Below are 72,089 nucleotides of genomic sequence, written 5' to 3' on the forward strand. Positions count from 1 at the left end.
AGATTTTAAAAAACATTACTAATAGCATCCCACATCAAACTATGAAAATAAGAAACAACTATCAACCTTCTTGCCATTAAGAAATCACACCAATCCATGTCTTAAATGGCTTTTAGAGTTAACTATCACTTTAGTGAACATCTTAGCTAAGCTAATATCATCTAATAATCCCAACAACTTATAACAAACTCCTTATCATTGTATCCTTATGGAAACATGTTTTGTAAACCATGTATGAAAGAACATCTCCTTACTTGTAGTTCTTATTGATGAATTTATTCTAAATGTTTGGTTTTGCACTAGGGGGCTCACTTGATTTTAGTGGGCTATATTTCCTATTAGTCTATAAGGTATTATGAAGTTTTGTAGTAGGAAGTCTATGGAAATTAGCTTCACTAAAATTCTATAAATTCTCATTGAGATTAAGTTTATGGTGTTTATGGGATTTTTTTTTTTTTTTTTTTTGTAGAGTATTAGAAAATTAAATCACGGGTAAACGATTGAAGGAAGGCTCTTTGCTTTTGCTTAGAGGGTTTGACTCTATTTCTTATTCTCTCTCATAGTTAACTAGCAATTTGGAGAATGTCCTTTAGGTAAAATCCAAATCTCTAACTCGATTATGTATAAAAAAAAAAAGGTACTTGAAACCTTCTTCTTCTCCATTCCAAACATAAGGAGAAATGGGATTTCTTTTTAGTTAGAAGTTTGCTTGTAATTATAGAGTAGTGTTGGATTTAGGTTAGAAACATTTTGTTTTAATCTATTAGTTTGAAGCTACTGATTTGAAATCTACAATAATATTAAGTTAGTTTCAGTGTGTCCTATAGATTAAAGACCTCAACTTGAGTGTTATTGAACTTGTTCTTCTCTGTTTCTTTTATTTTTAGGTTACAAGAAATCTTGCCAAACTATCCACATTGACTAATATACTTCATTGCAACTTGGAGAAGTCAAAAAGCAAAGATGACTAGGAAATAGAAAATAGCTTCACTTACAAGAGAATTGAAATCAATAAAATCAATTTTGTGTTTTATGTAAGAAAGGTGAGGCTTCAATTGGAGGTAGGGATGGCAATGGGGCGGGTCTTTTCGAGTACCCGCCCCGCCCTGCCACTAATGGGACGGGGTTTAATTTTAATAAACAGGTTTGGGACGGGTTTGAGAATTTTTTTTAAAACCCGAGGCGGGTTCGGGTATTGGCCCACCCCACCCCACCTCGCCCCAATTATATATAAAATTAAATTTTAAATTAAATTAAATTTATAATTTAAAATTAATTTAATTTAATTTTTATTTTATTATTTTTAATATATAGATAATAATAAAATATTTTTAATAAAATAAGTTATAAAAAAATATAATAATTTAATTATTTATAAAATATATTTATTTTAATATAATTAAAAAATTTTAAAAGTAATTTAAAAAAAATTAAAATTCAATTCTCAGACCCGCCCGCCTCAGGCCTCCCCGTTTAATTTTTTAAATGGGACGGGGATGAGAATTGTTTTAAATAAACGGGGCGGGGTTCGGATGGGGGCAACGCGTCCCGAACCCGTCCCGTTTCCATCCCTAATTGGAGGCACTGCTTAGTTGAGAAATCCAAATTTGCAAATGAGAAAGCAAATCTAACTAGGGAAAACCAATGCCTATGGAGTACCACCAACTCACCTCCTAGGATCTCTGTACTGCATGCATGTCATCAAACATCTAGGGTTTTATGGAAAAAAAAAAAAACAAATCCAAAAAAATAAAAATAAAAAAATTCAAGAATTATTTTCCTTCAAAACAAACATAACCTAAAAACTTTCTAATATCAAATCTCTCCCCCCCCCCCAAAAAAAAAAAAAAAACTCATTCAAATGACCCATTAAAAAAATACATATAAACAACAAATAAAAATCACAATAATCAAACAACCCAATAAACCAAAAGTTATATAAAAAAAAAACCCAAATGAAATAAGTCCACAAATTTGACAAAGAAATATTGAGAACGGATCAAAAATCTATCTTGAGAAAACTAATTATATCATAAAAATTCACATAACAATAAGTTTGTTCCACATGAATATATTTAGGATTTATTATTTATGTCATTTTTTGTAAAAATAATTTTAAAACATTTAGAAATAATTTCAAGGTGAAAAACATTTGAAAAAATGAAAAAAAAATGAAAAATGAAAAATGAAAAATGAAAAGGTCTCATGGGTATGTTTGGCCTTGAGCTCGGACACCAAGGGCACATTCTAGAGGTTGAGGAGGTGTCCAACCCCTCAATGCTGCACTTGTGTTCTTCTACCACTTTTGGTTTTTATTTTTATTTTTTAATTTCTTTATCTTGGTTGATATAAAAATATATACACATATTTTTTGTGAATTTCTCAATGAAAATTTTAATTTAAAAGTTGAAATTTGTTTTTTTTAAATCCAATTTTTTATATATATATTTTTAATTCACTGAATGTTTTAAAATTATTAAGGTTACGGAGAGTGGAAGAGAAGAAATGAAGAAAGAAGAACAAAAATATAGATGTATATTGATGTGTAAGGGTATTTTGGTCTTTTTTATTTTTATTTTATTTTTTTGCTAAAAAGTTTATAATTCAAGTGAATGTATAAAAAGTTTAGACGGATGGAAATTTAAATTTTCACACTAAATTTTAATTATATTATATTTTTAATTGAAGTTGTTTTAGAACTTTATTCTCCTCTCAATAACAAGGTTTAATTTGTTTTTAATTTAGTGTTTTGATATTTGCAAGAAATAAATACGAAAATCAAGGTTTTGATTATGCAAGTTTATTTGTTGGAAGAAAGGAAATTGATTTACTTTAAGGGGGTGTTTGATACGTCGGAATAGGGAATGAAATGAATATTTTGTTTTCATTCCTATTTCTTAGTGGATAGAAATGAATTTGATGATTTCATTTCTAGCATTTGGATGAACTTAGGAATGCAAGATTGGAATGATTATTTGTTTTTATTCTAATGTTTGATAATAATAGAAATAGAAATGAAAAAGAAATAAATTTACAATAATATCCTTTCATATAATTTAAAATATTTTTTTTTATTTAAAAAAAAATAAATTTTGAGAGTTTTTTTGTTATTAAATAATAAGACTAAAAAAAACATATACTCATTAAATAAAAAATTAACGATAAAAAATCATATAACCCTAATGTACAAATATTCAATTATTATTTTTATTAAAAATTTGAATAATTTGTCATGCTTAAGTAATTATAAAATTATATTTTAACAAAAAACAAAAAAGAAAAAAAATATTTATTATAATATTTAAATTCTCAAAGCTAGAAATGTTTTTCTTATTTCCAAAAGAGGAAATAAAAAAATTCAAATTTTATTTTAATTTTCAACAAGTATCATATCCGATAAAATCCATAACCTTAAAAAATTTTAAATATTCGTTTTTTTTTAATAAAAAAAAAATTATGGTCTTGAAATATTTTTTCTAAATGTCGTGAAAGATTTGATTGATTCAGTTTGGGATAATCACTTGTTACATAGAAGTGAATGATGAATGGGTCTCTAACTTTGTAAAGAAGATAAGCACCAGACTTGAAGAATGAGATAAAAGAGTAAAATAGTAAATTTAGGTTATTTTATATTATCAAAGGGGTTTAATGAATCAAAATACCATCTACTTTTGATGAATTCAAATCCGACTTATAAGTTGGATTTGATTTCTGCCTGAATAATTTTTTTATTCCATTTATGCCTTTTTAACATTTATCCAAACATGGAATAAGGGAGAAAATGAATGAAATGTTTATTCCCACTCCTCATTCCCATGTACCAAACACCCCCTAAAAGAAAATTGAATATATTAATTGAAATATAAAAAATTTGTAATACAAATAACCAAAAAGAAGTTCATACTTTAGGGGATATTTGATAAAACGTAATACTTATTACTTAATGATTTAAGTTAACTTTAAGTTAAATTATACTTAAAATATTGACTTAAAACTTCTTACTTAATTCTTCATTTAAGTATTAAAGTTGTTTGATAAAATTAATTTAAAATTTATTTTAAATTATCGAATTAATGAATTTATTCCCATAAATTATAATTAAGGTAAATGAGGTTGAATAACAATGAAGGTCATCACGTTGCAAAAAAAAAATTATGAAGGTATCTAAAATTAATAATAGTGAAAAAGTAAAATAAAGATGTAAATTTAATAATAAGTTAATTATCTTTACTTACTACTTAAAATTGTTTTTGACTTTAAGTTATATCATTAATTTATTTCACCAAACATACTTAATTTACTTAATGATTTAAATTAAGTTATTAAGCCACTTTAAGTTATTAAGTTGATTTACCAAACACCCATCTAAAAATGGGAAGAAATAGAAAATGTGAATTAACTAAAATTCATGTTAATACTTAAGGATGACAACGGGGCGGGTTTGGGACGGGCTCCCCCTATCCCATTCCTGTCCCAAAATATATAATTATTTTCCATCCCCATCCCAAACCCGGGGCGGGGCAGGGTTCGTGGTCTCATTCCTTTTTCAAATAACCATTAAAATCTCATCCTCGACTCGTCCCGACCCGTGTATGTCTTTTCCCACACTTTCTTAGCAATCAATAGAACATAGAGAAAAAATGAAAAAAAAAATGATTATGAATTATGGAGTTGTTAAATTCTAAATGGCACATAAACGAAATCTATGTGAAATGGAAAATTTGAAAATAAATACGAAAATAAAAATTATCAGAAAAATGATTACAGATTTCAAACTAGGGTTAGAGAAAAGATTTTTTTTTTTTTTTTTTACAATTAATGAGTTGATAAAAAGGAGATAAAAATCATAAAATCATTCCATGTGAAGCCACTAAATCAAATCGGATTGGCTTTGACAATAACCAATTACTTGGAGATTTTAGGCAAGAACAAGAAAGAGGAAATTCGAGCAAATAAAACCTAGAAATTTAGGGTTTTTTTACCTGTAAACAAGAAATCCAAACAAAACCAAAGCCTTTAGACCTCGGATTTTGGTACTCTTGGTAAGCTTTGACTTCATTTACTTCGTGTTTCAAGAAGGCAGAAAATGAAGCTAGAGGGGTTGTCTTCTCCACAAGTTGTGAGCCCTATCTCCTTTCTCCCCTAACGGCTCAAAAGTTGAGATGGAAAATTTTTGAGTAGGGAAAATCAATCCGAAAGCTAGGCATCTGAGAACAGTGAGGAGAGATTTTTGTGTTGAAGGGGAGTAATCGTAAGGAAGAGAGAGGAAGTGGAGTTTTTGGTATTTTGTAAGATATATATTCGGGACGGGGCGGGGTGGATTATTATAAAACTCGAACCCGCCCCAAACCCGATTCAGGTTTTAAAAATTAAGCCCAAATCCGTCCCATCCTCGATTATTGTGCTCTAATACCTGCCCTAATTGGGGCGGATCGTGGCGGGTGACCTGACAAACCTGCGAAATTGCCATTCCTATTAATACTTTAAATTTCTTTTACTTCTCACTTTATATTTATTTGTTTTGGTACAATATTAATAGGTAATTAAATTCTTGTTAATGATTGACTACCAAGCACTCTCCTTTGATTAAATTCCCTTTTCTTTTAAATTATTTTAATTATTTCTTTAAAGGAAAATAAAACGAAAATTTTTTTAAATGATTATTTGAAAATCTGAAATGTTTTTAATATGCTTTTTATATGTTTAAATATATTTTAAAAATAATTTTTATATGTAATATTTTTTGTATAATTATTTTTTAAAATAGTTCTTAAAAACTAATTGAAAAAGACGAATTATTTTTTATTTTGAAAAACAATAACCTCCCAAACGGTCCTAAAATTAAAAAAAGAAAAAGGAAAAGAAAAACAAAATTACATTTCTGGATTTTCATTTCTTAATTGATTTTGTGGGTCACGTGCCATGCACGTGTATGAAGCTAAATATAAACAATTGAACCCCTCCCCTCTGCAAGAGCAACATAAACTTTATTTGGGTTTGATTTCTCTCTGGATCTGTGTGGAAGCTTTTCTAGGGTTTTCATTTTCCCAGTTTTTCCTTCTGCTCCTCAGCTCCTGCCATGAAGCTCACTGTCAAGACCTTGAAGGGAAGCCATTTTGAGATTAGGGTTCAGCCCTCCGATACGGTCACTCTCTTCTCCCCCTTTTTTTTTAAATACATTTTTCTGGTTTTTCTCAGCATCCAAACGGATGCTGGTTGGGCTTTGGATGTCATGGGGCGTGTTGTTTGGAAGGACATAAGAGGAATGAGACTGGTGAAGCGAATGGGTTCACGTAGGAACTGGTTTTTTTTTTTTGTTTTTTTGTTTTTTTTTTTTTAAATTTTCTTTTATTGGGACATGTCAAGAAATGGTTCGGTTTTTTGAGTATTGAATTTTCCTGAGTTTTCTCGGTCTCCAAAGAAAAGAAATGAAAATGATGGCAAGAATGTTTTTTTTTTTGCACCCTTATACTTTTATCAATAAATGGTCTGGTTTTTGGGTTTCCAATTTTCTTGAGTTTTCTCCCCGGATTTTGGGGTTTGAATTTTCCTGAGTTTTCCCTTGTAGCCGAAGAGTGGTTGAAATAAATGAAAAGCAATGAAAATGTTTGTGGCATTTCCGTCACTTGTTTCTTCAGAACTTGTCAAGAAATGGTCTGGTTTTGCCTTTTTATTTGTTTGGAAAGACTATATTGTTGACCATTGTTGCTAGTTTGAAGAAGTAGCCTTCTTTTGGGGATGAAAACTCTCTTTTGAGAACTGAAGACTGAACCTAATTTCGAGAGGAAGTTTCTTGTTAAGATATCTGACGAGCTCCAGCTCCACTTGAAACCATTGCTAGGTTTCCCAATACAAAAATCCATGTTCTCATGAAGAAAATTGGCTTGACATGGTCTTATTGTTCAATTTTGATTGGAAAATAAACAATTGTTTTGAGAGTGTTTTTTTAACAAAGTGTAGAAGATCATTTATAAATGCTCTGAGAGTTTTTAGTTTTTAAGGAGATTTACCGTCTGGGCTGTACTTAAATGTTGTCCTATTCCCTCTGTTCAAGCTTCAAGCTCTTATTACCATGCTTCTGTTTGATTGTGATCAATAAACTTAATACCAAAGCGGAAGCCAGGACAAAAAAGAATTAATTGGGCTAATCCAACTTGATTTTCTTGATTGACTTGTAATTTAACTTTGCCAGAGCAAAAACTTACCAACTGCAACTTGCTAACAATTTTTTTGAGTGGGCTTGGGTTTTTTTTCCTTTTCTTTTTCTTGTAAGTGGTTTCTAGCTAATAATTATAGGAGCTGGAATTGAGTATGACGTTGTATTTGTATTCCATTTTTCATTCCAATTCTATTTACTCTGTTCATCTGTGTTCCCATGAAATATATTTGCCTGAGTGTGTTGCAAACACCACATGACTTAATGAAAACCTTGGTAATTGCTTGTTTAATTGAAGGTTATGGCGGTAAAGAAAAACATTGAAGATGTACAAGGAAAAGACAACTATCCGTGTGGGCAACAATTATTGATTCATAATGGAAAGGTCTTGAAAGATGAAACTACACTGGTGGAGAACAAAGTTACAGAAGATGGTTTTCTAGTGGTCATGCTTAGCAAGGTAGGTTTTTTTTTTTTCTTTCTATCTTTGGGCTTTTTAACAACTGTTGGTGCTGCACTTGCATAGTCGTATAATAAATTTAATGTTTTGGTATCATATGCTAACTTTGGTAATGCATAGCATATTGCTTTTGTTATTAATTGTTTGTATGTCCTTGTTTCACTAATGGCTTTTACCAGAATTTCTGGTTTTAAACTTCTGAAAACCTGTGTAGATTGCGCTCATTCTCATTACTTTTGGGAAATGTTTACAAAATTTGAACTTTCAAACCCTGTTATGACTTGAAAGATGCTCTGGCTTTACAATTCCATAATTAATGATACATTTTCATGAATTAATTAAATTTCATTGGGGAATTGAGTTAGAAAAAGAGATGTTTGAAACCTTGTCAGTAGGCGCGAAGCTAGCTTGGGTTTGGGAGAGACGCATGCCCCCCCTCTCCCCCTCTCTCTGATAAAATAAAATCAAAAGGGAGGGCTTGATCCCTTGACTGCAAGTATAATGGTAAACAAGCTCTCCATTTGTCTAAGCATCACAATTTTACCATGTTTTGCCCCCCAACATAAATATCTTAACTTTGTGCCCCCACCTACCTTGACTGCTTTCCTGGCTCTGCCACTGCCACTGCAGTTGCCAGTCTCATTCTAAAGATGTTCTCTCTCTGCACAAGCTGATAAAGTTTTGGCCACTTTAGATTTGTGTTTTGTCCTTTCCTTTCATTTGTGACTTGTCATTGCAGCACAACTATCTTTTGGAGGGTCTTCCTAGCCTTCAATGGCTGCTTAATTATTTTCATTTTCTTACTCCTTGTGTGTTTATTGGCAAGATGATTTTATATTTAGATTTTACGGATATATCGGAAGTATCAGTGGAGATTTTGACAAAAATTTGAACATAAATGATTCAAAATTCATGAAAATGCTTAGAAAACTTTAAAAAAATGATAAATTAAGTAAGAATACATATATTAAAGTTATTTTATAAGTGTAATTGATACAAGTATGATTAAAGATAATATTTATCAATTTTTTTTATAAAAAAATTAGCTTAAATTCCTTTAATATATTTATATTTATTTATTTTAAAAATTTAAAAATACTTTTATTAAAACATGTTTTTATTACATTTTAAATGAAAAATTAAATTAATTTATATAAAATATTTTATTTAAAATTTAATTTTGAAAATTTTATTACAAATCTATGGTGACAATTTTTTTTATTAACATTAATTTATTTAAATAATTAAAAATTATATTAATAGTTTATCTTAACAAATTAATTTTAATTTATATATAAAATATTAGAACTTCATTATTATTATTTTTTTTATATTTTAGCAAATTTTGAATAAATTTATATTTTTAATTTTTTAAAATAAAAACATTCAAAATTATATATGATTTTTTATATTATTTATATTTTTAATATTTAATTATCATATAAATGATGGTTTTATACTTTTAGTAATCAATTAAATAAAATGTGTAATTAATTTATTTATTAAAATATTTTTTTAATAATGGTTTTTAAGATAACTTGTGTGTATATCTAACAAGGGCGAATCAGCCAGGTGGTTGCTATTCTTCATCCCAAGCCTTTTGGGCTCGGTTCAATACCTCGCAGCAGCGAAAATTATTTAAAAGGGCTCAGTTTGACTGAGAGCAGCCTGATAAAATCGGGAAATTCTCTGTAAAATTGGGAAAAATCTTGATAGGAGCCGATACTTCAGCGATTATCCCGAAAAAAAGGAGAAATATCGCAAGACCTACTTTCGGTCCCAAATTTCCTGTCAGGTCCCACCAATAGACAAAATATCGGTGAAATTTCGCCGATATTTTCCAACATTTTGGACACTGGTTATATGTATGTTTCCTAAAAAAATAGTTTTTTTTTTTTTCCGCAAATGGGCTTTTATTATTGAATTCACATTGTAATTGTTACAATATATCTCTTTGTTGTTTCCTATAAAAAAAAAAAAAAATTGTTATAGAAGACAAAATTCTTATGGTGTGTGGTTAGTAACTTCTTGTGTGGTAATATTCCAACAGATTTAATTTATGTATATTGTCGCATTTAACTTAGAACCACCCAGCCTCATAACTAGTGCTTGAGCTAGTAGTTGACCATTACCTTGGCTTTCCAGGATGTTTGCTAACCATGATAAGTACAAGGGTTGGAAAAGAATCACTTGCACTATAAGAAAAGACATGATGCCTTCAGGTCTATTTGGCAGCCTGAGAATACATGCTCTGGCTATGAACCATGTGCTACATGGAGAACAATTTGCTGCCAAATTAATGAAAGGTTTTGTTTCAATCAAGAAAATATAAGACAAAACCTAGTAGAGTTGATTGACCCAAGACAAGACTCCATAAAAGGGTGTAAGCTGGAGTTCCCTTTCAGGTTTTCTGGTCCCCATTGGAAAGGTCTAGGCTGTACTCTAGGTAAAAGCCAAATATTAAACCCTCAATTCATATGAAAAGTCCTAATTCTATACTTAAACCCTCCTTTAGCAATTTATAAATCACACTAAACATTTCAATAGAATTAAAAAGTGCAGGATTTTGAAAGATCTTGCATTGGCTCTGGGTGCATGTGCCTCATACACACAATCCTAATGTCTCCACTCTTTCAGTATATTGGCAGCATCAGGTCCTTGCCATCTTGGACATGATTATCCTAATTTTAACTATTCACAAAAAGAGGAAGACTTGTGGCCTTGTCCTCCCTCCTCTCTCTTATTCACGCACTCCAACAATGGCAGTTATGGTTCTGCTACATTTCTTGGCAATCGAAGGAAGCAGAACAGAAGATTAGTTTGCAAGACCTGATTCAAGATGCAGAAAATGAGCTGAGATTTGAGGGGCTCTCAATACTCAAATCAGGGTTGAAACTGAAAACTATCTGGTCAGAATCCCATTTTCACTCAAAGCTCAACACATATTTAAATACAGTATTAAAAGCTCAAAGGAAAGGAGTGAGGTTCATTTCATTACTCTGTAAATATAGAAAAGGAAACCAACAAATTAACTGGGCACTGCAGACAGGTTTGCTGCTTCTCAATGTGTTTCTTTTTGACACTCCAAACTTAGGATCTATATGACATGAATGCCCCCAAAAATAGAAATAAGAATTACTTGTTTCATGATAAAATGGGGATGTTGGTAATGTACCTAGTTACTTGTTACAATCCACACAAGCATAATCTTTTTCGATCAACTTCATATTCATATGGTGTAGTTTGACTATCAGATACATGCCAAACATGCCAAATTACAAGATTTTAGTTTTGAAGAATCAAAAGCCTTGTCCAAAAATTGTGCAACCAAGAAAAAAATTGAGAAGGGGGTTTCACAAAGTTTGAAAATTACATGAGATTGGAAACTCAAAATCTTGCTCAAATTTCCATTTATGCTGCAGATGTGAAATTATGTTGATGCTCATGATTGGTGCTGTTTTTCAGTACAAGTGCCACTGATTTGAGGCCTTTCTCTGCAATATGCTTATGGTAGTTATGGAAGTTAGCACATTTTTTTAATGTGAACATGGCTGATATTTTCAAGAATAATATCTTCCTTTTAGGTATCATTTTCTTTTTTGGATCCCTATTGGGACTTGAACCTGCAACCTTTCACATCCCCACTCCAGCGCCTTGCCATTTGAGCTGGGCCTTAAGGGCTATTTTCAAGAATAATATCTTTACTTGACACTGGCCAGGATTGGAAGGATTGGTTGACTTTCCCTGTTTCTATCTTATTTGATTGTCTGCTTGAAGCTTCTATAAAATACCACTTTGACATGCTATTTTTTCTTTATCATAATTTTTGGTTCTTTCTGTCTTGACAGAGTAAATCCATAGGAGCAACAGGGACCTCATCTGCCCAGGTACTCTTCTTGCATTACATTACTCTTAAATGAGTATTTTGCCTAATTTTTGTTCTTTTAAATCATAACATTTATTGTACTTGTTTTGTGCAGTCTGCATCCACTCCTGCACCAGCTGCTATTCCCACTCCTGCCCCAGCTCCTATTCCCACTCCTGCTCCAGCTCCTATTGCCACTCCTGCTCCAGCTCCTATTGCCACTCCTGCTCCAGCTCCTAATCCTACTGCTGCAGCTGAAGCTCCTGTAAATGCACAGTGAGTTAATATTAGTGACTTTCAGGTGTTCATGTAATTGATTTGGGTAAGTTGAATAATTCCAATTTACTTCTTGTGGGCTCTATTCTTGCAGGGCCCCAAGGAGCATTTCTACATCTGAGGTGGCAACAGATAGGTATGGCTTCTATTTTTAAACTTTCATTGTGTTTATTTTTCTCAGCATTGTTTCTTATCAGTGCATATGCACAATGAACCGATGAATCAAGGATTTATAATATATCTAATATATGGAAGCTAACCTGTGATTGGTAACTAAGAAGATAATTGAGACTAGAAGATGACCTTTTATTAATTTGAAGAATTCTAATAAATTTTTTTGTGGATGTGCATCCCAAGAAAACCAAATATTTGGCTTGGTTGATTCTCCTTTGTCTTTTCACCCTTGTGTGGTTGCTCAAAAGTGCAGTTCCTTCTCAGTGAAACCATAAAATACTGGAATATGGATTTTCAATGGACATATTCATTCTTTGACCTCCAACATTTGGGGGTGAGAAAGACTGCTATGTTGGAGATGATTTGTTTGACGCTTTTTGGACTAGAGTGCCTCCTTTTCTTTAATACTAGGTATGTCTATGAGCAGGGCATGTTACATGCTATATTTAATAAACTTTAATATATTTCATTTTGTGTAAATTATGATTGATTTATGATCCCTTAAATACATGATATATTTTAAAATATAGTAATTTTGAGATTAATTGCATGATACGTATATGAGAAGATTATATATATAAGAGGTTCGAAATTCACTTAGGGAAGTAACAAATATAAAATTCTAAGCATATAAAATTTTATATTGTAAATATGGATTAAGTGTTAAAATCCTCCTCCTTTTACTTACTTTTGGAGTGGGTGAGGGCGGGCTTAAATTATGGAACAATCTCTATCGTAGACTTAGTCAAATGGCTTGGAGTTATTTTAAGAGAGGGGTTATTGCTCTTGCTTTTCTCGTATTCTTTTTGTTCTTGCCTTGGTGCCTTGTACACGACCATGTACTTTGATGCACTTTTCTTGATAGGCACTGTTGATATATTTTTTGCTTGCTTGTCAAAAGGAAAAATATTATAAATATGTAATTATGTTAATAAATGTATTTAATTTAATATAATATATATAAAAATGAAAACTAATATTTATTAAAGTTGTTTTTAATAATATTTTGAAAAATAAACATCATCTATGAATAAAAATGATTTTAAGTAATGATAAATTAAATATATAACTATTTTTTATACTACAAGAACATATTTCTTCTTCTTTTTTTTTGATCAATAAGTATAATATGTATAGCAAAGAGGTGCTAAAGAAGCGACTCAAAGATTTACAGTATAGAATAACTCACCCCCTTACAAAAGGACCCAAGACACTAGGAAAGCACAAAAAACCCTATCCCTTAACGCATATACACCCATTCTATAAAATCTATTAAGGTCGAAGGGCCATCTTTTATCCACAATTTGGTTTCCGATCAAAGTAAATATACAAAAGAAATTTTCAGCTTTTGGATGGACAACACACCGTCCTCAAAAGCAATAGAATTCCTAGCCTTCCAAATAACCCAAAATAAGCATAACGGTCCCATTAGCCACGCCACCTTCCTCTTCTTGCCCACAAAAGAGCCTCTCCAACTTATGAGAGTTTCCTTAACCAAAAGCGGAAAAACCCAAGAAACTCCAAAAAAAGAGAGGAGCAACACCTCCCTCGTTCTTTCACAATGAAGGAGGAGGTGGTCAATCGACTCCCCACACTTTTGGCACAGAAAACACCTATTTGCCAAAGCCCAACCCCTCTTTTGCAAACGGTTCAAGGTTAAAACTCTACCCCACGAAGCCTCCCATGCGAAGAAGCTTATCTTGGGCTGAGCATAGGACATCCAAATACTCTTTGAAGGGAAAGAAGCTGAAGACACCGGCTGCAACGCCCTATACAAGGATTTTACTGAAAATACCCCATCCTTTGATTCCACCCATCTCACCCTATCCTCCTCATCCGCCCTCACCTTCTTCCCATCCAAGCAACAAAGTAACCTTCCCACTTCTTCCATCTCCCAATCATTAAACGACCTATTAAAAGTAGGGGTCCAACTTCCCCTCCTTTCCCCCTCGGCTGTCCAAACTTCATTTACCCAAGCCTCTTTAGACATTGCAATAGTAAATAATGAAGGGAAAGCCTCGCATAAAGGGCTAATTCCACACCACTTATCTTTCCAAAAACTCACATTCTTGCCATCCCCCACCTCAAAGCTAAAAAAAGGGGTCACAAGCTGTCCCACCTTATTTATAGCTTTCCACAAACCAACTCCATAGGCCTCCCTAGTCTCACCAGATCTCCACCCTCTTTCCTCCCCGTACTTCCTTCTAATCACTTGATTCCAAATGGCCTCTTTTTCGTTTGCAAAGCGCCATGCCCACTTGCCAAGGAGAGCCTTATTGAACAAACCAAGGTTCTTAACCCCCAAACCGCCTTTACTTTTGTCTTCACACACAATCGGCTACCTTACTAAGTGAGGTTTTCGCTCAAGAGCCCCACCTCCCCACAAAAAATCCCTTTGTATCTTTTTCAGTCTCATCCTAATTGCCTTAGGTAACTGGAAGATGGACATGAAATAGATTGGTTGGTTGGACAGAGTACTCCGAATTAAGGTAATCCTCCCCCCTTTTGAGATGTATTGCCGCTTCCACATAGCCAATCTCTTTCGGAATCTTTCCTCTATACCATCCCATACACCAACAGATTTAAAAGGAGCACCCAAAGGCATTCCTAGATAGGTGGAGGGCAAATTTCCCACTTTATAGCCGAAATCATCAGCCAACTCTTCCATATTTTCAACTCTACCAACTGGGATCAGTTCACTTTTTTCCAAATTCGCCTTTAACCCTGAAAAAGCCTGAAACCACATTAACAACTAGCACAAATGTGTCAATTGATCCTCTTTAGCCTCACAGAAAATCAACATGTCATCAGCAAACAATAAGTGTGAAATCTGGACCCCTTCACCCCTTCTTCCTCGAACCATACAAGGCGTCAAAAAACCTCCAGCAATTGCTCTTTTCATCAAACAGCTAAAGGCCTCCGTCACTACTACGAATAAATAAGGCGAGAGGGGGTTTCCTTGCCTTAAACCCCTTGAGCTCTGGAAAAAACCCGTTGGGCTGCCATTTACCAAGACTGAAAATCCAACAGTGGATAAACACCACTTTATCCAACTACACCACCTTCCTCCAAATCCCATTTTCCCCAACACCGCTAATAGAAACGCTCAATCCACATGATCATAGGCTTTCTCAATGTCTAATTTGCAAAGTATTGCCCCTCTATTACTTTTCAAAATGGAATCTATTGCCTTATTAGCGATCAACATGTTCTTTTTAATCTCTATGGTGGACTTAGTCAATTGGCTTGAAGTTATTTTAAGGGAGGGGCTACTGTTCTTACTTTTCTTGTATTCTTTTTGTTCTTGCCTTGGTACCCTTGTACACGACTATGTACTTTAATGCACTTTTCTTGATAGATGTTGATATATTTTTTTGCTTGCTTATCAAAAGGAAAAATATTATAAATCTATAATTCTGCTAATAAATTTATTTAATTTATTTGATATAATATATATAAAAATGAAAGCTAATGAGGAGCTAAAAGGTCTCATGGCTTCTCAATTCAATGGTCTTATTGGGCCTTTTACTTTGGCAGCCCATAAGGCTATAGGTTTTAAGGTGGGGGGAATGTTAAAAGTGGGCTAGACCTAGGAAGAGGAATGGTAGGGGTGGAGGCCTTAAGGGGGTTTGTGTTTCTCTAGACATGGTTAAGGGAACAAAGGGTTCACTAGAGCTTTTCGATGGGGGTGGTTCTTCTATTGATTTCCTTGAGACGGCGTAGAGGAGTTGTGCCAGAGATGCGATGGAGGGGCAAGCTCCGTTGTCGGTATTAGGGTCGGAGTGGTCTCGTGTGGCGCTCACTGACAAAGCCCTCATAACAGAGGCTAATATGTTTTCTCCTCTCTCTAACTTGGGGCTTATGGAGTATGGGAGTGGGCTGTTTAGGATGTTGCTTTAGGATGGTAGTCTATTGGAGATTTCGGGATTTGAAGGATCCTTTGCGTAAGGAGTTGGTAATTAGGGCTGGGGAGCTGGGAATCACTAAGGCACTGGAGCTTGCTTGTGTTTTGGAGGGAGAGGATCTTGTTAACCTTCCTAGTAAGTTGGTAAATTTTAGCAACTATGTGGGGATGCCAGTTGTGGAGTTTGAGAAGGAGATCAACTGCCTTATGAAGAAATTGGAGGCAAGAAAAGGGTGCGGGGTTAAGGTCTCAAGTGGAAGGAGGAAACACCTCTCGGCATCTTGTTTTGAGGGGGAATTACAAACTTGAATGTTCGGTTAATTACGATAGTACTTTGTGTACTATCAGGGGAAAGGCAAGGAGCACTGGGAACTCAACACCCATCTTGTGAGGTGGTTGTTTTGTTTTTTGTATTGTTAGAGGGTTTTGGGTGGGGGATGGATTCAAGGGGGGCTAGGCTTCTTGTAAAGGGTGGTAGGTTTTTGCCTCACTTTTTTGTCTTGCTTGCCTTGTGGCCTTTTTGTATACTTTGTGTGTACTTTGATGCATTATTTTGCGAGCGCTTTTAATATATTCTTCTTATTTACCTATAAAAAAATAAAAATAATATTTATGATATTATAAATTGTAATTTTTTTTTATTAAAATTGTGTTTGATAATATTTTGAAAAATAAACATCATTTATGAATAATAACAATTTTAAGTAATTAATGATAAATTAAATTTATAACTATTTTTTATACTACAAGTGCATATTTCTTTTTCTTTTTCTTTTTTGTTTTCATTTTCATTTGGGTAATTTAAAGTTATTTAAATGTAAAGATTTTTTTAACATTATAATGCAAAGTGGTTTCCAAGAGCCAAAATGCTTTTGTAGAGGAAAGACAAATTCTAGATGTGCTTATAGCCAATGAAGCTATTGATTCAATGTTGAGAAGCAACAATTGGGGGGTGTTGTGTAAGCTGGAAATCAAGAAGGGTTATGATCATGCAAATTAGAAATTGCTTTTGGTTTTGGACAAAATGGAGTTTGGGTAGAAGTGGATCAATTGGATTAGATGGTGCATTTCAACAAGTTTCTTAGTTTTGGTGAATGACACTCCCTTTATATTTTTTTAAAGCTTTAGAGATCTGAGGCATGGGGACCCACTATTGCTATATTTGTTTCTGTTAGCCATAGAAGCATTTAGTTGCCTCCTTAGGAGGGCTAGGGAGGGTGGTTATCTATTTGGCTTCAAGGTAAATGGCAAAGATGGTGAGAGAATGAAGGTTTTTCATTTTTTGTTTGCTGATGATACTTTGATTTTTTGTGGGGCCACCCAAGCTCAAATGACCTATTTAAGTTGGTTAGTTATGTGGTTTGAGGTTGTTTTGAGCTTGAAAATTAACCTAAGCTAGAGTGAGGTCCTACCAATTGGGAGGGTGGAAAAGTTGGAAGGTCTGGCTTTTGTTCTAGGGTGTGAGGTGGGGATCTTTTGACCACTTATTTGGGTTACTCTTGGTGTGCCCCTTCCAATTCTTTGGTAGTTTGGGATGGGGTGGAAGAGAGGTTTTGCCAAAGATTGACAATAATGAAAAGACAATATATTTCCAAAGGGGGAGGTTGACACTGTTTCAAAGCACTTTATCTAGCTTGTTTATCTATTGAATGTCATTATTCTAGATGCCAAGAAAAGTGAGGGTGAGGTTGGGAAAGATTCAAAGGGTCTTCCTTTAAGGTGAAGGGAATTTAGAGAGAAAGCCTTATTTAGTGAAATTGAATAGAAAGGGAGACATTTTGGAAACAAGTTATAAGGGGAAAATATAGGGAAGTTGAAGGAGGGTGCTGTTCTAAGGAAGTTAGTGATAGGTATGGGGTTGGGTTTTGGAAAATCATTAGGAAATTGTGGGTGATTGTTAACGGTAGAGTCTCTTTTTCTATGGGCAGTGGTAGGAGGGTAAAGTTTTGGAAGGATAAGTGGGGTGTGGTAATGAGCCATTGTGTGTTTCTTTCCCCTCCTTATTTGCCTTGGCTAGTTCAGAGGAGGAGTGGGTCGTGGATCTATGGAATCAATTTAATGTTTGTGGTTGTTGGACTCCTAGTTTCTCTAGGTGTATAAACGATTGGGAGATTGAGAGTGCGGGGCCTTTTCTTTTAAGGCTTCAAGATAGGGGGGTGAATGGGGGAGGTGAAGATAAGGTGATATGGTTGGAGACTAAGTGTTTCTTTGTTTGTGAAGTCCCTTAATACTTGCTTAGAGCTTGGGAGTTCAACCCTTTTCTTAGAAGCTATTGTCTAGAACATTTGGGTTCCTCCTAAGGTGAGTTTCTTTGCTTGGGGGGCTTCATGGGGTAAAGCTCAAACTTTAGATCAATTTCAAAAGAGAGGGTGGCCCTTGGTTAACAATGCTTCCTTTGTCATGTTTAGGAGGAGTTGAATCAACCATATTCTACTACATTGTGGTATGACAAGGTGTTTGTGGCAGCTTTTGTTCTCTCTCTTTGGAGTATCTTGGGTGATATCTTCTTTGGTATGAGAGACCCTGCTAGGTTGACATGGGTCCTTTGTTGGAAGGAAACGGAAAAAAGTGTGAGGAGCAGCTCCTTTGTGTCTTTTTAGGACAATTTGGAAGGAGAGAAATAGAAGTTTGTTCAAAAATGAGTAGCGCTCTATCCAAAGTCTAAAAAGCTTGTTCCTTTTAACTTGTTTTCTTGGAGCCTAAGTTGTACATAGTTAAAGGCCCAATGTCCTTGTATGACTTTATTGATTGGTTGGGTCCTCACTGACGGAGTTGCTTTTTGTTTTCGTTTCCACTTTTTTTGGCCATCTTTTGGTGGCCGTTGTATACGTCTTGTGTACTTTGATGCACTCTTTTTGGTGCTTTTTGATGCATTCTTTTTCACCTATCAAAAAAAGAAAAAAATTTAGCTATTGCTGATATTGGAATCTATGTCCACCTTCTGGGGGCCAGCATCAGTTTTGTTACTATATGATTACTTGTTCAATTGTATGTGCACTAACAATGTGAGGCTTTATAGAAATTGTTTGATATTTTTCTTTGTTTTTAGTTTAAAATAAAATTCAAATTTGGTTTTGTATCTTTATTGCAGTGTGCTTGCTGATACCTATGGTCAAGCTGCTTCAAATATAGTTTCTGCTAATCATCTTGAGCAAACTATTCAACAAATAATGGATATAGGCGGTGGAACCTGGGACAAGGAAACTGTTACCCGTGCACTTCGAGCAGCTTACAACAATCCAGAGCGAGCTGTGGATTATTTATATTCAGTACTTTCAAACTCCTCAAATGTTCCACTCCAATTTTTGTTGTCATTTGGTTATTGATGACATTCCTTCTAAATTCAGGGGATTCCAGAAGCAGCAGAAGTTGCCGTTCCAGTGGCTCATTTCCCTGCAGATCAAGAAACTGGTGGTATTAATTCATCAACTGCAGCGGTTGCAGGGTCAGGTGCAGCACCTGCTGCACCTGCCTCTGGAGTACCTAATTCTTCTCCCCTTAATATGTTTCCTCAGGTCAAGCTCGTGGTTTTGTGTGTTCTTCCTCTCTCCCTTGAAGTGTCTCTTACTTTTCTTTGAACCACAATGTCTGCAGGAAACGCTTTCTGGTGCTGCTGCTGGTGGACTAGGATCTCTTGAATTTCTCAGAAACAACCATCAGGTGTGAGTTTGGTTACATTATTATTATTTTTTTGATAGACAGAGTTTGGTTACATTCTTGTATGACATTCAGTCCTTGAAGTAAGAACCTTTTTTAGTTATTTTCAAGGGATTATGATGTTAAAGCTTTGCATCTGAACTGCTGAACCTGCTAAGAATGATGCATATAAGATTAGATTTTCTTGACTGTGTCATTCCTGTAAAATGTTACTGGCATAGTTGAAAGTAAGAATATAAATGCATGTTGGTGGATGGTGCATCATAAGAAAGGAAATAAGTGTGGAAACTTTGATAAAATCATGTAGGCTCTTAAATTTTATATACATGGTAAATAAAATAGTATAGGCTTGTATTTCTTTTTGTCACGCAAGCTATAAGTTCAGTGTAGTTGTTGAATTTTCTGTATTGTCCAACAAATTATTTTACAGATGAATGTCATTGTATATGGCCGATTTGTTTTGCCTTATGGTGCCTTTGTATATCCTGTGTTTGCTTTTGTTCACCCTTTTGTTAGCATTGTTAATACAGTGAATCTTTGCATATGAATTAAAAAAACATTGGGAAAAATAAAAAGAAATGTGTCATTTTATCTAGTCTTACCTGGATTTTCTTGTATGCATATCAGATTTTATAATGGTATGATATATTTGTTTCTGTTTTTTTGGTTGCTTTCTAGTTTCAAGCACTGCGTGCGATGGTACAAGCAAACCCGCAAATTTTACAGGTCTGTTTATTTTCTTAGTGGATGACTTCCAATGCCTCTTTTAATGTTTCCAAGTGTTAAGCTGCTTCTTCTGTTACTGTTACAGCCCATGCTTCAGGAGCTTGGCAAGCAGAACCCTCATCTTTTAAGATTAATTCAGGAGCACCATGCAGAGTTTCTTCAGTTGATCAATGAACCTCTTGAAGGTTCTGAAGGGTGAGTGCTTTATAAGCATATTGGTTAGTACTTAGAAGTTTGAAGCTTATTTAGGTCCTGTTTGGCACAGTTGTGGCTTTTCATTAAATTCTTTTAAAAAGATCTGCGTAGAGAAAAATTTTATTTAATCGAGATTTATGAATATTCAGTTACTAAATTTTTAAACGGACTTTTAATGCAGATAATTTGAAGAGCAAAAATAAATAGATAACTGTGTCATTTTTAAATTTTTTTAAAGGTTATAGATGTCTATACAAAAAATGAACATAAAAGCAAGTACTACTTTCCACAGCTCTTCAGGTTTTAACTTAAAAGCTGTTGTGTTGTAACTTTTATTAAAAGTACTTTTAAGTTGTAATGTCTTTAACCTAAAAGGACTTTTTCAATATGATAGAACAAGGGATAAAATAACTTTTGCTGTCAAAAAGCTTTTTAACCTTAAAAATGGTGTGCCAGACAGGGCCTTAAACTTCTTTGTCCATTGGGATGGATACCAAAAAATAATACAAATTAACAACTGTTTTTATTGTTTTGGGATATAGACATATTTTAATCTTTAATTGATTTCTGCCTTTTCCATGTTGTTCATAACCTTGCTGATGGCAGCATAAGTTATTGTATCTGTGTGGAGTAGGGTTGTGTTGTTGTGGGGGGTGTGTGTTTACCCCTGAAGTTTTGGTTGGATAAGGTGTCTTAACATCCAGATGATTAGGGAAAAAGCCTTCTTGTCTCAAGGTGATTGAGGAAAAAGACTTATTGTCTTAGGGTGATAGAATTGCCCTTTTCTGATTTTACCTTGCCAAAATCACCTCATGTCCCTACCTATCTTTAGTTTCCTGGTTAGTATAGCTTGTAGTTTTGAAAGGGATCCAAGAACTGGAAAATTATTGATCTCACGAGGCATGCATATGGAGTGGGAGAACACAATATGTTCCTTAGAGCCCTTCTGGCTGGGTAAATGGTTGTGGAGTTTTCCAAGAGAGCAAAGCTTGTGTTAGTACTCTCTTATTAAGAATACATATTATCTTATTAAAAAAAAAAGAGAAAAAATGTATATTATTTCGCCCTATAAATTAGATTGCTCCATCACACAATTGAGTTATTTCTAGGATTTTGATATGCACAAAAGTTAATTAATTATATGTTATACTTCCTATAAAAAAAAATTAATTATATGTTATACATATGATGCATTTTTTCTTTTTCTTTTTTTACTATTGCTTGGAAGGGTGATGTACAAGACCTTGGTTCAATCCTCCCCCCCTCCTAGTATTAATTCAAGGCTCTTTATTTTGGGGTGTATATTGCATTTGGGCTTCTTGAGGGGGAGATTTAAGAAAAATTACCAACCTGACCCTTAGCCTAAATATTATATTTGGTTATTTACTAACATCTCCCTTTAGAGGAGAAGGATGGATTGTTAGTGTGGATGATTTAAAAGATAATTTTAGTCATTACATTTATATTTTTCATTGAATAAGAAAGAAAAAAGGTGAGGATAGAATGGTTCTACTTAGGGAATCCTTTGGGCTTCGATTGAAGGTTTTATCAAATCATTATGAGAAACTATAATGTCTCAAAACTCATTTTTTTCCCCCTCTGGTAAAAACAAAATTATCAATGCCCTGGTAAGCTATTTCTTGAGGTACTAATACTTATTCAGCTTGCAAGATTAGTCATTGGAGATCAACATTTGTATTACTTGTATCATCATTTTATTAAAAGTTCCTTTCATGAAGTTCTATGGAAGAGAAAATGGAGGAGAGCAAGATAGGCCTTTAATTAATTTTGGTTATGAGAAGAAATGGAGAGAATGGAAGATGAGAAATGATGGTCCTATCATGGCCTTTTAGGAAGCACTCTTGCTCTTTGCGGAAGTGTTGTACCCAATCCACTCTTTTAAGTTTTCTCTCCAAAAGATATTAGTTTTGGTGGATTTGGAGAGTTTCTCTACAGATTTTCCTCTCTCTCTCTCTCTCTCCCTCCCTCTATGGATAGACCAAACAAAAGAAAGGGAGTGATCTTAAAGTTGTCTCTTCCTTTTCTCTTCTCCCCTTTGTGAACCAAACATACTGCAAACTCAAGCTATATCTGAAGGACTCATGTTGTCAACTTTATGATCCCTTTTTGGGGTCTCGTCTTGGATGTTTAACTTTAATAGGAATCTCGATGACCAAGAAATCATATAATTCACCTTTGGGGTTTTTATGTGTAATTCTAAAAGAGTTGTTATCATTTGGAAAGAGAGAGCATTTGAGATTTCCAAGATAGACTTGGGTTCTTTTTTATTTATTTATTTTTTATTTTTTTTAATAACCGAGGAACCTTCCATAAATGAGCCTTTTGAATTCTCTATGGGGACCTAAACCTTAGGATTCAGGGCATTCAACTAGTGGCAGGAATCAAGCCCAAGACTATGCACCTCTACCACATATCCTGTCATTTGCCCTAATCAATTGGGCACCCAACAGTTCGTGATTCAAAGTCGTGTTATCGATCATTGACTTGGAGGGTCCTGAGGTTCATTGGTCTCAGCATTGATATGTAAATATGTAAACATATGTTAATTTAAGAACTCCAAATTTTTTAAAAGAATTGTTAAAATTGTCACAAAAATAAATACAATCACATAGACAAAAAAAAATAATAAATATATAGAGAAAATATTATCCGTCGAATCAATAGTTAACATTTGATATTAGTATTTATATCCTATCTATTTCATATAATCCCAAATACCTAGTGAAAAACCTCTCATTTCGGTCAAAAACCTCACTCTCCCATTTCTATGCAACATACTCATTTCTTTGTAAAATACCCCTTTCGGTCAAATCTCTCTCTCTCTCTCTCTCCTCCCCCCCCACCCAAAATCCCATTTCTATGCAATAGACCCATTTCTCTGCAAATAACCTTTCATCTTCTCTGCACAATACCCGTTTCACCTTGCAGTCAACAACTTCTCACGTCATCTTTCCATGATACCCATTTCTTTGCAACTTACCCATTTGTTTGGAAAATACCCATTTCACCTCTTAACAACAACTTCTCACATCGTCTCGGAGGTTTGAAGGCATTAAACTAGAGATAAATTAGCCATACCCTACAAAAGCTTAGCTCTGAACAATGAAGATGCAGACCGAGATTGAGACTCCAAACTTTCCTTCCAAATTTCTTCATTTTCATGGTTTTTGATTTTCTCTGTTGTTTTTGACTTGGTTATCTGACTCGGCCGAGATTTTGAACCTTGGATAGCTTGGGTGCTTATGGCATTTGGTTATCAGCAGAATTTTGTTTCTTTAAGTCTTGCTCTCTTTTTACTAGTTTTCATCATTGGGTTTTCCTTGGAGGACTCCTCATCCAATTTTCTTCTTCATATTTTATTTTCATTATTTATGTGGTTGCTTGCTGAAAGAAAAAGATTGTATTATGAAGCTATATTTCTCACCAGATGGTCTCAACATATCCTCTTGCTGTCCCCTCATCATGTGTTAAGGAGTTTTTATTATTAATTTTTAGTTTGGATTATGCCATTTTTCATTTTAAAAGCAGAATACCGTTCCCCTTGAGGAATGCTCCTTACAGTGTGGTGATTGAACAAGAGGATTTGGATATGTTTTTCCTTGTTTTGTGTGCTTCATTTGTGCTGCTGATCAATTGTGTGGGTTAACTTACTAGATATTTTCTGGCATGTGATGAAGTTCCTATTTCCTTTCACAAGATGTTTAACGCTACGTTGCTTTCACATCTGAGTTAGCTAAGGTTCTATCTTCATTGGAGGGTTAAGATCTGCACAGAACCCTCATCATAAATGTATAAAGTGCAGTTCTGCCTTCTGATTGTGATCTACTTCCAGGGATATATTTGATCAGCCTGAGCAAGAGTTGCCCCATGCTATCAATGTTACTCCAGCAGAGCAGGAGGCTATTGAGCGGGTGTAGACTCCTTCCTCCTTGATACTGTCCCTCTCTTTTTTGCTTTTAAGTTCATTTTATAAATTTTCCTAATCATAATCAATTCCCCTCCCCAGCTTGAGGCAATGGGATTTGACAGAGCTCTTGTCATTGAGGCATTCTTAGCTTGTGATCGAAATGAAGAATTGGCAGTCAACTATCTGTTGGAGAATGCTGGTGATTATGAGGACTGAATGGTATGCTTCACCTCTACATTCGTTTTAGTTTGTTTTGGTTCATGGTTTCATGGTTGAATTTGTCCTTCAAGTATCTTGTTTATCTGTTGAAAAACAGAATTTATTTCCTTTAGTTTGACCCATTGCCATCCAATGGTGTTTCTCATTAAAATGCTAATTGGTAAAGCCATCTATTCACAATGTACACATATTGATGAGTGCAAATAACCATAGTGCCTTGTTAGTGTGTCATACAGAGACTGCTAATCAGTGTATACATATTTGAAGGTTGAATAAATGATCCTTGGAGCCGATATTGAAAATTCGAATATATTAGCCAGTGGCTATGAGTTCAGAAGTGTACTTATTGAATTGCTACTTGGTTCAGTCTGAACCTCAGAATTTGTCCCAATGTAGCAGATTGTAAAATGTTGAGAGAAAGCTATGGTTAAATTATTTTTTCCATCTACTGAAAAAAATTCTTTTTGTAGTTCAAGGAAGAAAACACTCAATTGCCCCCATTTGAAAAAAAAACATGAGAAGTGTCTGCTACCTGTTACTCTTTGTTATGCATAAAGTATGCTTCCTAAAAACTTGTGGTAAATCCTATGATTATGTAAACTCCCGACTTCGCCTAGTGTACCCATATTGACACAACATGACATGGTCTGGATGCTGGATTCATGTCAGATATTGGTACTTTGCTTCAGATATGGCTGTTTGTTTGTTTGTTCTTTTTTTCCTTTCAACTTCCTTTGCATATTTATTACATTGAAAAATGATAGAATACATGAATAGCAGGGACATTGAGGAATATCCATAAAGGTATTTCGGGAATTGGTCGAAATATTTATAGAATACAAAACTTATCTTCAAACTTCACTCTTCATAGATAAATTTGGGATTTGCAATCGGAGGTAAGCTTGTTTAGTTTAGTAAAATGTGGGTCTCCAAAACCAATTTCGTAGGTTCAAGTCCTATAGAGCGTGATTCGATGCTCCCATTGGACCATTTGTATTTATATGCATTAGGATCCTGATTCTTGGATCTCTTGTTTCCCATGCACAGGTTCAATTCTCGTCGTTTGCCCATAACTAAACCACCTGGGGGTCACAATCCAATGGAAAAAGGAGATTCGTTATCTCATTGTTTAGTTTGAATTGTTAAACAGAATCTATAAAAAAATTTCAGTAGGCTCTAGAAGGAATTTCAGGTGGGCCAGTTTGAGGGGAGATGTTAAGCATATCGATTCTGTATCTTCCTGGACTATATGTTCATAACAATGTCATGCTTTCTTTTGGTACTCTAGAGAAACAAATCTTGATTGAGCCTATATTTGCTCAATGGATACAATCTACTCATGGTAAAATTTCATATGGGTTTGATGTACTTTTATCTTCACCGAATGGCCCGACATTCAATGCAGGGCGAAACATGAGTATGTCTTGTCATAGACCGGACATTTAGTACATGTCGCTCTTCAAGATCACTTAAAGGACACCTTTGGCATCTGGGGGTCACGGACTGACCATAGAAGCCTGTTCAATAAGTGGAATGCATTAGTTGACCGCTCTTAGGCTGGGCAGGAAGGTTGAAGAAGGGCAAGAATTAGAAGCCTTTGCACAATTCACTTCTGATCTTTACACAGCTACTCAGAATCAATTGGCAAGAAGTCAACAATTACTAAGAATATTTAGGGATAAGAAAGAAAAGATATAAGACAAGAGAAAAGAAATACTTATCAAAGATATCTTTACTTTCAATTGATTGCTGTTTAGTTTTTTCCCCTTTTATTATGCCATATCCCCATACCCATATCCAAATTATGGATTCTGTTATCCTCAATTTTGGAGTTAAAAAGAATCTTGACTCCTAGATATATACCCACATTCAACACCCACTCCTGAGTTAAAACAACATTGGTTAAATATATCGTCATCTTCTCTATAGGGAACCCTGTTTGGTACAAGTGTTTTCATCAGTCATCATTATAGAATTGTTTTGCCAGTGTTTGTCCCATTTCCTGACTGGTATTTTTGTTAATTACCAGATGGCCTAAAGGTACTAAAATCCCAGAATTTTCTTTTCTTTTTTCTTTTTTCTTTTGGCTGTTTTAATATAATAATAATAATAAAAAAAAAAAAAAATCATGCTTGTTTTTGGTATGTGGGGTCAATTTTTTTGTCTTTCACTTTTAATTGCAAGGCATGCATATAGCATTTTGGTGCCAATATTTTTCCGTTTGAAAGCAGGGATAAATCTTATTTACTGAGAAAGGTTTTGATGTTTTTGTTTTCCATCAACTAGAATAGTCTGCTTTTTCTTTCCCATTTCTCTTTTCCTTTTTTCACATAATAATTTTGTAGTATACACGTTGTTTTCTTGCTTGATTTCAGGTATCCTTGATTGATATCATCATTGACGTTCTTTGTGAGTTATCCCGAAAGTTACACCTCACTGTTGGAAATTCAAAGGAACTGTTTGTTCATCTTCTAGTATGTGGTTTTCACCCTTGTTGATCGGGTGGTGTTTCAGTAGGTTCCCATTGTTTGCCCATGAGCGCGAGTGTTCAAATTCTCCAAGAAAGTATTGGTTAAATGCTGCTTGCGGACTCTGCAATGCATTTGATTGGTGATGATTCTTTGCTTTTCCCCCCCCTCAATTCAGGCATACGGAATGGTGCAAGGATATATATAAATTAACTGAACTTTCAGCTATATGCTTCTACCTTTTGTTTTTGTTTTTGTTTTTGAGATGTTTTTTTACACATTGGATTCATGATCTAAGTGATATGTCAGTAAACCATATCTCATGTAGATGGCAGGAATAGCCGTTTAACTGCATAAAATTTCTAATGTATTGCAAGGACCATTGATGACTGCCATAGGCCAAACTGACATTGTCTGGCAGTTTATATTGGACAGTATGGTTTGAGGATTTGGCGAAACACCATTGTTTCCTTAAATGTTATAAGCTTGTCTTTTTTATTTTAACCTATTTGTAGGGTTTTTCTTTATAGGGTTTTTTGATTCAGTTTTATCATTTTTGGTTGGTGTGGAACATTTTCTTATATTAACCAGTAGATTGAGGTTTGCTTAAATTTTATGAACATTTGTTCTTTCAAGTAGTTTGTGACCAACTTTGCTGCTTTCTTATGTGGATTAGTTCTCGATGAAGTGCTATTGTATTCTAGGCTAAAGTGATTTGCACGAGGTAAAGTTTTTTGCTTTTTCTTCTTCAATGATTTAAGAAAAAAGAGGAAAGCATTTTTGTACATTATGGAATCAATGATGAATGGTTTTTTAATTCAAGAAACATCTTGACAGATTTTGAAGATTTGAGTGTTAAGATTCGGTTTAAGGAGCGGGGATTGAATTGAATTTACATTTAAAATCTATGACCTATGGTGGTGTTGAATTAATTTCATTATTTTGTCGAAGGGGATTGTGGAAAGGGGAAGAGGAGGTCGTAATGGTGGAAGATCTTGGGGAGGGGAGGGTGAGACCATATTGCCAGCTCTCTGGGAATGTAGGTTTGGCCATATTCGGCCACAACTTTGCTCCTTCATTCAGGGATAATCCAACTGCAAACAACACTAATCAGATGACTACAATGGAGGCTTCTCCAAACTTGCTCGCTGGCAACAATTGTTACCCGGATTCAGGAGCAAACAACCTTGTGCCTCATGACCTCAACGATTTGAGCATTGGATTTGAACAGTGGTCACAACAAAATTCTGATAGGCAATGGAAGAGGGTTTGCCTATGGCCCCATATCGGTTTTTCTTCTGTTAATAAGCTGAGAAATTCGACATGTTCCAAAATTCACAAGAAACCTGATATTGTTAGTCAATTTGCAAAGGATAAAATAATGTATCTTTTGGATTTGACCCAAATGTTTGCATTATGAAGGACCAAGCAAAAGGAAGCAAGCTATTCCAAGGGAGGTTACAAGGACTGTGTAAGATCATTCTGTTCAAGGTTCACCTTAGTTCCTCGATCCAACCCAGACATCCTACTTCAGCTTTGTCCAAAGAAATCTATCCAATCTAAGTGTCCTTTTAGTCTTACCTGCTAAATCAAAGGTATCAAAGTCCAGTTGTTTAATGTGACTGGTCTTTGATCTTTGGCATAAGAAGCTTGGTCATCTAGCCCTTCAATGGTTAAGAAAGTTTTATCAAGCTGTAACGTTCCTTTCCCAATTAATGAAAACATGACCCTTCTGCTTGCCAAATGAGAAACGGTCATAATCGCCCTTACATTTGATACATTCTGATCCTTCAAATACCATGTTAGCTTTTGTGGATGCTTGTTCATGTTATACCTGAATTTGCTTCTTAAAATGTAAATCAGAGGTGTGTTAAAACCTTTCTTCATTTCAAAATCTAGGTAGAACTTCTTAACAAGAAAATCAAATTGCTCGTATCTGATTGACAAGGAGCAGTTTGTCCTTTTATTTAGATACCAAACCACACAACACAGAACAGCAGTTCTATGCACATCAACACAGCATCGTCAATCCAATCAAGCCCCGCTTGTGAAAGGACAAGGACATGGATAAATCTCAGCTGGTGAAAGCATATGCGTAATCCATGTATCTAAACGTAATAGGCTTTGCATCAGTGAGTTGCACGCTTACAGAGTCATAAAGCTTTTATCTACATATATGATGAAATTGAAGTCAGAGACTTGACAAACTCAGAACTCCCTTTCTGGGAAGAGGATAGGAGCAGCCAGGGACCAGATGTACAGAGCTGCGGTTGCCCATCCAGTCACGATCCTGACCCACACAGATGGCCACCCAACATCCACCAATCTCCCACTCTCACCAACTGAGGTCGACCACCCTGTCAGGAGCATAGCTGAATACATGCTTGCAAGAGAGAAGATGATGTGGAAGAAGGTATACGAGTATGTGACTGGCTTAGCCTCGTGTTTTTCTTCAGGCACATCCGTCTTTTCTAGTGGAAGCAAAGGCTTTCCAGCACCTGCACGTTATGAGTAAAAGGAGTGTGTTAGTTCTGAAAGAACAGACTAGATATAAAAAAAATAAAATAAAAAATAAAAAATGGGAAAACCTAAAAAAGGGTGAGTCCCTTACAACTTTTGTGTAACCTAAATGTGGAATAATGATTTTTTTTTCCTGATGAATTGTCCCAGAGAATACATGTACTTTTTTTTCACTAAAACTATAGGAGTCAAAAGCTGCAAGAGATCTCTAATTTTCTAATCTTGAAGTAAACAAAGATTCAGAGACAAGATAAAACATTTGTAGATACATAAACAAAATATCCCCCTCTGAAACATTCTGAAGTGAAAGATCAAAATCACTACTGTAATTTGAAACTAATGATTTACAAAGCACAGAAGAAAAATGCAACGCAAATCAGTAGCTCATGAAGAGAGACCATGAAAATTTTGAGAGAGATTCCACAAGGTTTGAAATGAAGTATGAATATTCAGGAGATATTTTCAGTATTTTTTAACTTCCCTGAGAAAAAGGTTATCAATAGAGAGAAAATACTGCAAGTGACAAAAAGATGCCCATGGGTTTTTTTGTGCATATTGGAGATCTTTTGTGCTCAGATTGGTCTGGATGGGTTGTTTTTCTTTTGTTCACCCACTGGGCTTTCTATCTCTCTCATGTATTGCACATACACACACATGCATTTACACGCCATTTAAGTGCAGCACCTTCTGTATTAACATAAATATTCATCTCTCAAGCCTCTTTATAATTACCTAATAAACAGTGTTATCAATATGCTATATTCCAATTCTATTGCCTTCCTATGTTATAGTTCTCACTCTGGTTATGTATCTTCTACAATAAATAATCCTTTTTAGAAGTACCATAGAGCCTTGCAGGCTTGCACTCTTAATTGCCAAAGTCTACAACAAACCAAGAGACTCAAAAGTGACACTGGTCTTGTCACAGGCTGCTCCAATCTATGCACAACCATGGTATCAGCAATATACGACACCTAGCTCACAAAGTAGGTGTCATAGAGTGCTCCATGCATGCTGCACATGCTCATTGGCAATGTGTCATGCCCAAATGGATGATGAAACATTTAGGTTCTTTATGAATCTAAAAGCAAATTTTATGGGTTCCCAAACATTTTATGGAAGGTTAACATTCATTTACTTCTTGGATCACCATCAGCACATCAACTAAAAGGAGTCTCTGCATCCACATTCCATAGAATAGTGTGCAAAGTCAACATTCATAAAAGGATTTATGCTTTTGTGTGAATTCTAACCTGCACGTGGTGAACTTGGTGGGGAGAGAAGAGTTGTTGAAGAACCAGCACGAACAGCAGAGTAGATAACCGACAGAATAGTGGTCAGCAGTCCCAAGGTAAGGGTGCCAGTGGAAACAGCTTTAGAGTGCTTGTGAAGGCCATTGCATTCATAATCCCTGGGCTCACTGGAAAGCCCACTGTAGCAGAGGTACATGCAATACAAAGATACAACTGAAGCTGGCAAAATGCTGCCACCAACCTAATTTGCATCCATCAAAACTGTGAGATATCAAGGATGATGAAATCTCAATTTTTGAAGTGAACTAGAAAATCAATATGCACTTAGAAGAATAACCATGAAATGTGCTCAATTCAACCCAAGTTGCCTTACTACTATAGAATTTAGATCACTTCTTTGTTCTTTTTATTTTTTATTCAAGAATAGGTAGGCTCCTTCATAGGTTACCAGCTCCAAATACCCAGATTATAATTCAATGGAAAAGAAAAAGGCAGTACACATGGTCAAATACCAACACAACATGCTCTAGCAATCATTTGTCTCCAACAGGTTCGTTCATTTTTGACTTTGAACTCTGCTTTTTATTGGATTTGATTATTTGGAATTAAACCTAGAAATCCTAGATTGACCCTAACTCCCTGCCACCTGAGCCAATCTCCATTAGTAAACAAACTATAAAACTATTAAGTTAAACAAGATGACAATTTAGGTGTATATGGGCCTGTTTGAGAACATTTTCAAAAACAGTTCTCAATTCTTTTCAGGAACAAAATTCTGTTTGAGAACTCTTACATATAAAACAAAAGTTTTCAAACAGAAATTAGGAGCTAATCATGCAAGGAAAGCCTACACCATCAATGAGTATGGCAAACTTAATAAGTCATTTTTTAATCATCATATGATCCTTATTCTGACTGTTATAGGATGGCTACATAGAACCATTCTGAAAATCCATTCTATTTACATCCATTACTTCCATCAACTATTTTGTGCACAAATTTACTATCATAATATGCATGGTCTTGGAAGATGAGCAAACTAGTCAAATTGAAAATATTTGGCTATAATTACAAGTTGAGAGATTAGAAACTTACTGCTGGATGCAGAGCCACTATTGCAAAAACAAAAGCAAGAATCAGGGTCATAACAATAAAGAAGGTGTTGAGCCCACAATCATGTCCAGATGGAGTAAAGAAATGGAAGAGAAGTCCCGAGAAGGAAAATGTTGCCACATAGCAAACAAGTGAAACAACAAATAGAGCAATATACCTGTAATGTTCAAAAAGTAAAATACAGGCATAAAAATTGATTAATAAAAAAATGAAATCTAGATAAAACAATCAGAGGTTTTCAGATGATAACAAAGAAGAGATACAGCAAGAATATGATAATAACCAAAACTAACCAAAATTGCTCTCCATATCCAACCCATGTGTCATTCCATCTATGAACAAAATCCAATAAAAGCACAACTTGAACAAGAAGAAACAGTCCTGAGCCGAACTTTGATGTTGTCTCTGCATCCATAAAACTTACCCCTCAGATTAGTGAAATCATGGAGAAAAATTTTCAAAGAAACAAATAAATGAAAAACACAATCTAAAGGAGACCTTAGTGCCATTAAGAGGAACAGATTTCCTAAAAAGACAACTTTCTTCAAGGATCCAATCAAAATTTTGTTCTATTCTTATTTTTTTACGAGTATATGATACAAAGAACTTTAAGAAGAAAGGGGCAAATTGGGTTAATATCAGACAGTTCATTTATAATTCTGTTAAATTACATGTGACGCACTGACACTTGGCACGATACCACAGACAGTGGTCCACACTGATGTAAACAATTTTTATTTTCTTGAGTTTCTGATTTATGTTTTTGGGGCTTTAGGCTGTATTTACATAACCACCCACATCCAACCCAAGTAAACCTGATCCACATCACCCAAATCCATGAGTTATTCCTTCACTTGAAATTCCCAGAAGGCTAACCAGGAAGTAGTTTATTTGCTTAATCACAAAGCGGCCATGCTGGAGGAGCTTGTAGGGGAATCCTCATTGGAGTTTGAAGGATATATATCCCTTCCTTGTATATCTCTCCGTCATTAATGAAATTTTGTATTTTCTTGAGAGAGAGAGAGAGAGAGAGTCTACACTGAGTTTGCCACAATAAGTTAAATTGAGCTAACTTAGGAGTGTGTCAGAGATGGTGTGTCTACGCCAAAGAGTGTGTCATGATAACTTCTACTGAGATAGAGTGTGTCATGATAAGTTATATTGAGCTACCTTAGAAGTGTGTCAGATGACTTCTACTGTGAATGTGAGTGTGTGTGTGTGTGTGTGTGAGAGAGAGAGAGAGAGTCTACACACTAAGGACTGTGTCACAAGAAGTTATATTGAGCTATTGCAAGGAGTGAGTCATGATAACTTCTAATAAAGCATATTTTCTTTTCTTATTCCCCTTCTTTTCTCCTCTCTTTTTAACACCAATCAAACCATCAAAAAATTCAGAAATGGTTCTTATCAAATAGGAATCATTCCAAAAGGATCCCTTGTGCCAAGATTTGACTTGATATGTAGAATTTAATTGAAAATTATGACATTGCAACAGACTGAACAAGTTGAGGAGTAAATTATATTAAAGCATGTTGATACCAGAGATTATTTGGTCAAAATCGACATGCTTATCATTTTTTTAGACTTAATGATAGAACAAGATTTATGTTGCCAATCCTATATATAATAAACCCATCTTGGATTATGCTATCTGATTATATTATTTCATGAAATCCAGATCACAAAAGACCTAAATTGCCATGATCGTCATACATAATTTTGCAAATCCCTACCAAGAGTCTAGTACCCCCCATATTACAAATGCTTGAACTTTTAAAACAGAACATAGAAATTAGGAAAGAGCTAAGCAATATTAATAAATCAAATTAGTCAACTAAAAGATTTGCATTTGAAGCATCATAAACCCATAATAGAAACAGCTTACCATAGAAGCTGATTAGCTCATTTGGCAGGAAGAATGTAAAGATCACCAAAATGCACCAGCAAATAATTTTCATCATCCATCCACCATGGTGCATGCCATCACGAGGATCTTTCTGATTTTTCACACCAATCATTAGAATAGCTAGGATAGTGAAAAATAGAAAGTTTCCAAAGCTAACTCGCAGCACTGCATCTGTTTCGAACCACTCTCTGTTAGGTGTTTTGTGAAAATGATTGATCCCTGCATAGATAATCAAATATCAGTTTCATTCTCAATATCAGTAAATGCCATCTAAGAACTAGAGCATTTTTTTTTTTTTTTTAAGTAGGCAAGTACTTTAGGCAATTTTATCTTGGATTTTTTTTTTTTTTTGATGACGAGGAACCTTCCATGGTCAAGTCCTTAAGGACTCTCCATGGGGACCCAAACCTCGGGCTGCTGACTGCCCGGTAACAACCAGCATTAGGTAAATTTGGGGTATCATCAGTGGCAAGATTCAAACTCAGGGCCATGTGCCACTTACTGGGACCACACTTCGTAGTGTTTGCCTTGACCAATTGGGCTACCCTGGTGGGTTTTAGCTAGGATTATTTTTGTTATTCTCATCGTGGTTATTTGTAGCCATTCTTAGAACATGGTGTATGTTCAGTATTGAAATTTCCTAACTGAATACACACACATGCACTCAAAATATTGCATTCACAAATGTAATGGTGCCCTATATCAACACAACATAATAGAAGGTATACTCATGATGCACCACATTAAAGTAACTCTACTAGCAAGAGCAATATAACAAATTATAGTGTTTATTATTCATTTATTGATAAGAAACAATGCTTGTACCCATAGTTGTTAAAGGAGCCCTTAAAGTGCACCTAGGCCCAAGGCATAACCACTCCTTAATTATAGGGCCTTGCTTGCCAAGGCATGCACCTTGTTTAAGAGGTGCCACTGCTTTACTTTTCCTTTCAAGAGTTTAATTCTTGAATCTTTTAATTGTTGAAATTTAGATAATTTCATTATTCTTGTTTTGAATGCTTCTTTTAGATGTTTGGAATCTTAATTTTTTTTGTCGCTTGGATTGGATTTTGGATCATATTTTATAAATTTGATATACAATCGAAGTTATGTTTTACATTGTTCAAGCATGGAGCTTGTATTGTGCCTTGTGCCTAAGCCTTGGAAGATTTTTGCACCTTCATTATAAAACTATGTTTTCACCCCAATGCAAAAGAAAAACATGTACAAAAGGAAGAAGCAAGAGAAATCCTTCCGAACATGAGATCAGCACGATAGTATAAGAAAGAAGGAAAAAAGATATAGAAACTTTAACTCATCTACGATGAAGAGAATTCAGTTTAAATCCTAGTAGGATGCTCTTTCATCTTTAAAAAAGGCCATTGAGGCTTAAAGTGCAGAATGAATTAGCCTTGAGCCATGGCCCCATTTAGGGTAATTAAGGCTCAAGCCTCATCCTATTGAGGCTATATCCTTGACATTTGTTAAGGCTTAAGCCTCATACATTTGATGGGTTTTGGACCTTTGTGGGCTTTGGTATGGATATTCTATAAAAGGTTGAAGCCTCAATACTCAAACGGCTGTGAATGGATTTTGAACTTCTGTGGGTTTGTCTTATACATTCCATCAGTCATAGGTCTAGGGCTAAAGCCTTTTACTTTTTAATTAGAAAAAACAAAAGGAAGAAAGAAAGAAAATAACGAGATTGAAAGAAAGCAATAGAGGGATCCTAGTAGTAATAATGATAGAGGTGCTCAATATTATTTGATGGAGCCATGAGAGATCATTGGATTTTGGAAGAGAGAAAGAAACCAATGAAAATGAAAAACAATTCATTTTCTTATTATCAAATTTGTGGTTTTCTTATTATTTTACTTTTATGCAATTTCAATAGTATTTTCTGATTTTTTGAGAATAATCTTCCCTTTTGTGTGAGTTTTAAGGTTTGCACTTTATCCCCCCTGAAGGCTTATGCTTTCTCTCAATTGAGCAAAATGTTTCAAAATTGCCTTCAGCCTTATAAAAAGATTGGGATCTCTTAACAAAATCTTATGGAGGAATCTATAGCAAGAGTTCTAACATAACAATTTGTTGTTTAGTATTACACTAGATTTTTATCACTTTGATAGCTATTAACAAGACATCAAAGGCTTCTCAAGTAGAGATACAAACTCACAGGACAGGAGATCTTTTAGATATAACACTGAGAAAGAAGAGACATGAAACCACATTATAAGCTCATAGTCTAAGACTCTAAATGCTTTAGCACCAACAAGATATCAATCAGATAGATATACAAGGACTATTTGGCAATGTTTTCAAAAATGGTTCTCAAAAACAGTGTTTTAGAATGGTTTTTTTTTTTTTAAAAGTAGTTCTTAATTGTTTTAAAACTTAAAATAGTTTTCTTAGCTTTGATAAATGTGACATTGTCTCTTAGATACATATCTTCCAGAAAAGTGCACATACTCCAAAGATGATATTTTAGATACGAATTGTTTCCTTCAATGACATTTGTAGTATCTTCAAAATATTAATTAAGAAAGATTTTAGCAGTGTAATTTGTTCACACTAGTTTCAGAATCATGGTCTCAAATCACCCTTTTTGCTAAGAGAACTGAAGTGGCCATTTTTTTCATTATTTTGAATATAATATTCATTACGAAGGAGATTGAAGAATAGTCAGAGTATGATTGATGAAGCAAAGAAATGCACATGGAATTTTCATTGGACACGATGATATTGAATAAACTCAATATCATGGTCTCAAAGAACTGATTTTCCATTTTTTTCCCAAACAAATAAAAGCACCTGCAATGTTGTATAATTGTAAAATACCTATCATATCACAAGTCTTCTGAAATGGATCTAACACGCATATGTTTATGAAGCAGAATCTTAGGCACTAAACAAACAAGTGTAACCAAGGTTGGGTGCTAAGGTGGATGAGAGGTAACACAAGTAACATAGAATAATAAAATAAATGCATTTGTTAGAAGTTATAGGTTAAGTGCAATACAAGGAAAAGTTGTCTTAGAGCCAAGCACAAAGCAGAGGAAGGAACACACCAATAAGAAGTGACTGGATCAGAGTTAAAGTTGTCATAGAAACAAGAGGGAGGCTGGAAAATAACATAGGTCGAGGCCATGAAAAAATAAATTATTGCAGAGGTCTTGATAAAGGATACAACCCAACATAGAGCTTATATGGTGAAAAATGATTATCTAAACAGGGCCAACTAGTTAGAATTTAAGAATTTGTTAAACTAATTTAACAATGGTTTGAATTCATGACAACAACAAAAGACAGCTTTTCATATTATAGATATATATGAGATAAGGGTCAACCTCAAACTCAAATTTCATATTATGATGAATGCATGTATTGAGATTTCATACTTATCCATTTTTTTTTAATTACACACTATTTCAACAAAAACAAAAACAAAAACAAAAAACTAAAAATCCTTTCACCTTGAAAAAATTACATAAAAATCTCACAAAAAGTATCTAGAGGTATTTATTTGTGTGATTGAATGCCTTTATTGTACTCCATGGTATCATGCTACATGCATTCACCTCCTTCATAGAATATTGGCCTTTGTATTTTGCGCGTGTTGCATAATTTTTTTTCCCCAACAGCATTCACATTCTCAGAACTTCTTGCAAAGCTTTGACTGGTTTCTTACACATTTTTCAAAAGTAATTCTAATTTTGGCAAATTGATACCATCCTATCATAGCCCACATGAGAAAGCATTATAACTACCGTCTAAAAGATAGTAAAAAGGATGAAATGTCATGACATCAAGACCAAACCTGCATACGATGTATACAAATAGCAAATCAGTCATACCAGGTTTCCCACATCCAAAATGATAGGATCAAGTTAGGGTGAGATAAATCAAGGAATTTATTTTTTGGCCAGATCAGAGTACAATGCAAAACTTGCCAGTATGGCCCAACAAAAAATTGTTCATGGAGGAGGAAATCTGTCCTAACGAGCCCATGGGCTCTCTGTGAAGCCCTGAAAATTTACAATTCCTTGTTTTTGAGCTAGAAGCTCATAGACAAGTATCATGAATTTTACAGATTAAGAAAACCACAAAAAATATGTACAGCTTTTAATTCTTGAATTAGTATCACAGGCATCTTAACTACCTTCAAAGATAGTTTCAGCCCCAAGATTTCTCAGGAAAATAAAACTATACCCAAAATCTTCAAATGATCACAATTATATATTAAAATTGAAATAGTAAGGACCCATACAAAATGTGCAATAAAGGGAAAATTGAAAAACTTACAAGGAAGCTTCTCCATAAGAGGTGCAGCAACCTCCCTTAGAATCCATGAAACGATCAGTGACAGCGCAAAGAGACCACAATATGCGATCCGAGCAGATCGTCGGCTAATCCCCGACACCACAGTACGGCAAGCGTCGCATGCGCAAGCCGCACAGCACGAAGCAAGGCACGAAGCAGCCCACATCCTCCCTCTTAACAATCAAATCTTTACTTCAAACCTAAATAAAAACAATAAAATTTAAGACCTCATTACCATCATTAACTTGATCGCAGCAAAAGAAATTTCCTACAAATAGCTGGATTCCTCTTCGGATTCAAGTGAAAACCGAAGAAAACCCTAATTAATTGTACAGCTCGAGAGAACATGATGATGATGATGATAACCCTAATAAATCGCACAAGCACAAACCGTGAAAAACCTAATTAAGGAATCTAAAAAACCAAAGCCCTGATCATCTAACGCTATCAACGCACCGTTTCGTTGGTGAGAGAAAGGTCAGAAAGCCAAACCCTTTTAGGTGATTTTGTTTAGTAACAGAGAAAAACCCCAAATATTTGGCTCAATTCGGGTAAAGAAGATGTCAAGATGAGATGTAAGACTAAATGTTGAATTTTCTTAGGTTTTCTCAGGAACCAAGCGATGTACCTTGTTGGAATTGAGAACGAGACGGAGAGGAAGCTACCGATGGCCTGCTCGTACAATAGCTATCATTTATAATAATAATAATAATAATAGAGAATTCAGAATCGCTTGCACATTCGGACTCCAATATTGAATTTATTCTAATTTATTATTATTATTATTATTATTCTATTTTATTATTATTATTGATAGGATGGAATACACTTTATCCCTCAACTTATCTCGTGTTTTGCACATTAACTCCTTAGAATTAAAATTGAATATATAGCATCCTAGGCTTCTTAAATTGTATCACTTCGTCTTTTTCATGGTGTTAATTTAAGTGAACAAAAATCTTGTGTCATGACTAACTAATAAATGGTAGATTTGTAAATTTCTAAACCCAAAAAGCAACTCTCCCTTCTTCAATCTTCATCTTCTTTTTACTCTGTAACACATTATAACCTTAACCCTATTTAGCTTTTAAGAAAAATGTAAAAACAAAATAAATCAAAGTTCTTAAATTGTAATATTCATTGACTTCATTATAACTAGTTAACATAGTTGAGTAGAGATTTTAATTTCCTTCTAGAAATTAGATAAGAGAAAACTCATATTCAAATCTCCCCTCTTTTTTGTCACCTTCTCAACAACCAAACAACAAGAACATGTAAAGTCAGACCATCAAAATCCCACATCCATTGAGCATTGCACACACAAAAACAATTTCACCCAAATGGGTATCCTTCAAAATCAACCCAGAAACTAAACCCCTCCAATCCAAAAAAAAAAAAAAAAAAAAGTCATTTCGATACCATAAAATACCCTTTGTAGACCTCAAAATTCAAAACTCCAAGCTCCCTTAGCTCCGTCTATAGAGGTGGAAAATCCACAATGCCTAAGAAAACAATGTATGATTAAGGTTTGAAGATTGAAATAAGAATGATGAGAAGATAGTAAGAAGACAAAAACAAAATACTGAAATTGCTAACCATCTATAAGAGGGGGAAAATGCTGAAAATTGCACCCCAAATAGGGTTAGGGGTACAATGTGTTGCAGACGAAGATGAAGACAAAGACTAAGGGAGAGAAAACAATGTATGATTAAGGTTTGAAGATTGGAATAAGAATGAGGAGAAGATAGTAAGAAGACAAAGACAAAATACTAAAACTACTAACCACTTGTAAGATGGGGAAAATGCTGAAAATTACACCCCAAACAGGGTTAGGGGTACAATGTGTTATAGATGAAGATTGAGGGAAGGAGAGTTGTTTGGAGATTTTTGGGTTTGGAATTTTACAAATCTACCTTTCATTAGTCAGCCACGTGCACAACACGTGAAATTTTCACCAACCTAAACTAACACCATCCAATGAAAAAGGTAGAGTACTGCAATTTAAGAAGTTTGGGGTGCAATGTGTTCGATTTTAAACCTAAAGGGGCAATGTGCAAAACATGGGATAGGTTGAGGAGATAAAGTGTATTAAACCCTTATTGATATTATAAAAATTTTACTAAATAAAAACAACCTTTAAACACAAATATCTATCATGTTTGTGGGACTTGCATCCGCGTAGGCATAAGTCCCTTTGTTCTTAGACGGGTAAAGTGTTATCCAAGTTGTGTCCATATTCATTGTGCAAGTAACAAATGATTCGAACCATTACGTATGCTTGACTTTTAACTTAGAAACTGTTATTTGCAAAACTAATTATTAACATTTAAAGTAGTAAAGATTCACGTGAAACGTTATAACTCTATTAGAATAAAAAGTCATCAAACATTGAAATTCAGGTGTGACAAAAGTTTTCTAAAAAGTTATAGCTTGTCTCTTCCTAAAGACTAACTTAAGTTTCGGAGGGGCGTACTTGAAAAAACTATTTGGATACACATTATTACAAAAACGCTTACCATTCACGTGGAGAAAGCTAATCAGAAAAGACATTCTTGGTTGTGTACCAACAATGTTTGGAAACTATTAAACAATTTTCTAAATTACAATTTTTTTTTTAAATAGATTTTTGCATTATATATAAATGTACACAACTAGAGTAACAATTGAAAATATGAAAAAAAATATATATAATATTTTCTATAAATATAGTATTTTCATAAAAAATGGACAAAAAAAAATATTATTTTTCATAGTTGAGTTTTCAAACCGAATTTTGTTTTTGATAACAATTAAGAATTGTTTTTAAAAACCAATCTTAAAGTCTATTTTTTAAGAACTATTTTAGCAAAGGTTCGCAAAAGTCCCATCATTTTTTTTTTATATTAAACTTTCTTTTAAATCATATACTTTTTAAGGAAAATTAGCCACATAATTATAAAATTATTTATTAAGGTTTATAGAAACTTAAGACTTAATCTAAAATTTTGAGTTTATTAAGAATATTTACCTAAATAATATTATCGAAAAAAAAGGCTTCGAAATACCTTTTGAAAATGCCACCGATGAATTTTCTGCCTTAAAAGGAGTAATGAAACTACAAAGTTTTAAAAACCATTTTGCTTTACAACACAAATGCCTTTAACTTTCTTTTTATAAAGAAAAAAATTGGATCAAATTCAAGAAAGAGCTTTTTTGCAAAAAGTTCTTTTTGGATTTTTTTTTTCACATAAAGAGAGTAAAAGCTTTTATTATTATTATTATTATTATTATTATTATTATTATGTAAGGTGGTTTCAACTTCCAAAAACTATTTCCCTTAACTCTCGTTTTGTTGGATTGGGTCGAGTCAACCCCATTTAGACACCCAAACCCAATTCCAACAAATATTTTAATTTAAAGTAGAAAATAACTTGTAATAAGTAAAAAAAAAAATGTAATTTTTTCTTTACATTAGTGTAGACCTCTAATTTTGTTTTGAATCCCGAATAGTAATGAAAATGAACATTGTTGGTACGGGGAAATTGACTTGTATATATGCTCTTCATCAATTAATTTTGTAAGAATGGTTTGGTGCGCTCATGGATTTTGAAAAAAAAAAAAATACAACACTTTAAATTCTTTTTAAAAATATAATAGTTATAAAATCATTTTCAAATCAATGCTATTTTTTAAGACAAAGAAAAACTTTAATATAAATATTGATATTAAAATTGTCTTAAAAAAAACTTTAAAATTCAATTGAAGTTAATTAGATTTCTCTGATTGTTATAAATTTGGAAATAATTTTGAAATTTTTTAATAAAAATTGTTTTTTAAAGGAATTTTCAATTAGATTGCTTCAATTGTTAGAAATTTGAAAATAATTTCGAGAACAATATTTTTGTCAAAATCTAGATTCTAGTGCATTTCTAGGATGTTAATAGCATTCCGATTTTTCCATTCCCCACTAAAAAGCTTCCAAACATTCTTGTTTATAAGGAGAGACTTACACCAAAATTATCATCGCTACCGAGCTACAGACTACTACAAATCAACAGTACCTGGCGCTTCCTAGTTGTCTCTGCAGCCTACTTATCTCAACCCCCATTCAATCATCTCCTGAGTTGTGTGTTTTCGCAGCTTCTACAACACCAGGATGAGGCACGTATCATCATATTTCCTCCATTGTTCTATTTATTTTTTCTAACCCATTAGAAATATATTATTAATGTTGCTATTATTATTATTATTCCGGGATCTGTTTCCGTACATGGGTCCAAAAAAAAAAACCACAAAATAAGAACCATTTAAAAATAATTCAAGTTTTATGCATGGATCATCAAAATTGGTGCCTATATTATTAAAAAGCTGGTGTGTGAAACCTTTGATAAAAAAGTGGTGTACATGATTCTAATTATTTTTATATATATGTATGAAGTTTGAATTTTATAAAATTGAGTTCCTGTTATATGGGTTTTTTTTTTTTTTTTTCAAATAAGTGTGTGGAAACAAACTTTTCTATATTATTTTCCCTTATTTTCAATCTAAATTTATGAGAGTATAATATTAGTATATGTTGGACATGGGTTTAGATGTCCAAGTGAGTTGACCCAACCCGATATTTAAAAAACTAAAAGGAAGTAGTTTTTGGAGTTTTTCAACTACCCAATAATTGCTAAAAAAAAAAAAAAAAAAAAAAAAAAAAAAAAGAGAAAAAAAAAGAAAAAAGAGAAAAAGAAAAAAGAAAAAGGAAAGGAGAAGTACTTACCTTTTTTTAACAAAAAAGAAAAAAAAAAAGGAATTTTCTCCCTAAGGTCCTCTCTTGAAGTTTTTTCTTTTGGTTTTCTTTGTGAAAATGAAGGTCAAACCCCTATGTTGTGAAACTTTTAATGGTTCTCGTATTCATAATTCCATTCACAACTTGGGACAATGAAATAATCAAATGGAAATTCTTGGACATTTTTGAAGGTAATCGGAAATCCATCCTTTTATTTACACTATAATATCAAATCGAGATGGGAGTATGGCAAACATGCTTGGGTCCAACATATCATACTTCCATATTTACTAATGGACTTTGAACTTGGTAACTAGAAATAATTATAGGGTAGAGTAGCTTGATGTCAAAAGTGGAGATTACAATATTGTTAGAGTGTTTGTGGTGTAATCACATGTCTCCTATTTTTCCTTAAGAAGGTTGTGAAGATGTTTTGTTTTGTTTTTTTTTTTTTAAATAAAAATCATATTTTAGACTTAATAGGAATTTGATTATATTTATAACATTAGGAGACAACTGTCATTTAGAAAAAAAAAATCAAAATCATGTTACTAATTCAACATAATTGGCTATATCAGAAGAAAATTTTAGGACATTAGTTAAGGTGGAAATCCTTGATATCTTTGGTGGCAAACACTTGTGCTCATCCCAACGATCATATCAAAACAATCTACAATTCTTGCATCCTCTCCATCAAGCTTTTGAACCAAATTAAAATAACTTAGAGTTAATATTTTGAATATGATAAATACAATTAATATTAGCATAAATAAATCACTATGAAATAGAAGAGTGTTGGGATTGTTGATGTATAAATCTTACCTAAAGTAAAGACTTTAGAAAGTAGAGAATGGTTTCTTGGATAATCATTGTTAACCCACCTCCATTAGTGTTAAGGATGGTAATTAGATTGCCATTGTAAAAAATTGGAGGTTGAACATGATGGTTCAGTACGAGAGAGAGAGAGAGAGAGAGAGAGAGAGAGAGAGAGAGAGAGAGAGAGAGAGAGAGAGAGAGAGAGAGAGAGAGAGAGAGAGAGAGAGAGAGAGAGAGAGAGAGAGAAATTTTATAGATTTTTATAAGACTTGGAACTACTCTTAGTAGTAAAGTATGAGAGATCAAAGTTTGAGCAAGTTAAGAGAAAGAAGACATGAATATCCATACTTGCAATGAGCACAAGAATTGCATCCTACTTTGATATGATTATTGGGATGAGCATAGGTAGTCTTGTGATTAGCAAGCTAACTACACTTAATGAGAGTATCTACCTTATGTTTGTTGCAAAAGATATTAAGGATTTCTATCTTAATTAGTGTCTTAAAATTTTCCATCAATAGAGGTAATCAAATTTAATAGAATGACTTCAGATTTTTCTAGTTATTAACATAATTTTGGATTTTTTTCCTAAATGATAGTTTTGTGTTTCTTAATGTTATAAAGATAATCTAAGCCTTATCAGGTTCAAAATATAACGAGAAACATCTCTATAATATTTTGAAGGAAAAATAGGAGATGTGATAACATCAAACACTCATTAATGTTGTAATCCTCCAACTTTTGATATAAAACCCCTGTGCCCTATAATCCTCCAACTTTTGATATAAAACCCTTATGCCCTATAATTTTTTCATTTTTTATTTTTTTATTTTTTTTATAGCTATCAAGTCCAACTTCATCATTTTGAATTCTCTTTATGACCTTATTTCTTTTTGGATTAAATTATTATATAACTTTGATTATTACTTGTTCTTCATTTAATTTCAAGGTTTAGGTGAAGAGTAACCTAAACTTATATTTCTTACTCTCAGATATACGCATTTGAATCTTAGTAGCACCAACATATTTTTCATCCCATTATTTTGAAATCAAAGACTCTACATGGAAAGTTAGGAAATTCAACCTCGATCATTGAAGGTGGTATAGCTGCAAATCATCGAATACTTACGAATTGGATAATGTTTCCTATAAATCTTAATATTCTTATTGAAAATTGCAAAAAAGGACGAGGCCAAGTTCTTGCAACATATCTTAACCTTTTTCTTCTTCTATAAAATTTTCACTTAATTATAAATGTTTTCAAACTTTATTTACAAATTGGAGAAGTGACGAAGGAGATCATTTGGGGTAGTGCTAACATCTTTTTTATAAAGATAGTAGGTGATTGTCACTTTTTGGTTATATCATTACAAGTAGTGTCACAAAAAAAGAAAGAGAAACATGACAAAGATCAAACTTTCTCCTAGTTTTTCCTTCAGAAAGTTGTGAAGATGCTTACTGTAGTATTTTAGACTTGATAGGCGTTTGATTATTTTGGTAACATTAGGAAATATAAAACTATTGTTTAGAAATAAAAAAAGTTTAAATCATATTAATCACTATAAAAATCCTTAAATCATTTAATTAAACATGAGTATCTCTATTGTGGGAAAATCTAGCCACCTAATGTCTTACATGCAGAAACTTATTTGAAATAAATCCATCATAAATTTAAGTTTCGAGAAAAATAAAATCAATGACCATCCGTTGTTTCTAATCCTAGGTTCACAGTGCCTAATTTGTTTGAATCCTTACCAGATGCATAACACACCATGTGTTATGGTCTCCTTGTGGCCATAATCCTTTCCATACACCATGATCTCCTCATGCACTACAAATTCAAATTGTTTAATCACTTCACCATTTCCAAATTTCAAGATTCTTTTTGCAATCCTCTCATGTTCCTCCACTTCAGCTTTTTTTTTTTTTTTTTTTCTAGAAAATTTCACCATTGTTATATTAGAAAAAACTTTGATACCTCTTATTGTGCTAATGAAGCTTAAAATGTCACTTAATAGTGTAATAACATAAGAATAAAATCATCCATATATAAAGATACAAGAGGTTTTAATGTAATTTGACCAACCATCTTACATTCATGAATGAAAGAGAATCATTGTACTGTGTCATAAACAATATTATAAAGAGTTAGAAAAAATAGATACAACTATTGAAGTTTGAAAAATCTCATACATATTTTTCCACCCTTTGCATTTATAATTTGAATGGTGTGCCCTTTCTCCATTGGGTAACTTATATTTTTTTTCTTACATATCTATATCTTCACAAGCTTATCTCAACCTTTTAACTTTATATTTTTTTCCATGACTTAAAATATTTATAGAAATATTTCTAACATTTTTTTTATACAATCAAAGAAATATATTTTTATAATAAAATATCTATATCAATATATAAAATATTTTATACAATATTCTTTACCAAAAAAAATACTCATCAAATATGAATCGGAGGCAATTTCCAACAAGTTATGAATTACAAATGAAATAATGATCAAGCCCTCAATCAATAAGTTGAAAAGCAATAACATCTTCATATGACCATTATTTGATTAGAATTGCACCATATGAAGACTTATTAACATATTAGTTAAGTGAAAATCTCTTTCGACCCCAAAATTTTTAACCTAAATAAAAGAAGACTAGGCAGATTAATAACATATAATTAAACTAGTTGCCTATTAGTCCATGAGTGGGGATGTATATTTAATTGACTGTAGGCAACTTGCTTGAGAGCCAGAAAAAAATTTTAAAATCATATGCCTTGCATGGGACCTAAAGGGGTGCATGAGAGACGTGTATTATACCAACCTCAAAGGAACCATTAAACAAAACGTTGGACACAGCCGGAAAAATACTACTGAACATGAAAGCTTAGTTACCTTAAGTCCTTTCAATAGCTGCTAGCTAGATATGTGAGATTAATTTTCTTGAGTGTGGTTACAACATCTTTCATATTGATCCTTTCCTCATGTGAATCTGCTACACAATCCACAGCCAATCCCAAGACTGATGATATACATTGCTTCTTTGCCATGAACTGTTCATCCTCTCCTCTTAACAAGTTGGCGTCCACCACTTCAGTAACTGAACCACATAGTGAATCCCTCACCCAGTTCTTCATGCTCATTTCTTCAGAAAAAATTTCATCTGTAGGCCTTCTCCTTGTAAATGTCTCCATTAACACGATACCATAACTATAGACATCGCCACTAGTGGTAACTATTCCATTGGAACCATACTCTATTACACATTTTATGCACTAAATCAGTCAACAATCCTCCAAAATTTTGATGACTTATAGAGAAACAGGTTAAGCTTATGTCTGGTTTTTGGAAAGTTCGAGGAAAAATATGAAGAAAAGAAAATAAAAAGCAAAAGTAGAAAAAAAGAAAGAGTGAAGAAAATAAAATATAGATTTAAAGTAAATAAACAAATTCTATATTTTACTTCAAACTCATTTCATTTATTTAACTCTTCTTTAACTTTCTCTCATATATATATATATATATATATATATATATTATGGTAAAACTAAATATAGGAAAATAATTTTCTTAGCATTTTTTCTTTCCTCTATACTTTCCTGAAACAGACATAACCTAAAAGTAAACATAAAAGACAGATAAAGAATTAGGAAAAGTACCTGGTGCCATGTACCCTATGGTTGCAAGGGTCTGTGTTTTTCTCATGGACTCTTCTTCGCCTAGGAGTTTTGCAATACCAAAATCACCAACGTGCCCACCAAAATCTTCATCTAGCAGGATATTGCTTGGCTTCAAATCACAGTGAACAACAGGTGTTGAACAACTGTGATGAAGATATTCCATAGCTAATGCGACATCTATCATTATATTTAATCTCTGCAGGATATCCAAGCAATAGTTGTGAGAATACAACCACTTCTCAAGACTTCCATTGGGTACATACTCCAGTACCAATGCTTTGAAATCAATGTAAGAGTTAGAGCAGCTGCTAATGATTTTGATTAGATTTCGATGACGAATATGGCGCATTACTTCACATTCTGCATCAAAGCTCTTGAATGCTGCTTCTTCCTGCAAATTGAAAACCTTGATGGCAACATCCTTCCCATCTGAAAGAGTTCCTCTATATACTGATCCAAAACTTCCTCTACCAAGTAGATTGCCTCCACTAAATCCATTTGCAGCTTGGAAAATTTCTTGGTAAGAAATTCTCCTCCATGTTGCTAGAGGTAATGATTCTGCCTGAGTTGGAAGCACTGCATTCCTTTTTCTGCATCTTGTCCACACAAAAATGAGGGCCAAGAGAAGTAGTGTTGATGCAATTGTCGGTAAGATGTATTTTAGTAGGAGCCAAGAAATTGTGGTAGACCAACGAGTGCCAGTTCTGCAGGGTGGGAGTTTCAGCCTTGGTGAACCACACAGTGCCTTGTTCATCATAAAAGATTCAGCTGAGAAGTTTGCAAAAGGCCCTTCAGTGGGGATTTCTCCATATAGTCTATTGAAAGACATATTAAGATATTTTAGATACACTAATCCTTCTAACGATTTTGGTATTTCTCCAGATAGAGCATTGTCGGATAGATCCATGAACTCCAAGCTCTTCAAATTGCTAAATGAGTGCAATATGGGGCCTTCAAATCTATTATGAGCCAATGAGAGAAAAGTTAAATCTAGGAGGCCTCCAATGCTACTTGGAATTTCACCTGACAATTGATTCCTTGACAAATCTATTTCTACCAGAACCTTTAAATTTCCCATATCTGATGGTAGATAGCCAACTAGAAAATTTGAGGACATGTCCAAAGCCAAGATATCCTTCAGGCTCCACAAAGTCAAAGGTATTGTGGAATTTAGTTTGTTGGAGCCCAAGTTGACTTTTCTTAGAAAAGCAAGTTCACCCAAGCATGCTGGTATAGATCCAGAGAGCTGATTATTTGCCAAATATAACTCAGCTAAGTTCCTCAGCTGACAAATATCATTTGGGATAGAACCTTGTAGTTTATTGGCAGGAAGATACAAACCTTGGAGCTTCTGTAATTGTCCAATTGACGGGGGAATAGTTCCAGTTAAGTCATTGTTCTTCAAGGATAACTGATAAAGGTTACTTAAATTTCCAATTTCAGTAGGAATGTTGCCCTTGAGTTTGCATGTACTAGCTTCAAAAATTTGAAGAGAGGTAGAGAGGTTCCAATAGAAATGGGAAGGATGCCGATTAGAGGATTGAATGATAAGTACAAAATTCTCAGTCGCTTGCAGTTTGTCAATGAAGTGAGAAAACTCAATTCTTGGATAGAAGATTCACCTTTCAAATTATTAGTTCCTAGATAGAGTCTCTCAAGGAATCTTAAACTCCCAAGTGCATGAGGTATAGAGCCGGTGAACATGTTATTGCTAAGAGCCAGAGTCCTAAGCTTAGAAGCATTGCCGATGGAGCTAGGAATAATACCACTAAGCTTATTAATTGACAGTATAAGCGTTTCAAGATTGGGAAGATAAGTGCCAAAGTTTGGTGGAAGATTTCCTGATAAGTTGTTCCCTGCTAGTGAGCCTGAAACCATTGACGAGATATTGAAGATTTGAAAAGGAATGTGGCCGGTTAGGCTGTTGTACTCAATATTCAACGCATTCAGAGTATGAAGGCTACCAATTTCACATGGTACCTCACCTGCTATAATTGAACAAACATTTCATGAGTTTTCCATATAACTACTTTGTTCTAAACTATATAAAATGTAACAAAACCAACCATAATGGAAGAAATGGTTTAACTAAACCATGGAGATTTCTTTCAAACTTTCATTGAGAGAAAATTTGAAGGTATACTATCTTTGGAGCTTTCCATAGAATCTATTTGTTAGAATAAGTTGGAAGATCAAAAGTATAGGACATTACACAATTATTTTCTATATTAAAGTAAGGAAAAGTGTGAAAAATATTTTTATTTTCATTTTTACTTATTGTACAACACATACATTAGAACTTCTCTAATCATAATAGATTGTGAGATATGTCATATCAAATAGGGGAAAAAGTTCATAGTACTATATATATATATATATATATATATATATATATATATATTAGAGTTTAAAGCCATGAGGGTTTATTTGGCCCAATATATATATATATATATATATATTAGAGTTTAAAGCCATGAGGGTTTATTTGGCCCAAAATAGATAATATTTACATGATTGGGAGTGAGTCATTACAAATGGTATTAGAGTGAATCTTTGACCATAATGTAGGAGTTTGTTTGACCTTGGAAGGGATGTAGGAGTTTGTTTGGCTTTGCAAAGGGTTTCTGTATATTTGATCTTGCAATCCCATAGCACACAATGAAAACATTATGTCTGCATGGGGGTGATTATGATATCCCAAATTAGATAAGGGAAAAAAAAAATTCATGATGCTCTTCTAAACCATGTAGAAACATTTTATAGATATGAGAGGTTTAATGCTATCGATATCTACACCAGAGGAGGGAGGGGAGGGAAAGGGAGAGAGAGAACTTGTCATTACAAATTGTATCAGAATCGATATTCAACTCTAATGTAAGAGTTTGTTTAGTCCTGTAATAGGTGTTTGTCTCTTTAGCCTTGTAATCCTATGGAACATGATGAGGACATCATGTTTTCATGAGGTATGATTATGATATTCCACATCTAATATGGAAGAAAGTGTTAGGATAGAGCCTTTAAAAGCATGACTTGATGTAACAAAATTTGGAATTTATTATTTATTAATAAAGTTCCAATTTTACTTTTATCTATCCTTATTCCATGCATTGCACTTCATGAGCATTTTGACCTGTATCTCTTGCATTGTACATGACTTGGGTGCATTAGGAGTTGAAGAGAAGATCGAATTCTTGAGTTCCTTGTAAGTGGATGACTTGTTCACAACCAGTTCGTGGGCCTAGGCAACCCATTAGAGGTTGTAGTACACTAACTCCTAATTGGGGGAGCTAGTCATTACAAATTGTATCAAAGCCGATCTTCAACCTTGGTGTAAGAGTTTGTTTAGTCCCGTACTAAGTCTTTGTCTCTTTCGCCTTGTAATCCTATGGGACATGATGAGGACATCATGTTTGCATGAGGAATGATTATGATATTCCACATTTGATGTGGGAAAAATATTGCTAGGATAGAGTCCTTAACATCATGACTTGATGTCACAAAATTTGGAATTTATTATTTATTAATAAAGTTCTAACTTCACTTTTATCCATTCTTATTTCATGCATTGTACTTCATAAGCATTCCGACTTGTATCTCTTGCATTGTAGATGACTTAGGTGCATTAGGAGTTGGAGACAAGATCTAAGTCATGAGTTCCTTGCAAGTGGATGACTTGTTCACAACCGTTTCGTGGTCTTAGGCAACCCATTGGAGGTTGTAGTGCATTTTCTCCTAATTGGAGAGATGATTGGTCTTGGCTATTAGGATAGGTTTTCCATAGTGAGTGCACTTGTGTGTCATAACTTCATGAAATAAGGCTATCCGTTAGTCATGACTTTACTAAGCTACTACGTTATGTTGTCTCTCAACCTTGAAAGGATATTGAGTTTGTGCCAAAGTTAGTAGTGCCTGTGACCTATGGATGAGATTTTAAAGTGATCATATATTCCCTATGAATTGAGACACTATTAATGGATGCTAGTAGCAATTGATATTCTCAATTGAGGCACCATGATGTCTCATAAGATTAAGACAGAGTGTCCCCTTGGGTGATCCTAAGGAGTTGTGTCCATGTAAACTATGACTATATTAGTTCCTTAAGTGAAACTTGACATAAGCTTTTGGTGAGCTTAGATATGTCGATTGATCACACAATAGGAGGATTTATAGCTCACAAATAGTAGAGGTATTCTTGAGAGGTTGATAGCTTTCATTTCGTTAGAGTATGAACATCAGTTCATAGGTAGACTGTATATAGTGGACAAGAGATCACAGACTCGAGCATGGAGTGTCTTGTTATCATTATTTAGGGTACTAGAGTACAATTGGATTTTTGATTCTTTGGATAACCTTATTGGGTTAATTAATTAATTGACTTATTTTGAGTTAGATTAAGTGACCTAAGGCCTTGGTGGGCTCAAGTCACTTAAGCTTAGTATGGAACCCTATAAATACCCCCTTAAGGGTTGGGATTTCAAGCTTTTGTTTTCTTCCACCACTAAGAGAGAGAAAGCCCTAGCCTCTACCCTCTTAACACCCCACCATTTTAGTGCTAATTAAAAAACAAGGGAGAGACATTGAGTGGAAGATCATAGGTGTATGAGACTTTTGGTGATTGTAGGATTGATTTTCACCCAAAGGAATTGATTTGGGAACATCCAAATCATAGATAAAGTTTTCTAACGCATTGATCTATATCTTTTTTATGTTAAAAATTGTATTTTTGCTCTTATTGCATAAGATTTAGATGTCCTAGGGAGATTTTATGCACCTAACTTGGTTTTGGGATAGGGAACGGCTCCGAGATTCCCTACAACTAGTATCAGGGCCATAGGTATGGAAAAAACATGTTAGAACCTTTCTAAGGTGTGCTTACCTTTGGTTTTTAGGATATGTTATTCATCCTATGGTTTTAGGGATGAATATATATGCATGTAAATGTGTAATCTTATATGATGATTATAATTGTGATTATTGTTGTTGGATTGGTATTCATTTTTCTCTAGATTGGTTGTAAACCCTATAAATGGGGTATAAGATTTTTATTCAATGTAAAAAATTCTTTATTTTATTTTATTTAAATGTTTAGATTGGGTTGTAAGCTTTAATTTGAAAGAAGCATATATAGGTTTTTTTTTTCTAATGTAAAAGGTTCGCAATTTTATCAGTCTATGTAACCTATGGAGGATTTGGAAGCAATTTGGACAATCACGAGGTGATCATGCATAGTCCCCAATTGTAAAAAGGAGTTTCCATGGAAAAAAACAATGATTGAAGATGTAGAAACTAATAGTCGAAATATGGGTTTCTATAGAAGCGCTTGAGTAGTTAGATTATCGCTCGAGGGATTAAGCATTTCTTTCAAGCACTTGAAGCTACTTCTAGTTCTCAATGCTTTTCAAGCACACCAAAAGTTGTTTTAAAGCACCAAAAGTTGTTTCAAGTGCTCTTAGCAACTCTAATGGTATAGTTAAGGTTTTAAAGGGCATTATGGTATTTTGTAAAAGATGTTGACCTTATTTTTGTTGTAGGTACATTTGATATATTTGGATTTTAAAAATATGAATATTTAGGTTACTATATAAGCAATAGGATTCCAAAGGCCATGGGATCTTATTTCCTTTATTTCTTTTATGCTTTTATTTATTTATTTCATGTGATAGGAAATATATTTGCAGGCTTTAAAAAAATGGTTACTTCGGATCTTCTTAAAAGAATACATATTCATGAATCTTTCCAATATTATTTATTTAAATAATTAGTTGTTGCTATTTTGAGTTGCAATTCCTTTTAGGACTTTCCTATTTTTGGAAGTGGGACATTCTCTAGGCTCTCCCACCTTAAGAGAAGGAGAACAACACCTGAGAAGAGGATAACACCAAGTTTTTCAAGCTTTCTTCTTAAGAGAAGAAGAACTATGATTGGGAAAGGAAAGGTCAAGGATAAAGAATATAAATGCAATTTTTACTATGCACAAAAGCCCCAATTCAACTTATAAATAAATATTTGGAAAATCTGATGACAAATAATTTATTTTAAGAAGGATACTAGAATTATCTTAAAGCCTCTTATTCAAGATATCAAGTGAGAGGGGACCATAAGCAAGACCACAACCTATAAGATAAAGCCCATCTTGATTTTGGGCGTATCAACATTTGAAATATGGGGTTATCCAAGGAATCAAGGGATATGAACCATCCTGAAAGGACAAAGACTATACATATTTATAGTAGGAGTGACCAATCTTAAAGATGAAACTCTTCACTTGGTAACATTGATATGAAGGATCTTGGTTATACACTTAACTTAGACATGAAGTGGTAGAATCACCTAAAGTGGTCCTACTTGCATGTGCTAGCTAAAGGTTGAACACAAAGTTGTGTTAATCAATGACTTAGGATAGCCTGAATAAAAATGAAGGTATGTCATATTCACTTTTAGTTGAATCATGTTTAGTGGTGGATTCCACCAATTCATGGTGGATAGATTTTAAAGCCATTGACCATATTTGTAACTCTTTACAAGGGTTTTAACTAAGTAGAAGGCTGAATGAGGTAGAGATGCACCTGACTCTAGCATCTGCTACAAGGATAGTTGTGCAAGTAGTAGGAGATATTACCTCAGTTCTAGAGAATAAGAAACATCTACCACTCAATGATTGCCTTTAGTACTTGAGTTTAAAAAGAATTTGATTTTAGTTTCTAATTTAAATAAATCTAATTACTCAATTTATTTCAATAAAAATGGTTTTATTAGAAAGAATGATTCGTTTATTTGCTCAGGTGCATTGGTAGATAATTTATTTCATACCACTTCTATTTCTACATTATCTATTGTTGAAAATAATCATGTCTTACTTAAGAGGAAGGTACCTACGACTAGTAAAACATATCTATAGCATCTATGCTTAGGTCATATAAATCTAATTAGGATCCAAAGACTAGTTAAGTTTTGAACATTACATTCATTAGTTCCATAAAACCTTTCAGTCTACAAATCCTGTATAGAAGGTAAAATCACCAAGAGACACTTTATTTTTAAAGGGGTTAGAGCTAAAGAATGTTTGTAATTTGTGTATACTTATGTGTGTGGAGCTTTCAATGTCCAAGCACATGGAGGGTATGAATATTTAATCACTTCCACAGATAATTACTTTAGATATGGTTATGTTTGCCTCATGCATAGGAAATCTAATGCCTTGGATAAGTTCAAGGAATTTAAGGCGGAATTGGAGAACCAGTTAGGTAAACAACTCAAAGCACTTTTATTTGATCGAGGTGGAAAATACATGTCTGGTGAGCTTAATTATTTCCTTAATGAGCATGGGATTATATCCCAATTGATTGCCTTTGGAATTCCACAACAAAATGGAGTATCAGAAAGAAAAAATCGAACTCTATAAGATATAGTAAGATCCATGATGTGTTTTTCAACACTTCCTACATCCTTCTAGAGATATGCCTTAGAAACTATAGGATACCTTCTTAATATGGTTCCATTTAAATCATCACCTTTGACTCTTATGGAGATACGGATAGACGTAAACTTGGTTTACACCATGTTTGCATATGAGGGTGCTCAACATACGTGTTGAAACCAAAGGTACATAAGTTGGAGCCAAGATAAGAAGTTTGTTAGTTTATAGGCTATCCAAAAGGGATAAGGGGTTATTACTTCTATAGTTAAGTTGACTAAATGGTGTTTGTGATTACAAATGCTATATTTCTAGAAGATGACTATATGATGAGTAATAAGACAATGAGTGAGGTTGATTTGAGAGTACTAGATTAGACTCCCATAACAACACAGAATACTATGGATCTAATACCAACCATTCCTATTTTTAGTGCACTGGTGACTCATCATAGTGGGAGGGTTCTTAAACAACCAAAAGGATTCATGTATTTGGGAGAGTTTTTTAAGGCCATTCAAGAGAAACATGAGATTGATCCCATAGATTATGATGAATCAATAAGTGATGTGACTACACATCTTTGGAAAGAGGCTATGAAGGCAGAGTCAGAATCTATATATTCTTATCAAGTCTAGAAACTTGTAGAAGTACCTAAAGAGATAAAACCCATAGGGTGCAAGTGGGCTTACAAGAGGAAGAGAGGAGTAGATGGAAAGGTTGAGACCTTTAAGGCTAGACTTATAGCGAAAGATTATAGTTAGAAACCTAGTTTCGATTATGAGGAAACTTAGTTTCAATTATGAGAAAACCTACTTGTTGGTAGCCATGCTCAACTCCATTAGAATACTCCTATCCATTGCGACACATCTCGACTATGAGATATGGCAAATGGATATCAAGATTGCATTCGTGAATGGTAATCTTGATGAGTGCCTCTATATGATGCAACCAAACAATTTCATAGCAAATGGCTAAGAGCATATGATCTGCAAGTTGCATAAATCATTTATAGATTAAAACAAACATCTCATTCATAGAATAAATTTTTTGATAAGGTAGTTAAGAATTTTGACTTTGATCAAAATGAGGATGAACCATGTGTATATCAGAAGAGGTAGGGAAGCTTGGTGGTCTTCATGGTCTTGTACATTGATGACATTCTACTCATTGGTAATGATATAAGGTTATTGTTATTAGTCATGATATGGTTGTGTACTTAGTTTCAAATGAATGATTTAGGAGAAGTGCAGTCAATTCTTGGGATTAAGGTCTTGAGAGACTACACGAATAGGAAATTGACGTTGCCTCAAGCCACTTACATTAGCAAGCTTTTAGTCAAGTATGTGATGTAGGATTCCAAGAAGGGTTTCTTACATTTCAAACATGGAATTCCTCTTTCCCAGTATTAGTGTCCTAAGAACACCTAAGGAGAAAGAGTGCATACAAGCAATTCCTTATGCCTCTATTGTGGGTAACCTTATGTATGTGGTACTCTGTACTAGACTAGATATTTACTTTGTAATGGGCATGGTAAGTAGATATCAATCACAAACAGGACCAGAGCATTGGGCGATTGTCAAGCATATACTCAAGTGTCTTAGGAGAATGATAGATTATATGCTTGTATTCCAGAGTGAGGGGTTAATACCTAAATAGTACACAGATTCATACTTTTAGTTTGATAAGGATTCTCATCGGTCTACCTATGGTTTTGTATTTATGTTTGGTGGTACGACTATTAGTTGGAGAAGTGTGAAACAATCTTGCATTGTTGACTTCACTATAGAAGTCGAATATGTTGCAACTTCTTAAACAGTTAAGGAAGCCTTTTGGATTATAATTACAATTATAATCATCATATTAAAATTATATATTGACTTGCACATACATTCATCCTTGAGGCCATGGCATGAATAACATAGCCTACAAAGCAAAGGTTAGCCCACCTTAGAAAGGTTCTAACATACTTGTTCTAACCTATGGCTTTGATACTAGTTGTTGGGAATCTAGGATCACTCCATTCCCTCTCCTAAGAATAGGTTAGGTACATAAAATCTCCTTAGGGGATCGAGATCCTACGCAATAGAAGCAAAAATACAATTTTTAACATAAATAGGATCTAGATCAATGCGTTAGAAAACTTAACCTATGATTTGGATGTTCCTAAATCAATTCCTTTTGGTGAATCGTTCATTTTGGGGGCCACAATACTTTTGGCATTATCATGCTAAGGAGTTTCTCTAGCAACGACGATAATTTCTTAGGTCACTTAGATCCTCACTAGTCTAAAAACAAAATAACAAAAAACAAAAGTTAAACTAGCTTAGTCATTGAGACTCTTAGTTCTTGAACGAAAGAAGTAAAAAGAAATAAAAGTTGTATAGTGGTTATGTCATCTCTATAGGGAACTTAAGATTGATAACACTAGAGGTAGGAATCTTGGTTGTAACTGTAGAGGATGAAACATATTTTTGGTAATTTTTAAGGTGCAGTTGGAAACTTAGAAATTGATGGGAAAAAAAAAACTTATAGGGAGGAAAGTCACTGAAATTTCCTCTCTCAAGCTTAACTCACAAGCCTGGTCCTGACCCAATGCTTGTAGCTTTTGGATCGGACAAGGGGTTTACACCAATAGTAGGGTTCCAATTAATAGGAGAATTAACCACCTCAATAAAAACTCAATTCAGTCTAATTGCTCATTTTGGTCCTTACAATTAGATGAATTAGATGGGTTTATTCTCATGTCAAAAAACTCGTTTCTAGTATATTACACTCATGACTGTTATTACTTCTTTTGGTTCTCGTAACCACTAATTCTAGTATATGGACACTCCTTTTGGTCTTTGTAACCACAAACCTTAGTATGGCCTTTTCAACCATAGATAGCTAAACCATGGTGAATCAAACTAAGATAAGAGATCTTAAGCAAAAACACAAAGACAACGAGAAAAACACACAAACATAAAGATAAAAACATATGCAACACTGAAACATAAAACTTTATTGAAAAAAATAAATTACAAGAAAGGAAAAAAAATATAAACAACAACAAACTAAATTATTTCCCTAGCATCTCTACTCGAGAGGACAAGAGTGTATCTCTCTTCTAAGAGATAGTGTGCCCCCTCTAAGAGAGTCCCCTCCATGAGAGTCTCTACTATTTATAGTTCTCATATTTATAGGTGAAATATCTCTCTCCTCATCATTGCTCTAAAGTTATTCCCTTTGAGCTATGCTTCATATCCATGTCAATAGTGTAGTAGCATAGACATCAGTGAAGATATATCTTTGTGAAGCAACTAGAAATCGCTCCTCTTATCTTGTCAGTTTGCTAGCATGATGATAAATGATGGAGTGTTTAGGAGCTTCAAGGGTGCTATTTGTTGTGTAGCTTGACGATGGTGTGATGTTTGGAAGATGTAGCTTGTGTACAAGTGGAGCAATCAAGACAATGTAGTGAGATGAGCTTTGGGGTGCGCTTCTGGATGGGAGAGAAGATGCTTTATTAAAAGGGGAGTGCATTAAGTTATTGATGACAGAATTGCACACTGATGAATGTTGTTGTGTGCTTGATTTATTATTGAATGAAAAACACATTTATGTTTGCTAATGTTTTGTGAGCATCGAGTAAGTTGGGATGAGGTGTACTTTTCTAGTGGGAAGTTTAGGAGGGTGGAGGCTAAGGCTCTCTTTGAATGGTGGAAGAAGACAAAGCTTGAAACCCTAACCCCTAAGAGGGTATTTATAGGGTTCTCTCCTAGGCTTAAGTGACTCGAGCCCACCAAGGGTTAAAGTCGCTGAATCTAGGCCAAAATGGGTTATGATTGATTGGTTAACTCAATAGGGTTGTCTAATTAATCTATTAGCTTAATTCAGAGATAGAATTCACTAACTCTTATGCAACCTTGTATAATTAGCAAAACGCCCTTATTCACATTAGTGAACCAAGAGTTGATCCAACCATTATAAATCGTGCTAACAAGGTGTATGAGCTCAAGTGAGGACCACTTGGACTCATAGGATAGCACTGGCTTGCTCAAAATTCAATTATGAACTTGATTCAATATCCTAGTATAGAGAATTGACTACACTCTAGTACCTTATATAATGATAATGAGACACAAAGTGCTCGTGTCTGTGACCTAGTGTTAGTAGTCTAATGAGGTAAAATCTATCAGTCTATTAGGACTACCTTACTACCCTTGAGTTACAAATCCTCTTATTGTGTGATCAACTGACATATGTAAGCTCACTAAGACTTATGTCAAGTTCCACTTAAAGAACTTCTATAACCAAATTTACATGAACACATCTCCTTAAGATCACCTAAGAAGACACTTTGTCTCAATCCATAAGACATCAAAGTGGCTTTATTGAGAATACCTATTGCTACCGACTTCCATTAATAATGATCCAATACATAGGGAATATACGATCACTTTATGATCTCATTTGTAGGTAAAAGTTACTGCTAAACTTAATATTTTCTTAAGGTTGAGAGACAACACAATATAACATCTTGGTGAAGTCATAACTATTGCTACCCATTAGCCTTATTTCTTGACTCATTGTAAGTCCTATCTAATGTGTAACTATAGACACTAATGCACTCACCACGGGAAACCTATTTCGATGGCTAAGACCAACCATCCTTCAGATTAGGAGGAAGTGCACTACAATCTCTAATAAGTTGCCAAGGCCCATGAACTGATTGTGAATAAGTCATCCACTTACAATAAACTCATGGTTTGGATCTTCCATGGAAATCCTAATGCACCCAAGTCATGTACAATATAAGAGATGCAAGCCATAAGGCTCAAAAGTACAATGCATGGAATGAGGATAGATAAAAGTGAAACTAGGACTTTATTAATAAATAAAAATTTTCAAATTTTGTTACATCAAGTCATGCTTTTAAGGACTTTATCCTAACACCTTCCCTTAGCTCACGTTCCTAGGTGGCATGGTTTTTTAGGGTTAGTTAGACTATTTATTCACATGTGTGCATGCTGTGGTACAAATGCAAGGTTGCACATGAGTTTGTGAATGTTGTCTTTGATTAGGATAATAAACCCACAAGGAAGCTTATGTAAACCTCCTTAGGGGTTAGAGCTTTAGTCTTCTTCTTCAATTTTTTGAGGATTCAGAGAGACTTCCACCCTTATGAGAGGATTTCACCATCCTCAAGTGCCTAAATCCAGGAAAGAGAGCTATTGGTTGAAAGATCCCTTGGTTTTTAAGAACCTCACCAGCTTCTCCATCAACTGGAATAAATGTGGGAACATCTAGATCACAAGCATGGTTTTTATCTCTAGATCTATGGTTATTAATGGTCTTTATTGCTATATGTATAGATCTAGATTAAGATTGTTTTTCATCCAACTGTCTAGGGCTTGAAATGAAGCAATCTAGAGAACCAAAAAAAAATTCATAAGAAAGTTTACTCTAATGATAGGTGTCTTATTAGGAAGTTTGAGAAGTTCCATAGTAAATTCAGAAGCTTGTGATTGAGTGTAAAGTATTTTCATAACCTAGGGTGTGAGAAATACTGTGCATAAGAGCCTGTTTGGTACTATTTTTGAAAATGGTTCTAAAAAATAGTTTTTGAGAACAATTTTTAAAAGTTGTTCTTTGATATTTTGTAGAACAAAAGTCTGTTTGGGAACCTAAAATATTTTTAACCTATTTTTAATATTTTTGAATATGTTTTAAAAATAATTTTTTTTATATCAGTGCTTTATTTTTAATCATTCTACATACTTGTATAATTATTTTTTAAAACAACCCTCATAAAACAAGTGAAAACAATATAAAACAATTAAAAGATGTTATTTGAAAACATCATGTTTTCTGTTTTTTAAGAATAGAAAACAAAAAATAGTTTCTAGTTGTCAAACATGTTTTCTTATTTTTTTGTTATGAAAAACAGAAAACTGTTTTTGAAAATAGTTGTCAAATAGGCCCAAAATTATTGTTTGCTAGGTGATTTTTGATAATGAAACGCATAAAAGACTTTGTAAAGAAAAATCTTTTGAGGATTAGAAAAATATAATCAAATTCTCCAAATCACTCCAAAAGAAACTCTTAGGTCATGAAAAGTAATAAATCAATTAAATATTTCCGGAGGGGAATCAACAAATTTTAAGAAAAAATAGATATAATCATACCTGTCAAGTCGTTACTACTCAAATGTAGTTCCCTCAGTGAAGTACAATTTCCAATTCCTCCATGTATGGTTCCGGTAAATCTATTACTGTCAAGTCCGATTAGTTGAAGTGATGGACGATGAGCACACATGACATCCAGTGGCATACTTCCAGAAAATCCGTTTTTTCCAAGATCAATCTCCTTCAAAGTGGAGATGTTGAAGATGGCTGACGGAATTGGACCGGCGAAGCTATTGCTCCAGAGATACAAATACTCCAAACTAGGAAGAAAACTTATTTCTTCAGGGATGGTACCTACAATTAAACTTTTTCTAATCAAATACAAATCATCATTGTAGAAATGTTTCTCCAATTCATTGTAAAGACAAGGTTAGTAGTTTGAAATCTGATGAAGTCAATAAAACATATGTAATAGAATCCAAAATAAAATGAAATAAAAATTAAATGGGAATGGAAAATGTAACTTTACCGCTAAGGCTGTTGGCACCAAGCGATAATAGAGTAAGCTTTGTTAAGCTATCAATACTTCTTGGAATGCCTCCAGTGAATTTATTGAAAAACAAAGATAAAGTCTGAAGCTCTCCACATTTGCTGAGATTGGATGGAATTGGTCCAGTAAACTGATTACCTGCTAGACGAATGCCTCGTAATGCAGACAACTCATGATTGCACATGCTACTTGGGAGATCACCAGATAGACTATTGTAGGTTAGAACAATTTCTTGTAAAGAAGAGATGTTGAAGATGGCCGAAGGAATTGCACCCACAAGCTGGTTACGCTGGATATCTAATATCTTCATAGTCGAAAGTTTACCAATCTCTTCAGGAATGTTTCCTTGTAGATGATTGCCCCCTAAACCCAAAGTTTCAAGCATTGACATGTTGCCAATGGAAGGAGGGATGGTTCCAGTAAAACTATTATTTCCGAGAAACAAGCTTTGAAGCCTGTTTAAGTTTCCAAAACTGGGTGGTATCTGTCCGCTAAGGAGATTGTATTGCAGATTCATTGATAGCAAACTAGTCAACTGACCCACCTCGACAGGTACAGGACCATGGAAATTGTTGCTGCTAAGGTCAAGAGAGACCAGAAAGGAGAGGTTTCCAAGGTCTGGAGGGATGGTTCCACTCAGACCCAGGTTGGAAAGATCCAAGGCTATGACTCTTTGTTGTTGAGCATTGCAAGAGACTCCCATCCACTCACAGAAGGAGGTTTTAGTGGACCAGTTACCTGCTAATACATGGTGTGGATCGAGTGTGATATGGGCTTTCAAAGCAAGTAGTGAAGATTGATCAGTAAAATTGCTCAAAGACATGGCTACACAAGCACTGAATTGCACTATAAACACCGAAATAATAGTACTAGAGAGGAGAAAGACACCTCCATTATGTGAGAGAGACGCTACTTAATTATGAGTAAACATGTTCTAATTAAAGCGGTACTTAAACAGAAGAGAGAATAGCTTTGCTAGCTTCACAGTACGGCATAGATGCTGAAATATTCAATGGGTATCGGCCAGTAGGAACGAAGATGATTGTATCTACTTTCAATTTTTAATTAAACTGTAAAGGCCTGGTCTGCTCAGTCATACAAAATATTATAATATTTTTGTAAAAGTCAAAGTTTTCCATTAGTCTTTGAAGTTAAGTTCTCTACATTTGGCATCAAAACCTTCTTCCCTGTTTTCGCCGGCCTAAACTTCAAACTTAACAGCCAATATTCCATTACAGAAAAACAAAGTGTCCCTTTCTATTGTTTTTTGGTTTTCCTTCTGCTGCAACTGGGTTTTAAGTCCGTCTTGTTGTCCTAATTCATATTGTAATCTACCTTCCAAGAAGACACAGGATAAATGACTATCTTTTTACTTATTCTAGTGCCACTATATTCATCCCATTAGCGTATTTGAGGATCTGATTATTTAATCAAACATGGCGTACTATAAGTGATGCAAGTAAGCATCAAGACAAAAAACTAGCAACAAACCTTGTGATGACGACCATTTTAATTTGATAAAAGAAAAACCCATATAAAAGAAGTACTCTTAATAAAGGAAAGCCATGATTGCAAATGCTATTATGACCATTCAAGGATAGAGCAATGTTTTGGCCCAAAGGATTGGAATGGTCTAGTTAATTGATTACCATATGGTAAACGTATGTACTGTCTTTAATCTCTGTACAGTAAAAGATTTGCAGGAAATTAGAATTTGGCAAAACTTGGATTATTTTTTATGTTTAATACCTTCAAATTGGAAAGATTATCAATTTATCTCTTCAGGAATGTTTCCAATTGATGATTCTCTCTAATCCCAAAGATTATAGCATTGGAATGTTGCCAATGGAAGGAAAGGTGGTCCTTGTAAAATTATTATCCCTAAGAAACAAGCTTCCAAATCTGGCTGCTTTCTGCCAACTAAATTGATTGAATTGTATATTCTTGGTTGCTTTCAAACAATGCAAGTGACCCACTTCATCAATTACAGGAATATGGAAAATTTTCTTGCTAAGGTCAAGAGCGATCAGGAAGAAGTTTCCATGGTCGGTTGGGATGGTTCCATTCAGACCCATGTTGGAAAGATTCAAGGTTGTGGCTCTTTGCTGTGGGGCATTGCACCAGACTCTTATCTAATAGCAGATGGCCGGCAGTTTTGGTTGACCAGTTACTCTAAGAATGACAGATTTTCAAGCCAAGTAGTTGTTGGGTTTTTCTTCGTGTGGAAGGCCCAAATTAAGAGCCCAAAATTTAAGGCCTTTTAGGCCTTTATATAAAAGGGCTAGAAAAAGAATCCTTTTACTTCTTCTTCTTCCAATTTTTCGCAGCCACCGGAGGTAGGAGAAAAGAGAGAGGAAGGGGAGAACCACCATTTTTGAAGTTAGAGAGAAAAATTCAGTTTTTTCTTCACTGCCCAGATTTCATCAAAGGTTCAATCCCGCTTCGTCTGTGGGTCGATCGACCTGAAATTTGGAGAGGTTCGTGACTCATTGATCTTCATTCTGAAGGTGGAGATCGGATTTGGAGATTCGGAAGATCGTCTTTCAGTTCGAGAACAAAGCCTCGGTTTTGATGCGTTTTCTATCCGGACAATTTTGATCATGGACTCCGATCAAGATTAATTTGTGGTTCGATTGAGCTGATTTTTGAAGAGCACGTTCAGAACTCATTGGTCTTCATTCTAACGGTAGAGATTGGATTTGGAGTTTTGAAAAGTTATATTTTAGTCCGAGAATAGTGGTGTGTTTGGTGAGATCTCTCCATCGTTTTTATGCAAAGTTGTTGAAATTGCCAAAATCAATTTGTCTTGAGATATAGATGATGTATGCCTCTAGTTTTATCTAGAGAGAATTGTGTAACCCATTAATTATATTAGTGGAGTTTTTAAGTGGCGTAAGGGTGCCATGGTTTTTACTTCTCATATTGGAAAAGGTTTTCCATGCTAAAATTATTGGTGTTCATATACTTGTTGATTGTGTGAATTTTTGTTGCTCTATTTGATTGATTCCTATTAGGTTCTCACAAGAGGGGATAAAACCTGATTATGCATTCTCTGTGTTTATCCCATCAGTAGTAAAGATTGATCACTAAAAATTTCTCAGATATCAGCTGCACATATCGCTGATACACTACACTACAAACACTGAAATAAGACAAGAGAGGAGTAAAACATTTTCTATTGAGAGAGGCTTGGTGACTAAAACCATGTTTTAAATAGGTATTTCTTTTTTTAATACAAGAGAAACCTTGGGAGTGTGACATGGATATTGCAATATTTTATGAACAATTTTTACTCTTATAGTCGAATTTCACATATTTTTAAGATGATTGTCTCTATAATCAATTTTAATTTAAATTGCATGCATGGTCTGCTCATTTAAAATAATGACCAGAAAACTTTGGAAAATTCAGAACCATCTGCTGGTATATGAAGCTAAGGTTTCTACATTTGGCATCAAAACCTTCTTTGTAGTTCAATGGCCCAAACTTCAACTTAACAACCTTTCCATCTAAAGAAAATACATGGTAAGAAACTCAACAGATTTAGTTTTCCTTCTCAATAACAAACCCTCAAGCAATATTTGGTACGGTTACTAGAAATTTTTTAAAAAAATGTGAAGAAAATAAAATAAAGAGGAAAAATAGAAGGAAATTAAAAAATATATGTTTAAAATAAATAAATTATTTTTATATGTTTCTTCAAATACATTTAACTTATTTTCCTTAATTATACAAAGATTCAATAATTTAAAAATAAGTGAATTTATAACCAATCTTAATTATATTTTATTTTCTTTCATATTTAACTTTTCATTTCTTTTCTTAATACTCTCAAAGAACTAAACTTAAGAGAATCTATGTTTTAGGACTTATTTTTTTATTTAAATTTTGATTTTTTTTTTAAAAATGTTTTAAACATAAATGAAAACACATTTAAGAAGAATTTAGAAATGATTTAGGAGTGGAAAATTGTGAAAAAATGTAAGAAAAATAAGTAAAAAAATTAAAGTTTTATTTGGTAATTGTTTTTTAAAACAGTTTATTGTTTTTTAAGACGAAAAAAAGAAAAAAGAAAAACATGTTTAATAATAAAAAAATAAAATAATTATTTATTTATATATATATATTATTTTCAAATAACATTTTAAGTTATTTTCAATTGTTTTATTATGACTATTTTAAAAAATAATTATAGGAATATATATGATTTATTTTTAAAACATAGAAAATAAGTTAAAAACTTCTCTTGATACACAAGACCTACAAAAAGGAGTAATTAGAGTGCCCCTTGAGTACGCCCCTCTGATACCTAAATTAAACTGGTTAAGAAATACACGAGACCTACAAAAAGGCGAGTGAACAAAATTCAAGGAAAGTGAACAACATTGAAATCACTCTCAGGCCCAAAAGAAAGTGAACAATATAAAAACCGTTCTCCAGCTTAAAAGACAAGTTTGAAAGACAAACCCTAACCTTAACCCTCAACCAACAATACAAGGAAGCATTTGCAGGTAATGACGCTCTACTACCGGTAAGAACATGAGCCACAAAATAACCTATTAGTTGTTTCAGAAGAAATAGGAAGAGAATTTGCAAAGAAAACTGCTGTTCATTCATGCTTTTGAAGATGTATTATAGAATGCCTAAAGCCATGACTATGTGGAGCTTGGAGAGCTACACCCATAACTGACTCACCAGGTCATTAATTTTTGTAAGAAAAAAAGATTAAATAGAAAATACAACCAAAATTTGTTACAAAAATACCCTATTACTCTAATACTCCTCCTTAAGATAGAGAATGAATATTGTGAATTCCCATCTTGTTGAGAAGAAACTTAAATTGTGTTAATAGGAGAGCCTTTGTAAGAAGATCTGCAATTTGACGTTGAGAAGACATGCATTATTTTAAGACGACCTGTTTGTATCTTTTCATGAAGCAGGTGACAGTCAATGCTTCTCAGGTAATGATTCGGCCTGAGTTAAGAAGTACTGAATTCCTTTTTCTGCATCTTGTCCACACAAAAATGAGGGCCAAGAGAAGTAGTGTTGATGCAATTGCCGGTAAGATGTATTTTAGTAGGATCCAAGAAATTGTGGTAGACCGATGAGTGCCAGTTCTGCAGGGTGGGAGTTTCAGCCTTGGTGAACCACACAGTGCTTCGTTCATCATAAAAGATTCGGCTGAGAAGTTTGCAAAAGGCCCTTCAGTGGGGATCTCTCCATATAGTCTATTGAAAGACACATTTAGATAGTTTAGATACATTAATCCCTCTAACGATCTTGGTATTTCTCCAGATAGAGCATTGTCGGATAGATCCATGAACTCCAAGCTCTTCAAATTGCTAAATGAGTGCAATATGGGGCCTTCAAATCTATTATGAGCCAAGGAGAGACAAATTAAATCTGGAAGGCCTCCAATGTTACTTGGAATTTCACCTGACAATTGATTCCTTGACAAATCTATTTCTACCAGAACCTTTAAATTTCCCATATCTAATGGTAGATAGCCAACTAGAAAATTTGAGGACATGTCCAAAGTCAAGATATCCTCCAGGCTCCACAAAGTCAAAGGTATTGTAGAATTTAGTTTGTTGCACCCAAAGTAGAGATGTTGCAGAAAAGTAAGTTCACCCAAGCATGCTGGTATAGATCCCGAGAGTTGATTATTTGCCAACAATAACTCAACTAAATTCCTCAGCTGACAAATATCGTGTGGGATGGAACCTTGTAGTTTATTTTCAGAAAGATACAAACCTTGGAGCTTTTGTAATTGTCCAATTGACGGGGGAATAGTTCCAATTAAGTCATTGTTGTCCAGGGATAACTGATAAAGGTTACTTAAATTTCCAATTTCAGTAGGAATGTTGCCCTTGAGATTGCACGTGGCAGCTTGAAAAGAGAGGTAGAGAGATTCCCAATAGAAGTAGGAAGGATGCCAATTAGAGGATTCAATGTAATGTCCAATTTTCTCAGCCACTTGCAGTTTGTCAATGAAGTCAGAAAACTCAATTCTTGGATAGAAGATTCACCTTTCAGATTATTATCTCCTAGATACAGGTTCTCAAGGAATCTTAAACTCCCAAGTGCATGAGGTATGGAGCCAGTGAATGCGTTATGACTAAGATCCAGCCTCCTAAGCTTAGAAGCATTGCCGATGGAGCTAGGAATAATACCACTAAGCCTATTAATTCCCAGTAGAATTTCTTCCAGATTGGGAAGATGAGAGACAAAGTTTGGTGGAAGATTCCCTGAGAAGTTGTTCTTTCCCAGTGAGGCTGAAACCATGGATGAGATATTGAAGATTTGAGAAGGAAAGTGGCCGGTTAGTCTGTTGTCTTCAATGTTCAACACATTCAATTCAACAGAAAGTTTTTTTTGAAGAACTTTATATCTCTTTGGTGGATTCCATTGAGTGGTGAGTTCCAAGTTTCCAGTGGACTCAAAGGGTGGTGAATTCTATATGCCTTGAGAGCTCGCTATATTTTATCCCCCGTTTTCACCAAATTTCCAGTATTAGTTTGATATCGAAGCATAGGTCCGAAGTTCTCATGGCTAGATGTCGTTGTTGCAAAGAAAATGTTGAAGAAGAATGCCCTATTCAAGAAAGAGATGTTAGTGTCATTGAGGTGGAAGAATCAAGGAGACAAGTACGACAACTGCAACAACGTTTAGAACGTTATGAGACTTTGGGATGCAATGAGCCCATCATAATGAAGAGCATGAGGCTCCCAGTAGTGAAGATGAAGACTTCAATCCTTTTCATAGAGATCTAAGCCATCATTCAAGAGAAGCCTTTCCTCCTCCTTGTGTATAAAGGAATCCCAATGTTTTGAGAGACTTTGATGTTAAAGTTGAGATCCTAGAATTTGAACGTAGAATGCTGCCAAATGAGTTTATTGATTGGCTTCACTTTGTGGAATAGGTGTTTGACTGCCTAGAAGTTTCAAAAGTTTGTAGGGTGTGTAGGAACCTCCCTTGGACAGACATGTGGCGGCCTGCCTTAACCTTTTCAAGGCACCCTGATATGGGGCACGTGGCATCCCTTCGCCTTTGTTCGGGCGTGTTCCATCAGCTAGGAACATCCAGTCCGGATCCAACTGTCAATGGTCGGTTGCCTCATACTCTTCCAAGACTACATGACGCGTTCCAAATAGTGTTCCTGACCATATTCCGCAGGTAATCACTCTTCTTCCCATCAAAGGCACGCTCGATGGGACATCCCCATGTCTTTTCAGGTGACCTGCCATGCTTTGCACTACGCCACCCACAAAATTAAGCGACAAGTGAGATGCCAGGTCGCCTCACCAAAAATCTCTATCAGCCGCCTAAGGGATAATGATTGCGTTGCCACCCTCTGAGCAGTCATGTCATCATGATTGTGAAAGTCAAAAGGCTTCCCCTAGCCTAGATGTGACAAGGCTCCAGGAGTTATAAAAGCTTCCCACAACACAATGGGAAAAAAGGAGGATAACAGAAAGCCACTGCAAGAACTCCCAAGAGGAAAGATTATCTAATATTGTCAATCTGACTAGAGCTTCGGAGGGTGTGTCCGGACATCTTTTGCAGGTGATTGGAAGGAAGCATCACTCTTCGTTGATTGAGCATCGGTGTTAGGAAGATACTGCATCTCCAATGGGTCGCGACATCAACAAGGTGAAACTTGTTGCAATCAGGTTGAGAAAGTATGCCTCTTTATGGTGGGAAAATCTTAAAAAGCAATGGGATCCTAAAGAAATGGAAATATTATGACTTGGGAAAAGATGAAAAGGGAACTTAAGAGAAATAATTTGTTAAAAAATTATTGGCAAGATATTTTCCTTAAGCTTCACAACTTCAAACAAAAGGAGTTGTTTGTAAAAGAATATACAATGAAATTTGACCATGTCATGATGGAATGTGCTCTTGTTGAACCTGAAGAACAAACCATACCTCATTTTATTAAAGGTTTGAAGCTTGAAATTGGTAATATTGTCCATTTACAACCTAATTGGACTTATGGTTATGTGTGTAAGTTTTCTCTTAAAGAAAAACCATAGAAGGAAGTAAAGGGTAGTGGGTTTCGACTTAAGCCTTGAGATGGATCTTCTAGCTAGAGACATATATCTATATCTAAAGCAAAGGCTAGTCCCACTATGAAACCCCCATCTAAAATAGCTTCAAAGGTTGATGGTGAAGCTGGTTATAACCAGAAACTGAGCTCATCAAAAACTAGTTCCCATCAATGTTTTAAGTGTCATGGATATGGACAATTGCTTCAGAATGTCCTAATTGTAGAATTATCACCTTGGTAGAAGAAGACAATAATGAGAAGGTCATAAAAAACTCTTAAAAAACTCTTAAAATGACTCTCCAATTTTGAGTGAAGAAGAGGAAGTTACTTATCTTGATGAAGGGGAATCTCTTATCATGTAAAGAAATCTAACTAACAACCATGGAGATGAAGAAGATTAGTTGTGAAAGAGTATTTTTCATACAAGATGCACTCCCATGGCAAGGTGTGTAAGTTTATTATTGATTGTGGCAACTTTGAGAATGTGATGTCATAAAAAACTCTCAAAATGACTCCAATTTTGAGTGAAGAAGAGGAAGTTACTTATCTCGATGACGGGGAATCTCTTATGGTGTAAAGAAATATAACTAATTGCCATGGAGATGAAGAATATTGGTTGTGAAAGAGTATTTTTCATACACAATGCACTCCCATGGCAAGATGTGTATTTTTATTATTGATGATGGAAACTTTGAGAATGTGGTGTCTACTCAAATGGTGGAGAGGTTATGCCTTAAAATAGAGCCACATCCCCACCTTTACAAACTTTCATGGCTTCAAAAGGAGAAAGAGATAAAGGTAAGCAAATGCTATCTTGTATTATTTTCCATTGGGAATAGTTATAAAGATGAAGCTTGGTGTGATGTATTTCCTATGGATGCTTGTCATTTGCTTTTGGGAAGACCATGGCAATATGATAGAAGAACTTTGCATGATGGGTATAGGAACACATACACCTTTGTCAAAGATGGAGTCAAGATTATTTTAGGATCTGTTAAATTGGAAGCTACCCTAAACCTTCTAAAGTGAAGGAAAATAGCTTACTTATTAAATTTGAATGTGAAAAAGAGTTGAAAAGAGGAAATAAAGTGTATGTTTTGGTGGTCTTGGAAGAAAATGAAAAGAACATTGAACTACCTTATAGGATGAAGTGTCTCCTTAAAGAATTTCCTAATGTGATTTAGGAGGATATTCTGCATGGTCTTCCATCAATGAGGGATATTCAACATCACATTAATCTTACACCGGGGTCTATTTTACTAAAAAAAGCAATATATAGAATAATTCCTAAGAAGCATGAAGAAATACCAGGGCAAGTAGATGAACTTATTGCTAAAGGCTTGATAAGAGAGAATAAGATTCCATATGTTGTTCCTATCTTTCTTATACCTAAAAAGGAAGGAAGTCCGCAAATGTGTGTTGATAGTAGAGTAGTAAATAAGATAACTTTTGATTATCGATTTCTTATCTCATGTCTAGATGATCTTCTTGACCAACTTCATAGTGCTTTGGTTTTCTCTAAGATTGATCTTTGGAGAGGGTATCATTAGATCTAAATGAGACGAGGCAATGAATAGAAAACAATATTCAAGACAATAAAATGAATGGATGGTTATGTCTTGTGGCCCCTCTAAAGCTATAAGCATTTTTATGCGGCTTATAAATTACATATTAAAGCCATTTATTAGGAAATTGTTGTTGTCAATTTTGATGACATTCTGGTGTATATAAAAGGGGGAAAACAGTACTTGGATTATCTTCATCAAGTTTTCAACACCTTGAAAACCTAAAAACTTTATGTTAACTTGAAAAAATGTAGAGTTTTCAATGAAGGCCTAATATTTTTGGGGTATGTTGTATCAAGATAAGGAAATAATATAGATCCTAGCAAGGTGGAAGTAATTTTGAATTGGCCTGCACTTATATCACTACATAAAGTGTGAAGTTTCCATTGTCTTGCCTCTTTTTATTGTCAAATTATCAAACGTTCCAACACCCTTGTTGCTCCTATCATTAAATGCTTGAAGGGAGTTTTTTTCAAATGTATGAGTGAAGCCCAAAAGAGCTTTGAGCTCATCAAAAGAAAAGTAACTAAAATTCCTATTCTTTCACTTTTAGATTTTATTAAAGTTTTTCAAGTTCACTGTGATGCTTCCAATAAAGGTATTGGTGTTGTCCTTAGTCAAGAGGGCAAGCCAATTGCTTTCTTTAGTGAAAAGTTGAATGAGTCTCGAAAGCAATACTCTACTTACGATAAAGAATTTAATGCAATCTATCGGGCCTTAGATCGTTGGAGTCAGTATCTTTTTCTTAAGCCAGTTGTTCTATAGTTAAATCATAAGGCTTTGAAGTTTATCCATAGTCAACAAAAACTCAATAGCAAGCATGCTCTATGAGTTGAATTTATTCAAGCTTATAATTTTGCTATTAAACACAAATCTGGCATTGAAAATTTGGTTTTAGATGCTTTAAGTCGAAAATACTCTTTGCTATCAACCATGCAAGTGAAAGTTGTAGGCTTTGAGGTTTTGAAGGAGTTGTATAAAGGTGATCCTTACTTTGAATAGGA

The 72,089-nt window shown here is 34.2% G+C and overlaps 3 protein-coding genes across 4 annotated transcripts; 1 reads left to right on the forward strand and 2 right to left on the reverse strand.

The window, feature by feature from the left end:
• Window positions 1–5,986: 5,986 nt before the first annotated feature.
• Window positions 5,987–27,536, forward strand: LOC117922258 (ubiquitin receptor RAD23b-like). The gene is made up of 13 exons (XM_034840322.1): window positions 5,987–6,145; window positions 7,455–7,616; window positions 11,465–11,503; window positions 11,597–11,757; window positions 11,852–11,893; window positions 18,927–19,104; window positions 19,183–19,350; window positions 19,430–19,495; window positions 20,171–20,218; window positions 20,304–20,413; window positions 24,267–24,345; window positions 24,441–24,560; window positions 26,936–27,536. Exons 1-12 carry the CDS (start codon window positions 6,080–6,082, stop codon window positions 24,555–24,557), a joined length of 1,236 nt encoding a protein of 411 aa, XP_034696213.1. The 5' UTR covers window positions 5,987–6,079; the 3' UTR covers window positions 24,558–24,560; window positions 26,936–27,536.
• A 1,401-nt stretch (window positions 27,537–28,937) lies between these two features.
• Window positions 28,938–38,867, reverse strand: LOC117922257 (probable serine incorporator). Of its 2 annotated transcripts, none has more exons than XM_034840320.1 (7): window positions 38,769–38,867; window positions 38,123–38,340; window positions 33,800–34,039; window positions 32,208–32,319; window positions 31,897–32,071; window positions 30,802–31,042; window positions 28,938–29,526 (listed from the first exon to the last, which is right to left on the reverse strand). In XM_034840320.1, exons 2-7 carry the CDS (start codon window positions 38,304–38,306, stop codon window positions 29,237–29,239), a joined length of 1,242 nt encoding a protein of 413 aa, XP_034696211.1. In that variant the 5' UTR covers window positions 38,307–38,340; window positions 38,769–38,867; the 3' UTR covers window positions 28,938–29,236. The 2 variants fall into 2 exon arrangements, with proteins under 2 accessions (XP_034696211.1, XP_034696212.1); XM_034840321.1 differs by lacking the exon at window positions 38,769–38,867 and adding an exon at window positions 38,597–38,742.
• A 7,758-nt stretch (window positions 38,868–46,625) lies between these two features.
• On the reverse strand, window positions 46,626–62,293 carry LOC117921890 (putative receptor-like protein kinase At3g47110). The gene is made up of 5 exons (XM_034839836.1): window positions 61,450–62,293; window positions 60,981–61,274; window positions 49,022–49,384; window positions 47,379–48,875; window positions 46,626–46,975 (listed from the first exon to the last, which is right to left on the reverse strand). The coding sequence occupies exons 1-5, from the start codon at window positions 62,291–62,293 to the stop codon at window positions 46,626–46,628; spliced, it is 3,348 nt and encodes a 1,115-aa protein (XP_034695727.1).
• Between the last annotated feature and the right edge of the window lie 9,796 nt (window positions 62,294–72,089).

This window comes from Vitis riparia, chromosome 9 (assembly GCF_004353265.1).
Source record: "Vitis riparia cultivar Riparia Gloire de Montpellier isolate 1030 chromosome 9, EGFV_Vit.rip_1.0, whole genome shotgun sequence".
NCBI classification, from domain to species: Eukaryota; Viridiplantae; Streptophyta; class Magnoliopsida; order Vitales; family Vitaceae; genus Vitis; species Vitis riparia.

Coding starts and splice junctions, on each gene's coding strand:
- LOC117922258 (XM_034840322.1), top strand. CDS start 6,080: ATGAAGCTCACTGTCAAGACCTTGAAGGGAAGCCATTTTGAGATTAGG. Junction 6,146..7,454: donor GGGTTCAGCCCTCCGATACG/GTCACTCTCTTC, acceptor GTTTAATTGAAG/GTTATGGCGGTAAAGAAAAA. Junction 20,414..24,266: donor CCTCTTGAAGGTTCTGAAGG/GTGAGTGCTTTA, acceptor ATCTACTTCCAG/GGATATATTTGATCAGCCTG.
- LOC117922257 (XM_034840320.1), bottom strand. CDS start 38,306: ATGTGGGCTGCTTCGTGCCTTGCTTCGTGCTGTGCGGCTTGCGCATGC. Junction 32,320..33,799: donor TGAGCTAATCAGCTTCTATG/GTAAGCTGTTTC, acceptor TTATGGATGCAG/AGACAACATCAAAGTTCGGC. Junction 31,043..31,896: donor TAGTGGCTCTGCATCCAGCA/GTAAGTTTCTAA, acceptor GATGCAAATTAG/GTTGGTGGCAGCATTTTGCC.
- LOC117921890 (XM_034839836.1), bottom strand. CDS start 62,293: ATGTCTTTGAGCAATTTTACTGATCAATCTTCACTACTTGCTTTGAAA. Junction 48,876..49,021: donor AGGAACTAATAATTTGAAAG/GTGAATCTTCTA, acceptor AAATTTTTGAAG/CTAGTACATGCAAACTCAAG. Junction 46,976..47,378: donor CATAGGGTACATGGCACCAG/GTACTTTTCCTA, acceptor AATGTGTAATAG/AGTATGGTTCCAATGGAATA.